The following is a 59765-nucleotide window of genomic DNA, read 5'->3' as shown; positions in this document are numbered from 1 at the left end:
CTGGGGGGTTATATTGCTGTATACAGCACTGGGGGGTTATATTACTGTATACAGCACTGGGGGTTATATTACTGTATACAGCACTGGGGGGTTATATTACTGTATACAGCGCTGGGGGGTTATATTACTGTATACAGGGCTGGGGGTTATATTACTGTATACAGGGCTGGGGGTTATATTACTGTATACAGCGCTGGGGGGGTTATATTACTGTATACAGCGCTGGGGGGTTATATTACTGTATACAGCGCTGGGGGGGTTATATTACTGTATACAGCGCTGGGGGGGTTATATTACTGTATACAGCGCTGGGGGTTATATTACTGTATACAGCGCTGGGGGTTATATTACTGTATACAGCACTGGGGGGGTATATTACTGTATACAGGGCTGGGGGTTATATTACTGTATACAGCGCTGGGGGGTTATATTACTGTATACAGCGCTGGGGGGGTTATATTACTGTATACAGCGCTGGCTCCATGGCCCCACAAATATCTTGATTGCAAAAGAGAAACTTGGACGAAGCAAGAGTTAAGCCATCATCGCAAACATGGACAATGGAGCGCTTGGTGGAAGGTGAGCGTCGGTGAATAAAGTGTTGTGAAGATAACATTCAGGAAAAACCTGCCCCGCGACATTCACTGCGGGGATTCTGGGCTAACATCGAGCAGACGGCACAAAACAAGATGTGAATGAGGATTAGAACGCGTACCAGATGATCCAGGTCAATCAGAATGCAGAACGTCAACAGGGGCAGGAAGTCCCGGAGGTAACATTCGGTTCCTTCCTAGCTGAAGAAAGGCCCTGATACCTTGTAACATTCTGTGATGATGAGACAGACACATGGCGGCCACCACGTTCATCCACAACATGGACTTCAACTACTAGCAGGTACCAGGATTACCACGAGTACGCGGCCTATCGACGACAGTTTGATGATACAGAGGCTACTGGTTACATGGACCACGCAGAAGACAAACACCAAGAATTAAAACTTAAAGATGGCGTCGCTCAAGGACCAAGAAGCGGAAAAGTTCAAAGAGGGATGACTTGATGGGACAATTGGTTCTTTTTGGTTCTTTTCTACTATCTGAGTATCTTGGGGAACGAGGTCCGTTGGGTGTAAAGTGCGGGATAATAATAAATCTCGGGTTTTGGAGACGTAAGAGTATCGTGTGTGTGGAGGGGGCAGGTGTGAGGGTGACAGACGGGAAGAGGTATCTCTTAAAAGGCTCCACGGTGTTAACTTAATGAAACCTTTTACCTTCCCAATCGCTCTTTACAGGGACGACGTTATGATTGACAGCTGGCAAGCATTACGGAGGTTTACTACCTGAAGGTTTTGGGCAGGGAGCGTCAACACCAACAGCAAATTAATCGCAACTTGATGACCTAAACATGACATCATAAATATACTCGATTACAAGACGCGGGTCCCGTTGCCCTCGCATGACCTCACCACTAACTAACAATCTTCCCGAAGCGTATGCTGCCTAACGATCTCCCGCCTGTCACTCTGTTCTCCTCTTCACAAGGTGTTCAAACGGGGGCAAATAAAATCCCATGATCCTCAGGCTGCCTTGTGGTTGACTGAGCATCGTGGGACGCGTTGTTCATATATATGTGTCGCCCAACTCTGAGCTGCTGACTGATAGGAAGGGGAGCGTTCAAATTACCACTCCATTTAACCAAAATGCTGCATTTTAAGCCATTTTAGGGGTCTCTTAAGCTAAAGGGTCATAATGCCTTCTCGACCAAGCTTGGTGGCATCTACAATAGGTTTCTTGACATCGCTCTCCATGCTGTCTCCTTATTTGAGGCAATTTAGGAGTATTTTGGTCACGTGTCTCTCCATCTTTACGTTATTTCTTGTGCTTCTGCTCTCAGCGCCTTCTCAGTTAAAGCGAGAGGATTCCAGGCTGACCTCCATACTCCGCTCCACTCCAGAGACGTCCAGGAAGAAGTTGGCCAGATTCCCGACCAACGTGTTTCGCTCACAACTCAGCTCAAGATTCAGACAAGCGGCTGATTGGTGTCCAGACGCCCGCCGTGCGCCCGATGGCCAATCCGAGGCTGTATAGGGAGGGGGTTACCCGTAGTTACCGTCGGAGGCTACCTCCCCCGTAGCCGCGTTACTGTGGAAATGCGCAGCAAAGAAAATCCTTTGAAAAACGCTTATTTTAGTCAAGGTTACCATGGAAACGTCACACTGTTTGTGTCACCCGTCTCTGCTGCGCCTTCTGGAAGAAATGTTTAGGAAACAAATAACAAAAAAATATATATATATTTTAGAATTTACTGAAACTCTCTGTTCTAAAGAAAAGTCTGTTGACTGCTGTAGCCACATATGCAAATTAGTTTATTTGCATAAGAGGAAGTGATTTTAAAAAATGGGTGGAGCCAAGACATTAACAATGCTTTTTTTTCATTGCTCTATAATTTATGATTGCGGATTTTTTTTTTTACATTAACACAGAAACAGGCGATTTCAAGGCGTCTAAGAGACGTCAAAAGCACAACTCCCAAGTATCCCTGTTTACTCTGGCCAGTCCCTCTCCCAATTTCCTCCCCCGATGCCCCTTTTTTACTCCTTGATGCCCCTTTTTCCTAGGGGCTCAGGATGTTTGTGGGGTATGAGGGTATCGCTGGGTTTGTTAAAAATATATATAGTAACGTCTGTCGGTGACAAAAACCTGGTTTTAGCTCATTTTGCCCCAAAATGTCAGTCATGTGATATTTTAGGTGACTTTCCCAGCTCAAACACCGCACTGAGCTGATGCTTTTTCGCAATGCTAATGAAGTCCGTTCCTCCATGGACTTTCATTAGTCAGAGAGTCCTGCTGGGTGATTAAGACTGAGTCATTCTATTGTTCCCCACAGGCAGTATGATAAGGAGTCGGGGGGTTTAGTAGATCGGAGATCAGATAACAGAGCAAGAATCATACAAACGGCTGATATGCAGCTGCCTGAAAACTTTATATTATTGTGGTTTTGGTTAATTTTCTAAACAGTGGCCACGACTGCTGCCTCACCGCAAATTACGCAACACTAATTACTACCTTTATCAACGAAGACTTCGCTTCCAGCAGCTCATGGAAAGTTTGTCGCCGCGCCCTATTAACAGGGCTGTAGGTAATAATTTCCCTCAAAGATTAAGACGTATGAGTCACAGCGATCTATGATTTTTATTTTTTGTGGCTGCATTCCCAGCAGAGGTGGTAGAGGGTAATACAGTGAGGGGATTAAACATGCATGGGATAGACATACGGCTCCTGAATCTAAGACGAGACCAACGACTGATTAAGGTTTGAGTCATTACAGCAGGAGAAACGGGCGACTAGACGGGGGCCGCCGGGGGCCGATCTGCCGGCGGGTTCTGAGTTTCCATATTAGTGAAATCTCTTTATTAACAGGATTGAGTAAGGAAGGGGTTGTAAATAAGACACAGGACACTTGGCAGGTATGTTACCCATATATCTACCCCGGCCCTCTATTAGGACATCAGATCTACAATACGGATTTGGTGCCTAAAGCGGGACTGGAAAACACTAAATAGAGACAACTGGGAGGTATGGAAATGCTTGCAGATAATTAACCCTTTAAACCCACTCTTAGGCATTTTTAACAACATATTTCAGAATAAATAACACGGAAATAATCGCACTTAATCCGTTAACGGCTCGTTCCGGTCACGGCCCTTCTGGGCCCTATTATCAGGAGTCATAACAAGTGTAGGGAATGATTAAAATATTAGAAGACGGATCAGGAATCACGGAGAACGAGGGGCCGCAGGAGCCACAGGTTTCCTAGAAACCAAATAAGAAGGGTTACATTTCCTGCTCTTTTGGTCACGTGACCCGGCCTTGGCAATAATTTGGGAGTTGGCCCCATGGATCCGGCGGGGCCCCCGGTCTATAGTTTTATGATGGTAACATGACTCCTTCCGCCGAGCCCTTGTGGCGCGCCGTGGCCTGCGTACGGACCAAAGGTCGGTCTCAGGTTTACCTGACCCGGGTCACAGGCAGGGGTGTTTTTTTTTTTACGGGCCCCTAAAAAATCCGGGGAGGATTTGTAACGTGATGGATCTCATTCCACAAATGTACACAACATGTGTTCCAGCTGACTAGAGTGATGGGAGTTGTAGCCGGCCTGGCTCCAGCTGCTCAGGCTGTTGGCTGTCTGATAATCATGGGAGTTGTAACCCACAACATGTCTGCCCTTGGCTGAGACTCTTTGCTGCAGCTGATCGAACCTCTGGCTTGCTGAGAGTGATGAGGGTTGTAGCTGCAGACTTGCAGCTCTGTCCGGAACGCTCTCCTCCAGGTGATAAGGCTGTGGGCGTGGCCTGCCTGGCTGGAATTCAAGCGTGGGCGGGGCCTCTGCGGTCCAGGCAGTGTGGGGGCGTGTCGGTGACGTCAAGGGGCAGTGCCATCTAGCAGTGTGGTCGCGGGCGCCGTGCCTTCCGTCGCAGTGTGCCCAGCGCTGTACCGGCGGCCATGGGGAAAGTGCAGCTCTTCGAGATCAGCCTGAGGGACAGCAGAGTCATCTACAGCCCGGGGGAGGCGCTTGCCGGCACGGTCACCATCCGGACCCAGGCTGCCCTGCCCTACAAAGGTGAGTGGGCCGTTCCCGGGGTGCCAGGGCTTCCTACCCCCGGGGCAGGGAGAATGTACCCCGCTGCCCGTGCTCTGGGCTCTTCTGCCACCATGGGGTCACTTTAACAATCACTTTGGGAGCTGAACCCCAAATCTGCCCCCCCCCCAAATAACCTCATGGGCTGGGTCCGAACCAGCACCTCAGAACCCTCCAGCCCCCGAGCATCCCACCCACACAGGCATAACCCTGCCCACAATATGCCCAGTCCCCCCAATCACATGATCATCCCACCCACACAGGGTTAATCCTTGTTACAATGTATCAGGTGCCCCATTCCTTCCTAGATTTACCCCAGCTGCCCCCCCCCCTCCCCTCCAGACGGCTTTTACCCCTGACCATGTCACATGTAATAACCCCGGTGACTGGGCCAGTTCCGGTGTCGCCGAGGGCCCCGCTCCCTCTTAGAAACCAGAGTGCTGCCGGTTCCGGACTCAACCAGATCGAAGCATAGGAACCTAGAACCTGCCGGCAGATAAGAACCACCTCATCGCCTTTAACCCTTCCCGCATTTAACCCTGACCTCCACATACAAACGACTAATCCAGATTATGGTTAACCCCTTCCCCTCCCCGAGCGACATCCAGACCTGTCACACGCCGGGGCCTCTCGCTCTTCTTCGCTCCTGTACAGGCCACCAGGACCTCTCCCTCCCCGTCTACCATCCCCCTCGTTCCTTAAAATAGCTCCCTCTGGTTCGTGTGTCCAGGCCGGTTCTAGCAGGTGTGCGGAACACCCCCTGGCCCTCGGGGCCGCCCTCGTTCTTTAACCTCCTCGATGCTACGAAAACCCTTTTCTGTTACTGGGAACCCAACGGTTAATCGCAGGCAGCGGAACGCGGCGTTCCCCACGTTATTGCCCAATTGTTTTATTGAAATTATTGTTTATTTATACAGTTGTTGTTGTTTGTTGTTTATTATTTATTTATTTATTTTTTTATAAAAAGTAGCTTCGCTTTCCCTCTCTGTAAAGGAAAAACTGCATAAACGTAACTTTATTTTTGTTTACTAAAAATTACTAGATGATGACTTTTTTTGTGATGATGTCATACAAGGAAGCAACAAAACTAAACTCTGGAGTCTGGGGAGATCCGATACATTTTATTCGCTTTGCTTTTAACAAACAGGAGGCTGTGGCTTTTCTGACTTCTGTATCGCCGCCGTGCTCCGGAGCGGTGTACTAACATTCACTGCTTCCCTCCTGTGACGTATTCGTCTCGTTGTTTTTCCGCCCCGTGTTCGGTTACAGAATGCGTCTGTGAGAACAGATGACGGCCTGCGTCCTATCTAATGTTACTTTTAACCCTTCGACTCGCCCATTAACCACAAATAGAACCCTTTCCGCTTTCTGATTTGTTGGAAATTAACTGCATCCTGTACATTTTTTTTTTTGTCTGTGACATATATAATGTGTTATTTAACAGAAAGGGAGTAGATACCTGGAATGGCCTTCTGGCAGAAGCAGTAGGAGTAATGCAGAGTTTAAGGCGTTAAAGAATGTCACGTGGGGTCGTTGGGTAGATGGACAGAGAAGACTGAGCCGCCGGGTTTTAATCAGCGAGTGCATCCCAAAATGCGGAGGCTGGACATTAATTCCCATCATCCTCCACCTTTTGAACCACGTCGCACGGAGCCGTTTCCCAGCTTCTCTGGTTTCAGATGCTGAATGATTTTTTTTATTTTTTTGGGGGGTAGCTGAAACCTAAACTTGCCGGCAGATCGGCCCCCATCCGGCCCTCATCTGGTCTCCCCATTTCTCCTGCTGTAACGACTCAAACCTTAATCACTCGTTGGTCTCGTCTTAGATTCAGGAGCCGTATGTCTATCCCATGCATGTTTAATACCCTCACTGTATTGCCCTCTACCACTTCTGCTGGGAGGCTGTTCCACTTATCCACCACCCTCTCAGTAAAATAAACCCCCTTCCATTACAAGGAACCCTCTTATTCTGTTCCATCTCATCAATGCGGAATTAACTCTTGCAGTGCTTTGGTGAAGGGGCATTAAAAGCGCGTCAGATCTCTCGAAAGTGCAGCACTTTAGTAGTTAATTATAGGCTCCTTTCCGGAAATGGATTGTGTGGCATGCGAAGGGTTAAATCATTAATGCAGGTGAGGTCTGGGTGTACGGCGTGGGGGGAGGGGCTGCTATATCTGCAGCTCATTGAGTATATGATAATTATATATCAATAACGTTACATTTAATCAATAAGGGTTTTTTGTATCTTTTTATTTAAATGATTTATTTGCTACAATTAAATATTTTTCTGTTGTCTCCCCTCCCCCTCCTGTGATATTAGACATTTTCAGCTAATAAATATTATGCATTATTAATAACTAAACAAATAAAATAAAAATCAGGATTCCTGTTGGGGGCAAATCTGTTCTTTCATACGCCGCAGAGAAGAATTCCTGCCCTTTTCTGACATAAATAAAAGGTAACTTTTCAGACAGATTTTGCTATAAAAAGCAGAAGTTTTTGGTTAAAACTTCAGATGAAAATCTACATGCAGGAAGTCTCCAGAAATGCACGTTATTTGTCATGGTAACGCTTTCGCCAGGGGGCGGGCGCAGCAGGCTGTGGGGCAACAGAGAAGTCCAGAGAGGGTTAAAATAAATAAATGCTGTTTTTGATGCATTAAAGGGTTAATCCTTAAATGTTCTAATCTGGAAACGAGTTTTTGGTAGGATTATAGTCGTTTAACTGTTTGTGTGCTGGGTGTTGTAGAGGGGCGGGTGGGTGAGAGCTCAGGGAGGGCTGGAGATCTAAGAGGAAGGTTTTGTGCGACTCAGGGTTTGGGGCGATGCCAAGGTCTCTCCTTTGTTTGCAGTTAGAGAGGGGGGTAAACGGGGCGATCCGGTGTCAGGGCTGGGGGGAAGGATGTCGGGGGGGGGGGGTCGGCCGCTGGGAATGGGTGTTGTGGGCGAGGGGCTGCGAGGTTGGGTGCAGCAGCCGTTCTATAACTTAATAACGAGAGCTCTGTGTGAGGTCAGAGAGAAAACTAATTGGAGGGATGTTGAGTTGCTGGATGCATCACGAGACCGTTAGTCATAATGAAGGTCTGCGGGGGGGGGGGGGGACGTGTCCGGGGGGGCCAGGAGGGGCCAAACAGAAGACCGCAGCTTAAAATCACAACCCCGGAGCGGCGGCTTAAATGCAAGACGTTACACCTTGTAACTAAAGGTGTTTCACCAGGACAGGTCTAAACATAGAAACCCAGAACCTGCCGGCAGATCGGCCCCATCCGGCCCCCATCTAGTCACCCGTTTCTCCTGCTGTAAAGACTCAAACCTTAATCAGTCGTTGGTCTCGTCTTAGATTCAGGAGCCGTATGTCTATCCCATGCATGTTTAATACCCTTGCTGTATTACCCTCTATCACCTCTGCTGGGAGGCTGCGCCACTTATCTACTCCATATCCCCTCTCTCTTCTCTCCTCACTCTCTCTCTTCTCTCCCCCTGGGCCGGACATGTTGAGATCTTAGTATTTCGGTTGCTGTCGGTCCGGTTCATCGCGTGAGGAAAGTTCTGGCCAAACCACTAAATGCTGACTTCTGCTTTGTTTGCTGAGCGAAGCCGACCCCCGACCCTCGGCGTGACCCCCGACCTCCGCGTATTTTATTACAGTATGAAAAGGACTGTTCTTCGGCAAACAGCGGGATCAGATACCGCGGGTAACCGATTCACTCTTTAAACTGTGCGAGTTTCAGGAAGTTTCAGTGATTTTATTTCTCCTCCCGGGGCGTTCTGTTTAATAATAACCCTGGGAGCCGTTTGCGGTGATGCCAAATTCTTTTATACAAAGTATCCAATAATAATCATTCTTAAAACGTTTGTATCAAGTACATAAATCACCGCAGAACATCCAAAACGTTGGAAGGAAATTATTAGCCGATTATCTGACCCCCAATCTACTAACCCCCCCCCTCTCTGACTCCTTATCATACTGCCTGTGGGGAGCAATAGAATGGCTCAGCCTTAATCACCCAGCCGGACTCTCTGACTAATGAAAGTCTATGGAGGGACGGACTTCATTAGCATTAAACATGGTTTGCGGGGACAATTTCACAAATAAAAATAGAAACATGTTTGCTGTGATGTATTTTTGCGAACATGTTGGAGGTGACTAACACAGCTCGGCAAACAAATTCGTAAAAATAATAGCTTGTTGTCGGTAGACGATAATCCCTTCCCTGTAAGAACTACACGTTTCGAATGTTGGATTAAACCTTGACTCCTTTTAGTGCTTTTTAACCCTTCGCTGGGTCTGTGATGTCAGGAGACCAGGGGTTTTATTTAAAACCCAAGAGAAAGGACCTGCTTTATACGGTTACCAGGGCAACTAATTGCCCCTTCGACTTCAAGAGGAAGGGGTTAAACATTAACCTGTTCCCTGCCATAAGTGTACTTTTTTTCTCTTTCTAATGTTAGATTTATTATAATTAAGGGCTTCCCATAAACTATTATTGACTCAAAGTTCTGACGTGCCTTTATGTCTAAGGATTAGTTTTGTAGAGGAAAGGGTTAAAAATGGCCTTACGTGATCTTGCGGTGCCGGATTACATACACCCTGCGGTATGTGGTCACGTGTTACATACGTGTTATATACCTGCTCTCCGTTGGACACATCGGTAACAAATTCCTGTCTGAACGCCTCGCTGTAATAACGCCGACGGGTCGAAGGTCGCCGAAAATTCTTTAAACGTTATTGTTTAAACACCCCCCCCCCGTCCGTGTACAACGCTACAGAATATGTTGGAATTCCTTATGACCCCAGCCGTCGCCATATGCAAATGAGCTGTTTCCTGCTGGTTCATTTGCATACAGCATCTTAGCTGGACATCTCAACATAACCGAAATGACGTCGCTATATTAACTATACGTTTGCCAGGGCCGGCGTGCCCTTCCTGCAGGAGAAGCCCTGCTTTTCTGTTAAAGGCGCGATGGAAACGGCAAAAGGAAATGTCTTACTAGACTCTCCCTTGTCCCCCTCGCTTGTTGGGTGTGGGGGAAGGAATTCGGGGAGGAATTACATGTTGTCCTAGTTGGCCAACCTTTTTGATTCCAAATATAACCCTCTGTTTATTAGCCCCGCCTGCTCAATCCTACGCCTTCATATGCAAATTAAGTACCCGGCGGTTTATTTGCATATGCGAGTCGACGATAACATAAACTCTATAGAAAGCCCTTGAACTCGGGTGACCGGAATCTTTAACGCCCTGTCTGCTCTGCTCTCCTGTTTCCGTGCGGTACTGTGATCCGCCGTCCAGGAATTGCTCGGTGGAGGAATGTGCAACGGCAAATTGCTTCCCCCGTCCGGCCGAACCGTTGCTTTTGATTATCTTATGCCCGGGTGCTTTGTTTTTCTCTGCAGCCATCAAGGTGAGCTGCGTGGGGACCTGCGGCGTCTCTAACAAAGTAAACGACTCGTCCTGGAACGTGGAGGAACAGTATTTCCACAGCACCTTCTCGCTGGCTGATAAAGGTAATCCAAAACACGAGATGTTGAGCGCTCCGCACGTACAAGCCAATCTGGGGGGGGGGGAGCCAATCTGGGGGGGGGGGAGCCAATTTTTAGCACACATTAACTTTGTGAAATCCAGGGGATACGGCGAAAATAGAAAACCTTTTTTAAAAAGATGTATGTTTGTTTTCTAAGGATGTAAGTCACGGTTGCGTATTGAACGCAGGTCTTGTCCGGAGGGTCCGTGGACCATCTGCTACCCCTAAACCTCATCACAAGTTGTTGTCGCGCATGCACTTAAATCTCCTCCGGAGCAGCAGATGGCTGAAATCATTCTTACTCCGTGATCTCTTATATAGATACATTATTAGTGTTTTTCTGTCTATACATCAATCCAACATCCAATATTTCTTTACGTCGAGTAACTCAAGTATCTTTTATTTATTTTCATGTATCGGAAACATCGCTTCTTTACAATGTTTTCCTTATTTTTGTGTTTCAGGAACCCTCCAGCCTGGAGAACATTCTTTCCCATTCCAGTTCCTTCTACCCAGTAAGTCGAGACTAAATATATATATTTTATTAACAAGCAAGACTGTGAGTGTGATCATGGGGGGACGGGAGGGGGGGGGGTCACAGCTATCTATGGCTTCGGAGTATTCATTGTAGACGCCTTCGGTGGAGTTAATGTATAGGAATATTTCAACATATGGTCTTTTGGAGTCCGGACTCGGCTTGATATTAAGAGTAATTGTTGTTTTCCGCAGCCTCCGCGCCCACTTCTTTTGAGGGTCCGTTTGGGAAGGTCATGCACCAGATCCGAGCTGTGATAGAAACTCGAAGGCTCTCCAAAGATTACAAAAGCAACAAACTCTTCTATATTTTGAGACCTTTGGACCTCAACGAAATCCCAGAAATCGAGGTGGGCTTCTTTTCTTATCCTGGATCAATAAGGGGGTCCAACCAACCAGGTCGTTGAAGGATTAACGAGAATTGATGTTCTTCTGGTTGGCGTTGGGTGGAGATGTACATCACGTTCTTTCCCACGACGGATACTAGAATACGGCACGATGGCCAGACCGCCGCTCATGCAAAGACCTCCTCGGCCTGGAAGCAGAGGCATCTTACAGTTTCCCTTTCGTTATCCTTTCATTATCCATGCTTCTGATTCCTTCCATGAACCATGTCGGGCTTCATTTCAAGACATAGGGTCATGAATATAAGGGGTTCAGGTGTAGGCGCATTGTTAAACGTTTATGGGTCAGATCCCGGTATTGGCCGGAAGGTGTAATTTGCTGCCTTTTTTGCTTCGTTCCAGCAACTGAGCTGCGCGACGGCCACGAAGAAGTTTAACTACAAGCTGGTGAAGTCTGGGCAGCTGATGCTGAAGGTGACGACGGACCTGAGGGGTTACGTGGTAGGACAACCTATCCAAATCCACGCAGAGCTGGAGAACAAGTCGGGGAGGGACACGGGAGCCATCGTGGCGAGTCTTATCCAGGTATGAGGCTTTTTTTTAATGATTCAGGGGTATGGAGAAGCTGAGGGACTCGCAGAAGAAAGGATTTTCTTTGTAGATCGAAGAGTTTGAGTTTCCCTTGGTTTCCCCGATCACCCGCTCGCTACTTTTTCCCTGTCCATCTTCAGAAAGTTGCCTACAAGTCAAAACGTTGTGTTTACGACCTGAGGACCATCGCGGAGGTGGAAGGAGCGCCGGTGAAAGCGTGGAAGCATGCGGTTTGGGACGAGCAGATCCTGGTGCCGGCCCTTCCACAATCCATCCTACAGGGCTGCAATCTCATCCATATAGACTACTACCTCCAGGTGAGAGCTGCCTCGTTAACCGTACAATCCCTAAAATCCATCCCTAGCCTCCGAGTAGAGCTGCAGTGTGCGTGTGTATGAAGATACGGTGGCTTTATGGCAATGCTAATGAAGTCCGTTCCTCCATAGACTTTCATTAGTCAGAGAGTCTGGGTGGACAGTTAAGACTGAGCCATTCTATTGTTCCCCCACAATAGAGTCGGGTGTTTAGTAGATCGGGGGTCAGATAACAGAGCGAGAACTGAAAACATATTATGGGGTCAAAAACTACAACTGGGGTAAAAAAGAAAACTGCAAAATATTTTTGAAAATGTCATTTTATATCGGATACGAGGAATAAATGGCGGAGATTCTCCTTTAAGTCTCATCCCTGCAGAAGTTGGAATATATCTTGTTCAGGAACAGCTAAAGAACCTTTTCTCGCAGGCTCTGGGGTCTCGCGCTGCCCCCTGTGGGTGGGAAGCGTCGATGCATCGAACCTCTTTTGTGGAGCGCAAATAGCATTCGTTTGTCTGCGGTCACCGTCCCTCTAGACGAGCGGCTTTTACAGTATCCATGGTGACCTCATTACAAGCGAGCAGTTTATTGATCCCATAACTGTGACTCACTCAGCGCAAACACTTAAGAATTCTCGGAGGAAGAGAAATCACCGAATATCAAGCAATCCCAGCATCGCTTCGCACTCCGCGCTCTCCCAGGGCCTCCCGTTCTGGGCCGGGCCGCATTTCCAAAGACTTCCACCCCAACGCTCCCAGTGATGTCAGTCATTTTTAATCTCTAATTGACTAGTAATATTATATATATATATTTATACATATTTTTTTTTTATGGCTTTTTGAAAAAAAAAAAAAAGAAAATAATCCCTATATAAATATTTAACATTTTTTAATTGCATTTTTTTGGCTGGTTTGGAGAATTTGCTGAGTAATCTGTGTTTCCATGGAAACACATCCATGGAAAGAGTCATTTACTGTTCACAAGATAACCTGATCTTCATTCACTACGTAATATTGACGAGCAAAATGAGTGGAAAAAGGGTAGGAGGGGAGGGTGCTGAAAAATCATGATTATATTGAAATAAATATCATGGAAAAAAAAAATTCTATAAAGGACATTATTGCGGGACTTGGACATCCGTTCTGTCCCTTTAATCTTGTATTCAGCCGATTGGATCCTCCCTCCGCGCTTTTATTGTCCTATGATGTAAGGAATGTTGATATAATATTTGTTGCAAAAAGTTTCGTAAATAGTAACTTTGTAACTTGTTACTCGGAGATCGGAACCCAGCGCTGATTGTGACTTGCAGGGTGCGATGTAATCCCGTAAATATCAGTGATACAAATAGAAACCTAGGACCTGCTGGCAGATCGGCCCCGTCCGGCCCCCGTCTAGTCACCAGTTTCTCCTGCTGTAAAAACTCCCAGGAGAAGCGGTAGAGGGTAATACAGTGAGGGATAGACGTTACATTACAGTTACAGCAGGAGGGACGGGCGACTAGACAGGGGCCGATTGGGGCCGATCTGCCGGCAGGTTCTGGGTTTGTAGGGGGTATTTTGGTGACCTGAAACACCTGGCCTTTTCTTTCCATCTGAATCAGAGATTCCTTTTTTTGTTCTCTGTAACCATAGACACGGACTGAGAGGCTTTGTTGCCTTGGTTTGCACTTTTTTTCCTGATGAATTCCTTTCCTGCGAGGCGGGACGACGTGCGGAACCTGCCTTCCCAACCCCAGTTATATCGCCTTCCCTGAATTTTTTTTTACCTGAATTACAATTCCGAGAACTTGTGAAGAACAAATATCTGTGCGTGCGTACGTACCGGGGTGTGTGTGTAGGTACAGGTGTGTGTGTGTGTGCGTGCGTGCGTACGTACCGGGGTGTGTGTGTGTGTGTGTAGGAACTTCTTGTCTTCTATGATCTTGACGTTCATTGGATTGAAGGTTTTGCTCTTCCTTCTAGGTCACGGTGAAGAGCCCGGAGGCGTCGGTGACGTTACCGCTCTACATCGGAAACATTCCGGTCAATCTCTCGCGTCTCGGCCCGAGACATTCCATCTCTCACATGCCCTCCCCTGTCGTTCCAAGCGCGCCTCCCGCAGACGACGAGGCAGGCGGTTCCCAACCCATGGACAACGTATCCCTTCCCACCAAGTGCCACTCGCAGCAGCAGTCCCACGTCCCTTTCAGCTATGCCCCCGAACTCAGCTTCCCGAACTCCAACGGAGAACCAGAGACGATGGGCTCTCCTTCCCACCCTACCCTCTGCTTGTCCACTGGAGCCACTGTCCCGTACTTTGCGGACGGAGCCGTCGTGCCGGTCCCCACGGCCAGTGCGCTTATCCTTCCCCCCGAGTACAGCACATGGGGGTATCCCTACGGTACGTCTTATATCATATTACAGGCTTTTTCATCTACGTGGCAGTGAATTCAGCATCCAGCTCAAGAAAAATTTAAATAAAAATGAGTTTTCGTAACCAGTTTACCATGGTGGTTACTGTTGGTCTCGCCGTAGCCAAATCATTCTATGCACCAAGATCTTTGTTGTGTAGTTTAATCATTTGAATTTTTGAATTTTACATTTGAAAATAAATTAAAATTTTTGTTGAAAAGCAATAAATGTCACCATTTACATCCCCAGTAATGTTCTTTATTTAATGGGTTTTTTTTCTTTCCCCCAGACGCTCCGCCATCATATGAACAAAGCTGCAGCAGCACCAACGTCAGCAATGGGGAATAACCGCCATCTTCCGCGGCGAAGAAGACGCAACTCTCCGGAGGATGGATATTGTTTTCTCGTTCTGCTTTGATTTTTGCACATTTTGTCTTCTTTCGAGTCTTTTTATGAATGTTTTAACTGTCCTCCTCTTCACATGAAATAGCCTCTGGTTTTTTTGTATCCCACCCAACGGCGATGAGACGATGCGGCCCGCAAATAACTAGTGACTTATGGCTTTCCTTGTGAGGGGGCTAATTTATAATGTTTTAAACACCTGTGATGCCTTATTAAACTGAAATTATAAATATATATATCTATGAGAGGTCAGTGGACTGAAATTGTAAAAAAAAAAAAAGTATTTTGTTTTTCGTGTGTACTTTTTTTTTTCCATTTAGTTTTTTTTTTTTTTTTTTTCTTTCAGTGTTCTGAGAATCCACTCAGTTTCTGAAATGTGACTCTCAATACTCTGCGCTGCTTATATTCAGTTACAACTGAACTCTCAACAAACGGAGGAAAAAAATAATTGTACAATTCAAAATCAGGGAATTAGTGCAATCATTTGATCATAAAACGTTCCGTTTTTCCTTTTTAAACCGACTTCCTTGTATCCGAATATCGCCAGATTTACGGTATGTCCTTCTTCGGACGGAATCTCTCCTCGCTGGTGGCTTTTAAATGTATCCAGAAGCACTTGAGTCTTAAATAACGTATCCGCGTGAAAGCAGAACCTATCGTATATTTGCACAACTTCCATATCTTAACCCGAGGGGGATTAATGGTGCTTAACAATCTTGCACCAGCAATTTAATAATTGTTTTGTTTTTTATTTTTTTGTTTTTTTTTTGTGGACCACCATAAAATGTAAAACTCTTAAACTTGGATAATTATTTCCACTGATGCAGGTTTAGGATAAAGGATGATGTATGTCCCTTTTAAAAAAAAAAAATGAAATAAATTAAATAATAAATATAATTTTACCCCTATAACCAATAAAAAAGTATGGCTATATTTCAACAACGCACCTCTGTTACCAAAGCAGCTCCTGCTGCCCTCTTAACATTCCCTGTGCCTTCTAACGTGGAAGTCTCTTTGTGGAGCCATAGAAAGTAATTAAGGCAAATATTTAGGTATATTGCAAATATTTCAGATACTGTGAAATATTTGCCAAATACCAAAAAAAAATATTTGTCCCTTAAGCAATTTTATTTAATTTAAAACTTGTTATACTTTTTTTAATTTAAAAAAATTGTTAAGGGAGAAACCCCCCCCCCCCAAAAGTAAATAAAGTTTTCCTGCCCCTCCACCCCACGGTGGTGCATCAAGCACATGTCACGATACATTTTTTTTGTTGTTGTTGTGTTCTACTGTAATACGTTTTTGGGATTTTTATTACACTTGCTATGTATTTTGTATTACTAAGGAAATTATTTTGCTACTGTAACTGTACAGATTTGTTTTGTTTCTCTGACCCTCCCCGACACTGGAATTTTTGTACAAAAGTAACACTTTTGTACATTTTCTTTTATTAAACCAAATGATTGCTGATTATAATGTAAATAAAGATTTGATTTCTTTTTTTAAATGGTTTTATTTAAATTTTTTTTTTATTCTTTAATCTGTTTTTATGGAAAATTACTGCATTTTAATACAGACAATGAGGCTAGTTTTGGTTTCCTGACATTGCGTTTTAGGTTTTTTTAAGCATATTTTTTTTTGTGTGTGTAATTTAGGAATGTTAACCATTTTTTTTATATAAATATTTATATACAACTAGACAAAAATGATAATATATATATTTTATTTAATTTTTCTTAAATACACCAATCGTCAGAATTCCAAAGTGCTCGGAATCACCACTCGATGGCGCTGTTTCTCCAGAAATGCCTGTTTTTCCGATATAAGTGAAAACATGATTTTTTTTTTAATTTTTTTTTTATATTTTTGCCAACCTCCCAGAGTGGGAGATAAGATTGGGGGGACTTTGTCCGACAGCTGATTCAATCCATTATTTTCAATGCTGATTCTGAATGTCTCTATGGATCATTTAAGGGTATGAAACAATTTTTTTTTTGTTTTTTCTGCTTGTGTATTTAATAAATTATTTACAAATTTTTTTCCTTGAAATGTTCAGTAGCAAACATTAGCGTGCAGGGAGCTTAATTGATTTTAATAACACTTCCCGAATCCGCTTGGGATCCACAGTTGGGGTTTATCTCATCTCCTTCAACAAACAAAGTATCCGCCGCGCACGTTACATTATATCCGTCCCGACAGGAAATCAAATAAGTGCAAAATGTTACAATTTTAAAGAGTGATTGAATATGCCTAAAGAAGCCAATTACGTCGCAGAATGCTGCTTTATTGGAAGACGCCAGTCACGGATTTCATTAATGCTGGATTGGGGTATAAAACTAGATCTCTGGGGGAAAGAGGACTACGCTGCGAAATTGGAAGAAATGCTAGAGTTTTAACAGCTAAAGAGTTCTATAAAAGCCTGTAATGCCAAGTGACGAAGGTGTGTTCAATACACTTCATGGAAGTCTTAATGGTCGAGCAATTGGTTTATAATTTTCATTTTATGTGCCGAGGACCTGTCGATGGCCACGGGCATGAGAGGTCATCTACACGATATGCCGAGAATGTCTTTGTGCATGTGAAATGCGTCGGTACTCGAACTTAACCGGTCATCCGTTCCCGGTAGCCATGTTTTCCTGACGTAGGCGCATGCTTGCCAAGTTATAAATATCTTATTCGCTTCATTCGACTCATCTCCATATATTGTTTTATCATTTTGTATCGTTTGGACAAAAACCTACATAAGTATGGCCTAAACCTTTAGAAATTCAACTCAAGTATTGGCACCTCCTTCCCTTTCTGATGGATGGCCCCGCTTTATATGAATGGCAGTAACCGTCCAAAGACCTTGTTCCTTTCCGCCCGGCCGTCATCGTCGGTTTGTGACTCTCTCGATCCGCGCGGAAGCTTTGCCGTGTTCGGGGAGGTCGAACTGTCTCTTAGCCCTTCCGATTCTGTGATTGACTGCTACGGAGAACCTCTGTTCATTCCTGTCCTCGTGTTGAGCCGAGTGACAGGTGAGCCGCAGCTAGAAGCTCGTAGGATAACTCCTTGACCTCTCAGCTGAAGCGAGACGAGGAATTATATATATATCTAAAAATAAAATCACAGAATAAAATGAATAAACCTGTCCGTGGTATAACGCCTGAGAAGACGTAGCTACTAAGGTGCTCATGATAGTTGACCAATTTATGGAAGCTTTTAATGAGACCTCTTCCAAGGATATCTTCCCAAGGTAGGTCGTCGGGCTAGGGGCAAATTGCAACTGTTTTTACCCGTTTTTTATTTATATACAGCATCTGGGCAACGGTCTTCTAATCAGGACGCCAATTAAAAACCTCGACATACGTGTTTCGACGTGTCGGCTGTAAAACCTCCAAAACGTGATGGGAATGCTGGATCATTAACCCTTTGAAAGTCTCCACCGTACAACGTTTGAAGCGGGTCTGGTTTGGATCTATTTAGACTATTAGAAAAAAAAAATTTGAATACCAACTAACTGTAGGATTGTTTAAATGTATTTTTTTTAACGAAGCTTGTCTAAAATGCCAAAATCTGTTTGAACTACAGCATTCTACCTGGAACATTCTATTTTTAGTTTATAGCTATAATTGCCTATGGGAACCCTAAGGGGGACTGGCAGCTTGGAGTCGCTGCCGGCAAATCTACCAAGTTTCTATTGTTTGTTTTTTTACACCAGACTCAAGATGTCCAAAAAACGAAAGAAAAAAAAAATCGAAGTGGGTACCGGCTTATGACATAACCGAACAGTAAATCTATAAGTCTTTTGGGGAATCGGATACATGGAATGCGAAATGTACATCTTGGGTGACGATCTTCTAAACGCAGCGGTTCCTTTGTTTACGGCGAAGCAGTGAGATAAGACTTGCAAGTAGAACGAAAGAGCTTTAAAAACCCATGGGGACGGCTGCTGAAACAGCCAAGATCTTTACGGGTTTCTTTATTGTACTGGATAAGGAAAATATTAATGCTCCTCCGCCATGAAAATATAAGGAGAGTGCGCCCCTAGCGAGACGGTCTGATTCCTTGGACGCTAACAAAGGTCTCTTCCAGGGGTCAGAGGAAACTTGTAGACGCTTGTGAAATAAAATAAAGAAAGGTCCTTTCCCGAGCAGCTTGCAGCAGAACATGGCGCTGCTTCCAATATGTCTTATTACCAGAGCTAATTTCCCCCCAGGGACTTAAATCTATTGTTTCATTCCTACAGCACAAAGCATTGGAAATCTGCCCTCCCATCGAGCGCCGGATTACAACGATTTGCAAACGCAGCACCATTTCTCCTCGATAACCGCCGGGTAATTAAGACTAAGCAATTTAGCCTCTCCGACGGCCGCAAAATGGGAGTGAGTTCCCAATCCGCTGTAATTCTCGGTAACGGAAGGGGTTAAAGGGCATTTCTGTTCTGGCGGTAATTAGGTTGACAGAGAATTGGATACTATGTGCTATTAACCTCACAGCCCATATAATACGTTCCCTGAATCTGTACAACCTGGAAAGTATCCACAGCGCTTAGAAACAGCCATTCTGGGGCAGTCACCATAGCAACCAATGGACTGCTCTTTGGATCAGCTGGCCCCATTACAAGGTTACCTACAGATAATTCTATTACCAGCGAAACTCCATGAAAAGGACATAAATGTGTAGATTATACTGTTTAATGACAGGTCACTTCCTCCCCTCTAGGAGGGCTTTTGACACCCAAAATGGGATCACTAAGGGTCCAAACTGGCCCAAATCCGAAGGCTGTTCTTTTTGATTTTGTCAACCCCAGCCTTGGCCATGCTTTTGTGTTTAGCTACATGATTAAAGGCCATAATATTGGACACTTCCATATAAACTACAAACTCGGCGGGACTGGGTAGATTCTTCGGGTGAACGGACAGATCTTTGGAGGTCTCCCTGAATTTAAAGTATCAATTGATCTATGAGATAAGATACATTTGTATCTTTAAAACAAAGCAGCTTGGCAGGTGCCCTGCCTCATTACCCTGAATCCTTAACATAACCAAACTCTCCTAAAGTATTGGATTTACAAGAAAAAACAGCCATTTGCGTTGCTCTCCTACAACCACCTCTTCCACGAGTCCCCTCGAACAGATCGCTGTTGACGTTAATGTAAAGAGACAGCTCCCTGGCAAACAGGAGACCGCTGTGCTGACAAATTGGCCCCGGGCCTTCAGCTGAAATGTGTTTGGGTTCTCGTACTAATGCCAGCAGGTGACGGACCAGCCATGAAATGACCCCTTTGCCCTCCTTCCTATGCGTATTCCGGACCCCGCACCCAGGCTCTGTGGGTTTAACCAGCCTTGCCTTATCATGGAGGAGGAGGTAGCTCTTGAAGGCAGGACAATCTGGCTTCACAGGAGGAGAAAGATGGTCTGCCTGGCCTTTTGTCTACGCAACCGATCAGGGGGACTTTTATTTTGGAAAGTTGCACACTCTCGCTATGCTTTGTGGCCATAAGGTGGCAGCCGTTTGCCTTTAACGCCTCTATCTCCTTCCCTCCTGGCTCTGAGGCCTACAAGCTGTCATGAGAGGCCCCAACAACCTCCTTCCTACCTCAAACCCTTGCGCTTGTTGCCCTGGCCCAGTCTAACAGCCCCATTTAGTGAGTTCCCCAGCTCTTGTCCACCTCTACGCATCTCAATGACCACGACCGGTTACCTGGGTCGGGGCGGTCTCTGCTTTTATTTCTGCTAAAAGGCTGGTGCTGCATGGTCTACAAGATGAACAAAGGACCCAATGATCGTCCAGCTGCATGGATCATGGGAGTTGTCGTTCATCAGCTGTAGGCAGTTAACCTGTAGTGATCTCTTCGGTTTTACCCCTTCTGTTTACCCACGTTCCTAAACTGGGCATGGGGGTTCCTACGAGACCCTCTGAGGGTCCCCTTTCTCCTAATTCTTCCTACAACCCTCCATTATTAGGCTGGAGTTGGTAGGGTGAGAAATATAGGGTAGAGGAAACGTTTCTGCTCCCACTTAGTGATGACCCTACCGTTCATATAACCCCTGCCTCAAAATGCCCCATAATGCCCTCTTACATATTACTGATATTAACTAATGGGAAGGAAAAAAAACCCAAAAACCCAAAATCCAACACTTTTTACATTGTAAAATGGGATTTATGCCTTAAGCACATCCTCACTAGATGGGTACGTAAAATATTAACGTATGCTGAAGGTGAATCACCTGGACACGCGTGTGCATGTAACTCACATGTTCTTTGTGCCCCTAATATCCTCTTATTTTTCTTCCTATTTCTGGTGATTTATGATAAAAAAGCCAACTGTCTCCCGGAATAGTCATAGTTTATCCGAGCATTTTCTGAAATGGAATATCGGGGCACTCTGTCACGGATACAGTTACTCTTGTGTTCCTTTTGTACAGATGGTCGCCGAGCAGGAACCTACTATATCGACTGAGAAATTTGGCAACTGGAATTGTGCAGACCTCGTATTATCACTCACAGCTAACACGAAAAAAAGCCAAATGTCTTTTTCTTCCCCTTTGGTCGTAAATTTGGACAATGAAGCGTAGATCACTCGGTAATTAGGCTTCTGGGTAATCGCCGGACAAGTACATTTCGTGTCCTCGGATGACCTCCCACTATTGATGTGCTGGGATAAGAGAAGAAATATTGATTATGATACATGAGGTTGCTTCGGCTTCCATCAGCCGACCCCTGTAGTTTATCTCATCGCTCTCCCCTGCTGTCTCTTGACCGTAGAACGGGGAACAGATGGGTTTGTCCTATCATGTGACTTCAGACGACGCTTAGAACACTAAGGATACAGCATTGGGTCTTCTCTGTTCACCTTTAATGCCACCAGGCCACAAAATTGACAATATTACCATCAGGGCCAATAATAAACGTTAATATATATATAATACGTATAGAGTATTTGCTCAGGTATTGATCGTATCGACTGCTTCTACCAGCCTTAAACCCAGACTGCAGCAGGAAACATTCTGTGATGCTAAATAATTGAGAAACATTTTATGTATTATTTGTGGAGGCATAAGGTTACATGACTTACTTTCATCATATAGCCTGATGGTGTACTTAATGTCCCAATAATATTCAGATAAGATTAAAGCGCGGACTCCGGTGGATTTTACTGCATGTAAATTGGTGCAGGCATTCTGTAGTTATTGGAGTTAGAAACCGAGAGTTCTGGCTCCTTTAACTCCGCCCCCAGCTGGCTCTACCAAAACAGGAAGTGTACCTTAGTATGCTTCCTGCACACGATCAGCAGAACTCTAAAATACAATTTTGGGGTCTTAAAAAGAGCTTGAGCTCTTCATATAAAGAAGAACGCAGAAATTCGGGAACTATGTCTTTATAGAATATATAATGATCCTCTGCTCATTATGGGGGGTATTTCTAGATCTCTAGATCTAGAATTCATCTTATTTTGATCTCAGATGAGATATCTTTTATATATATTTTTGCTATAAAGGTTTATAGTACATAAGAGTTTTTTTAAGACCTCAGAGGTCCCTTCCCCAGATGCACCCATCCGTACAGGAGAAATTTGCTTAGATAAATAAAACGGCTCTATTTCAATACAATCAGGAGGGAAGATAATGAAATTCTTAGATTATTAACCACCACTTGGCTTTTATTTAATTGCCAGTTAAGGTTACGGCTCAATGCGAAGTTTGGTGGAAATGTTATTTATTTTTTTAGCGAGAAGCCAGCAGGAAACGGGTCAGTTTTGTGTCTTTTTGGTGGAAATATTACCAAAGAGGAAATATAAGCTTCACGGGGTACGAGTTTAACGCGCTCCTTTGCATCTCGCATTAATTTCGTTATGAAGAAGACGAGCCGCTGACATATTGAGTAATTTGCGTTCTTTCTTAAAGCTTTTGCCCACGGTGGCAAATGAACTTAGGGCCTGCTGTGGTGCCTTGGCAGGGGTGGCTGCGCATGCACAGCGCGGGAGCCTTGGTTTACATGGGCAGGGTGGCAACATCATATACAAGAAAAAAGATGGTACGAATGCCTAGGAAACAGGCCAAGTTAAGATTTCTTGCACATATGTTTAGTTGCTCCCCTCTGGGCCACTGGAGGAAGTTTGGCCCTTGCTAGCAGCCATCTTTTTCTCTCCGTGGAGCAGCTTTAATGAGAGCTTTGACATGTCATACAAGTTAATGTGTCAAGTTACAGCTTGCAGGGGCCGCATTTAACTGCATGGGGGACACAAGCCATCCCAGCACCCATAGGAAAACAGCTCCAGCGGCTGTACGGCAGATCCAGGGTGAGTGGCCGCCGCCATGATAGCGGCCACCTATGCGTGGCTTGAGCGGCCATGTTGCTGTACGGAAGAAAGCAGGCGCGTACCCCAGTGCGCATGCACCAGGTCCTTAGGTTCCCTCGCTCTCTTAGTGGCATAGAATGGGTTTGTTGAAATAAAAAAAGGGGAGGCGTGGTCTGTGGCGTCAGCGGAGGAGGGCGGGGCTACGCTCGGGGCAGGAGCCATGGCCACACTGGATGCTGAGGTGAGGGGGGACGGTACGGGGTGCCGGAGCTGGTCCCCGGGGCCCCCAGGAGCCGGGGAGGGGGAGGAGACAGGGGCGGCCTGTGCGCGGTGTGAGAAAGGCCCCGGGCCGTGAATGGGGTATAAGGAGCCGTGGGGCGGGGGTGCAGACACAACACAGACACACAGCCCATGGTGCGGCCTCATGTGTGCCCCAGAAAGCAACAAATACCCCACCTGCTGCCACGCAGTGCATGCCCCTCTACATCTACCTGTGTACCCCCACTCTAACTTCCTCTTCCGGTGTACCTCAACATTATGCCCCCCCCCCGCTGCATCACCATCTATCTCGACCCAGACCTATGTAGTTATCCCTACACCCTCCTCTCCCTGCAATACCCCTAAATTATACCCTACCTGCTGTACCCCCCATATTATACCCTCCCCTACCTGCTGTACCCCCCTTTATTATACCCTCCCCTACCTGCTGTACCCCCCTTTATTATACCCTCCCCTACCTGCTGTACCCTCCATATTATACCCTCCCCTACCTGCTGTACCCCCCATATTATACCCTCCCCTACCTGCTGTACCCTCCTATATTATACCCTCCCCTACCTGCTGTACCCACCATATTATACCCTCCCCTACCTGCTGTACCCCCCATATTATACCCTCCCCTACCTGCTGTACCCCCCATATTATACCCTCCTCTACCTGCTGTACCCTCCTATATTATACCCCCATATTATACCCTCCCCTACCTGCTGTACCCACTATATTATACCTATCCCTGCTATAACCTCCCCTCCCTGCTGCATTAACCTTCTGTACCCCTCCGATCTATATTATTACCCCTGTTCATGTACCCTCTGTAACTACTACCCTTTCCTGATTCTATCCAGAATCCCCAATAATTACAACATCCATCCATTTAAGGCTCTGATTAACCCCCGCTTTACCTGCCTGTACAAGTCTGCGCTTTCTCCCCGCTCTGTAGATTACGCCTCTATCTGCTTTATTGCCCCTACCCCTGCTTTACTTGCGCCATGTCTGTCCCATACAGTTGCTGTTACTCAAACGCTAACCCCCATCATTGCCTCTACGTATCCTTCACCTTCTCCTTTTCGACGGGCACATATGACTTTTCCTCCTCCAAACCTACCTGACCATTAACCTTTGTCACCCCAGCCTTGATGGACTATGTGTACCCATAAGTCATAGCCGGTCATCTGACTCGCAAGGCATCATGGGGAACGTAGTGCTGTAAGACTTGAGTGCAAGGGGCTTAGTTACACCGTCCCATCTCCTCTGGGCTTCCGTCCATGAAATCACCGCTTAAATGGGGAGTTAATTATGTTGATATTTCCTGTTCTGCAACTTTGTGGAATATCGTTGGAGTTCTTTTCACATTTCAGTAAATTCCATGTTTTGTTCGCTGTGTTTATGGTCGCTTGGTCACATTTGTAACCGTTCCACAAATCCAACTAGGGTTCTACATAACGCGTAGTCCTACTTTTAGGGAGCGGAAAGCTTCTCCTTGCCCTAGACATTGTTGTAAACCCGCAGACCAAAGAACCGCACAATACTCCAAATTCCAGATCTCTACAGGTTCTGAAATGTCATTACATTTGTTACACCGGCCGTGTGGTAATCATATAAACGGGGGTTCTTTTGGAACAAAGAACGATAAAAGAATTCTTTTGGTTGTGGGATATTTCAAACACGTTGTGGAATCACCACACAGCCCGTCGTTACACTATCGCACTTCGATACAAAATGTATTCACCATGATTGATCCTTAACGTTCAAAGGCTGCATCCAATTTGGGTTTGGGTTGAGTAGGACACTTGGTCTTCCGTTGGCATTCTGCCTACCGGTTTGAAGGTGGTACGTCCCACCGGCCATCTGCTGGAGCTTAGGAGCATGGTGTGCACCGCCACGTAAGATGGGAGGCATCATACAGAATGTTCTACCGAAAAGATTCCATTTTTAATTAGTACTTTCAGGGTGCATCGCTTCCAATCTCTATTTCCTTCACATGTTGCGTACAGAACCTCGTGTTACAGTGTACCACAGATAAATCTATACAAAAAAAGAAAAGCCCACCCTAAAAAGTATATAAAATCAGATTCCGGGGTGCTGCTGGAACGGCTGATATTTACACACGACAAAGTGAGGATTCCATGGATAAATCCTGAGAATTCCGTCGCAGCGGATGACCGTATATCGCTTATCCCGCCACTTTGTCAAAGTACCCCGAAGTTCTAACATGGCTGTATTGCTTACAATAGAGCTGAATCAGTATTGCTCATTTTAGAGCTGAATTAACCCACTGAGTCCCATAATTTAAAGGCCTCCCTGGACAGTAATGACGAGGCACAGATAGTTTTAGATAAAAGGTCCATTTACGTTTGGTTGATTCGGATTCAGTCACTTCAAACTTGTTGTATTCTGGTGGATGCATCTCAATTAGCATAAAAGTTATAACTTTCCTAGACCCTTCAAATACTCTGTTTTTACCCCAAATAGTTTGAAAGCTCAATTGGAAGGGCCAGTTATATCAATTCTACAATATGTAGGCTGATTTTACCATCAGGTTGAAGGATCACTAGACCGAAGTATCTGGTCTACAAGCCGCCGGTGGAACATCTCAGACTTAAGAGGTTCTAAGAAATAAAAAAGGGAGCCTTAGAGATTGTATGGCTGCACAGATTTCATTGCTGTTAAGGGCCGAAGATGGCCCACCTGTGGTCTAGTGTTTGGTGACACTTGAAGACTATACTCGGGGACCATTGTGGCCTTTCTAGTCTTCTAAAATAAGGCTTGTCACCACTTTTCCTGAAGAACCTAGCTTTGTAGCTCGGTATGAAGGAGCAGAATGTAGGCCAGGAGTGTTGGTTACATTGTATCCCGGCTCGTTACAGACTTGCTGATGCTATTTGCCTGCTTTTCTGGGGTCTTTTAAGTTCCTTACAGACCCCTCTACCACACAGGGGTTTTGTTTGATGGGCAGATCCGTAGAGCAGGGGATATCCTCTCGCCTTTCGGTTTATTTACAGTGTTTGCTTGTACAATAGGACGTGCCATGAATCTTTATCTGTATTTTAGGAGGTGTTCATATGTATGGATCAGATTTCAACCTTGCTCTCTGGACTGAATTTTAACCCTCCTCCTCCCATGTCCAAGATCTGTATTGTATTTAGATCGTTCCGGGCTACGCCTTCGTGTTTCCACGGTGGTCCTGCATCTCTCTGTACATAGAGGTAGAAGGACGTTTAGATGTTTTATTCACAGGTTAAGCCTCCGTCGCCCGCTGGGAATTTGCAGCAAGTCGTGGCGTTGTGTTGTGGTAATAGCGAGATTAATGTGAGCTCAGGGGACATGCGCCTCTGACAAAGCAGATACCCCCCCCCCCTGCCAGGTGTCTGTCCAGATGGGAAAAGCTGCTAGGGCAGATTATGGGGGTTTGTTAGATTGGCTTCACTCGGGTGGTCTGGTCCTTCTGAGCCCTCCAACATTTATCACCGCGCACACCTTCTTAAGAGCGTAGATAGCAAGTTTATTTGCGACTCCATGAAAGCCGATACTAGGTTTAATCCGGCAGAATTTGACATTTTTACATCTCCTTCCTCGTAGGGTTGTTACGGTGGGCGGCCCATTTATTTGTTTGCCTCCTTTGATGCCAGTTTATGAGATGGTATCTCACTTTTAAGTAATGTTACTTAGGGAGCAGTGCTTTGCGCATGGAAATCATTTTCATATTAAATCTACAGGCAAGCAGGCCCTGCGTATAGCCAAAAAGAAGTTAAGGCAAGATTTTTGTAGAAAGCCGGGGAATAGGACAAATCAGAAGTAACTTTTTAGGGGTTCCCGGCCTTTGCTGGTGAGATGTTAGCGTCGGTGCGTTAAGACTTTCACAGAACTAATATGAAACGTCTCTACGGTTTTCCATAATTTCCAGTCATTTTCTATGTATTGGATTAATGGTAAAAGTAATCAAAGTAATACTGCGGAGGTTGTTTAATGTATCATTCTTTTATCTCGATCTGAAGCTAGCAATCATATTTCCCTTTGTTGGTTGAAATCCATGTATAAATTGCTAACAAGCTTTTGTGAAACCAGGCTGAGGACCGTCCACGCATGGCCTTCTATCTCGCAGCGTCCACTAGAACTCGAACGGACCAAGCTTTCTTGTTTGGCAGAAAAAAATGTGATTTAATGAGATTCTGGAGATCATTATATTTATATTTGGGTTCCTTTATTAGAATGAACCATTGTGATTTGCACTGGTTAGTGGCACTTTGGGCTATATAGCGCTCATCAGGTATCGATGGATCATACTACCTTTGACCGGCTGTGGCCAACGATAATTTGGTATACGGCACGGAAGCTGCAGGGTGCCAGGTATACCCTAGACCGTTTTAACCCTCCGTGGTGGAACGTCACCGAATCGCTGTAGTGTCACGGCATGTTTGAGGTATTTTACTATCCCGGATAGGCCTGACTCCGGTATCCAACCTCCTCCTTGGGGTTAATTTGTCAAATTAAAAAAATAGACTTTTTTTCCTCGTTCTCTCCAGTCAGTGGTTATATCATGCGCTTAGTGATTTATGGGGTAATAAAGCAGCGGTGCAGGCGGCTTCTGATATAATGTGGTCTCAGGCCGGTGAGAGGGGGGTCATTTGGCGTTTTCTCTCTAAACTGGGAGTTTAGCTCACTTTGCGTTATGAAAGGCCAATAGCGGCAAGTTTCTCCGGCGGGGGAGAGCTGAGCCGGCCCTGTATAATGCATTGAGAAGCCTGAAGTCATCTCACTGATTTAACTATACATTATACAGGGCCAGCTCAGACCTTCGTGCAGGTCAGTCCTTCATAATCTATATTGAAATAAGAGTGCTGAATGCTCAACAATCCTATAAACTCCTTTTTTGTTAATAAACACCACTGGGGGCTATCAGTTTTTCCGCGAGTGCTCTCCTCATTTGTTTTCCATGTCATGCAGTTAAAGGGCCACATCAGTCCCTGCCTGTCCCGTCACAGTTCTGCGGGGGCTAAAGCAGCTGAAGATGCTTTTACTGTCAGAAAATTGCGCTTCCATTACTGTTCTGATAGCACACATGTGATTAGCTGCTACTATATTCATATTGATTTTAAAGGGAGCTCAGCTTCCATTAATTAAAGGCTACTGAGCATGTGCAGGAAGCTTACTCGAGTACACTTCCTGCCTTTAGTAGGGGCATCCGGGGGCGGAGTTAAATGAGGCAGAAGTCTTGTGTTCTAATTCCAGTAACTGAAGAACGCCTGCACCGATTTGCATGCAGTAAAATGCATTGGGGTCCTTAGGCTCCAGAATACATTTAACATGAAAACAGTCCCTTTAATATCCTTCACTGATGGGTTTTCTTTATGCTCTAGGGGACAACTGAGAGCCTTTGACTCGTTGGAGTTGAAGCTCCATCACGCTCAGCCGTAGGAAGGTGGTCCAGCTTGCTTTTCATGCTCTGTGTAGTAGAAAATGTTTGACTATAGCCTGGGACATCCCGGGCCTGTCCGCTGATGCCCTCGCCTTTAATGATTGTTGGGAGATAAGTGGCCGCTCCTGCCCCATGGAGATCTCAGACAGCAGCTGCCAGGCCTGATATTAAGTGTCTCAACGTGGCCGCTCCCTACTTTGTATTCAAGGGTTTATTTTGTTAACTACTCATTTAGGATTTGGTTGATTCTGCCCCAAATGAAACACAGAAATTGCATTCAGGTGTACCCCAGGCTGCTGTCTCTTTAAACTCCCTTTTATTTAAAGTGTCCCTTGAGGTTTTCTTCAATCATATACCTTCAGAAAGGCCATTTTTTTTTTTTTTAAACAAAATACCGTTTGTAGATATTTAAAGGATACAATGTTACCTTTCCCTAACTCCGCCTTTTACCTAATTTGCATAATTATTCACTCCTCTCCACCTACTTCCAACTGCTCCATCTGAAGCTTTCAGGACATACCATCTTCCATCACAGGGTGGAATAAATTAATGGGGAACAGTAACCGAGTAAATCAGGTGAGAACGAATGCCCTCCCCCGTGAGTAGTTGGAAAGGTAACGTGCATTTTGTCATAGGGGCCAGGAGAACGTAGAATGCGTAGTAATCATGAGAATGTATACGAATTACAAGCTGCCGGACAGCGTTCATCAAGGAGTCCCTGCCGCATGTGGGCATCTACTTTTTAGACGGCCGGCTGGGGTGTGTTCACGTACGAGCTTCACCGTACAACCCCCAGCGTTAACAGATTCCATTAAAGTTTAGGAATATAGAATTTCAAAAAAAAAAACATAACAATTTGGCCCAATGTTGGACCCACCTGCCGGAGGTCTGTTGGTGTATTAACCTCTGCTGGAACACCGTAGCATTGATCTCGCAGCCTTCCCTAGGACACCTAGAACATATATGATGAAAGGTTCTATTCCAAAACACAATCGATTGTTGAAACCAAAAGAATATATTAGAAGAATAAATTAGAGAGAGAGAGAAGCCGTGTAAAGGGTTTTTTTTTTTTTATTTCTAAAAACACGACGGTCCCCGTGATCCAGTTCACGCATTAGTACAGCATCCGTGAGCTGGTTTGGTGCCGTCCGGAGGAGCTTCTGAGCACGCTCCCAGCACCTGCCGCTAGATGAAGCGTTGGAGCCACCATTGTAGGCCATGGCTGAGGTAGGACTTGTGATCTGAAGCATTAACGAGGTGGCCATTTAATGCCGTATCAGGTTAATACATAAACACACTTTCCATCCGTCCACTTCTTGTCCACTTACCTTCTCTCTTGTGTTTCAAGGTCTACAAATAATGGCATTAAACATGACTTGGGCCCCACTGATTTCCTTTCATCCCAACTTAGGTTTTTAGGGTTCTAGCAACGGTTTCATGCTGTTCTAATGGGGGGTAAAACCAGGGGGCTGTTGTATCTGAGGCTGAAAAGGGTAAATCATTGGGTTGGGGTGGATCAGCCACAGACCGGTCTCAGTTTGTACCTCCTCTGATTTAACTCTATTTTGGGTGAAATCCCAGGCTTTACACCCCATGTGGCTGCTTGTAAGGCTGACTTATGTTTCAGTAGGTGGTAAGAACGTGGGTTCCTTGTGTGTCCGTCCGTTACTGAAGAAAGCGGTAGACTTGTTATTGCCCCAAGGGCACCCTGATTCATAGTATTGACCCCCCCCCAAGTCTACAATACGGTCACCATTGTAACAATCATCACATCTCTTTTGGCTGAACTCAATGGACTTAATCCAGATACAGACAATGGCTTTTACAGGAGACGCCAATGTCACCAATGAGCCGGCTAGCTCTTGGTATGGCTTATTCTTCCAGAACGTGTTCATTCGTACATTCACACCCCTGTAGCAACCAAAGGGTTAAACACTTTTGGTTCAATTAAAGCCCTTCACCTGTGCTGATGATGTGGGATCTCTCTTAGCCTTGGTTGAAGAAAAGGGTTTCGGATCAAACAATACTTTGACCTAAAATCATCTACTCAGCTGTCCCCTCCTTTTGCCCTATAAGTGCTTACCTTCCCGGGGAGGAAAAAGCTTGCGTGAATGGCCTTTAAAGAAAACTGGTTTTAAATATATACTTAGTAGCAACTTGCACAGCACATCGCATGGATCAAACTATTGTGTACGATGTGTGCCTTTTATTGCCATTTCTGCCGTAACGTATAGGCGACGTTGTATTTTAAAGACCTTTGTTGGATTTGTCTTATTGGATAAACGGGGGAGAAATAGTAAATGCTATGGCACCCGTGACAGAGAGGTGAGGAATGTCACAATTTCGCTGACAGATTATCCTGTTGCCAAGGAAACTCAGATGTGGCCTTATTGCCTGAACCGGCAAAAACATTTTTTTTTTCATTTTTTTTGTTCATACGTTCCCATTAAGCATAAACGGATAAACTGGAGTTAGTATAAATATGGAATTGCGTACGCCTCCCCGCCGCCGTGTGTAACGCTTTGCCGCGCGGTCCGTGTTTCAAACACAAACCTCACAAATAAAATAGGTTGAGTCAAACATAGACCTTTAAACGCAGCCGCTGCAGACGTGTTCATCGGCACTATAGGGGGCCCAGAGGCGCTATTATAATGTAAAGAATGGGTTTCTCAGGCATCGCGGTGTTAAAGATACAGTATCACTGCACTCGCTTCCATTGGTAGGAGACATCTTTGTGTTAAACCAGGACAGAGACCGTTGTGTTGCATTGTTTATTGTGTTGACGTAGAATAAGAGGGCGAGTGTCTTTACAGAGAAGTCCATTATTTGATTAAGGTGCTTCCTCTCACTGTAATTGGAAGATGGACCTCAATGTTTGGGGAAGGAATCCTCCGCTGCGTGCATTAGGGGCACGATCTGATAAGTAAGTCGGTGATGTTCGCTGCTGTCATAGCTATGACGCTTCCTCCTCCTGAAAGCTTTTGGCTATGGCTGCGTGAACTGAGCATGCCTCGAGTCCGGCTGCACCCACCGTCTGCTAGGAACGTGAGTCTGGAACGAGGCTCAGACTTGAAGTCTGGATCAGGCAAGGAAATACGGCTGGACTGGAGGGTTCTGGAGTCGCCGCCAACGTGGACATGTTGCTTTTCTAGTGGAGGAGACCCCGGCGTGGTTTCTGTAAGGGCTCTGTGCCGCCTCTCTCCCCGTTTGCATGCGTGTTTGCCAACTGGGACGCGTCTCGCGTGTTTTGCATGTTGATCTTGAACTCATTACGAAATGCTTAAACCTGGCTGTGGATTGTGTGTGACCTGTTAATCCAGCTGCTGCCGTCGGGCCGGTGCTGGGAACCGGTCTGTGACACTTACTGGTAACCATTACCCAGGTTGAGGTCTCTTTGGGGGGGTTTTCATAATTGATGTCCCCTGTAAGGCATCGTCACCTGGTTTGGATGGCCTCAATGCTTGGACTAGTACGATTCTTCATAAATTGGAAACGCAATCCATAAAGTTCTATTTTCTTCTCCGGAATCTCCCTTGAGTTCTGCAGGTTGACCAGCTTTCTCGGATAGGCAACGTGTGTCCCATCTACAATGTCCCGGGTGGGCTTCCAGATGCCAATGATTTGGGGTCCTCCTTGAATCTTTGATTTCATTTGTGAAGATCAAGAATTCGTTTCCCTAATAGCCACGGTTAACGGGTTGATAAAAAATATATTGAGTATTTCTTGTTAAAGAATGTTTTTTGCTATTCTTGGATTCTAGTTACTATGTTGCGTGTATTTTATCTTTGGAATATCTGGGTTCATTTGTAACCAGTTGGGTAAGAATTGGCCTCGACTGGGTTTATAATTCTATTTCTGACGCTGTGTCGCAGCTCTTCCGGGATCCTTTGTCCATTTCTTTGACTCCAACAACATTAATTAAATAGATACAAACCCCTTAAAAAAAATGAGGCCGTAGATCTTGTCTTTTGTGCTTTTAGAGGGAAATTACCAGAATTCAGTGTTTCTTAGACTAGAAAGTATTAAGTCTTGAGACACGAAAGTTCTAGAAAGTTTAGGAGCAACTTGTACCGCTTTATTTCGGATCGCTCCCCGCATGTTGAATTTGGTCGGCTTCATATAGATAATGAGGTGGGAAACCATTTAAGATATTCTCGTTCTCCGTCTCCCAACTGCCTCCTTATTCACGCAGAAAATGTACAGACACATTATCCTCCCTTAATGGCGCATGGGATTATTAGAAACGTCATATTCGCATTGTTATATCTCCTTTGTTAACCCTTTGTTACTGCGTAGGGACTGCTTCAGGTACAGTTGGGAAGAGTTTTGTTATTTGGCTTCTGTGTATCCCCCAAAGCTAGTTACTAATCGCCGTCAAGAATACGGATAAGGAGTACAAAATCCTTATTTACGGTAACACTTTTTTTAATTACATTTCTGACTAGTTACGTTAAATTTATATATCGCCAACAGACTCTGTAGCGCTGTTACAATGGGATACAGTGGCTGTAAATAAGACAATTTAGATATTAACATGAGTATCTCTATTCAGAGGTCACCCGCAAGGTCACTATGGATGGTTTATGGGTTTTTATTATGGGGCTATTATTTTGTTGCCCCCCCCCCCCCTATTTTCAGGCGAGGGCTTTAGATGTGTTATTGAAGTGACGGCTTTGTTTGCGATAGATAAATGATGCTTTTAAGTCGTAAGAGTGTAGGCCGGCTGGCATTCAGGAAAAGCCCACCTTTTTGAAGTTGAATGTCGCCCCCACGTGTCGGGTGGAAACCGTGCTGCAATATGCTTGTATTTCACAGCGACTGCTAAAAATAATAAGAATAATTTTTTTTAAAAAAAGACAGTTTGCCCAGTTTTGGTTGCATTAACCCATGCCTTGCATCAGCTTTCTGGAAATGGACTGAGAAGCGACCCCAAGATAACGATCTGTAGATGGTTTTAACAAAAAAACACAAACTTGAGCTGTCCTTGGTCTACGCAGTTTTTTTGGTTGGTTTTTTTTTGGGCCCCAGTGGCTGTCTCTTTTGTGGTTCCCGGCCGGTTTCCGGAGCATGCCTGCTTTAAGTTACCTATAGAGGGAGCCGGGTCATGTGACTCTGCAGAAGCTTTTGTGGACCAAGGAAGAGGAATTGCGAGCAGAGCACGTTCGCTGACTCCCACAGGCCTGTATATACTGCTCACGCTTTCCGGGAAGGCTATTTATCTGGGGCTGGCAAAGAAATCACAATCATTTCGGGTCACCCAACCGAGGGCCACATCACAGAGCCGAGTGAAGGCCGCTTTTGGCCAGCATTGTTCCTCTCAGCTTGGGTTGTAGGCTACTTTGCAATCTTTCCTTTGTCACCAAACTGTTCTAGAATGTAGACTGCTTCTCGTTCGCCGCGGCTCCTCGCTCCCGCGCTCCGCGAGCTCGGAATGTTGTGGTTCCGGGGTCTCTGCTTTTGTTACGTTGTATCCGCAGATCAGGCTGTTAGTTGCACCCGGGCTTCCCGGAGGTGGGACGCGTTCTCAGCTCGTAGATGTTGAGTTTTTGAAATCTTTCTGAGATAATCTACGTCTCAAAGGATTTCTTTTAAATTTTATAGACTTCAACCGCCAAAGCAAAACCACAATCAATCTGGATTTTGCCCGAGCGTGGTTACGCTTTTGTCTTTGAATTATTTTCCCTTCCCTGGCAAATGGGTTCTTCTATAATGTTTATTGTTCTCTACATCATAACCATCTCCAGTCTCTGTATTGATCATCGCGTCCAGTATTATCTGTTATTAATATCGTACCAACAATTCCCGCCGCACGTCTTACGATACGTTATATTCAAGGGGAATATAAGTGTAAAACAATCCAAAACAGAGGGGAAAGAGAGCCCCGCTCGCAAGAGCTTACAATCTAGCAGGAACGGGGCGAGGAGAAGCATAGCGTATCTTGTGGTGGATCTGTTGTGTAAGCGGAGTTGCACGCTGGGGTGTGGATATCTCTCCCTTCGTTTTGGGGGAAATACACGAGATACGCATTACAGGTTTGGGGCTTGTACCATTCCATGCGCTCTGTCCCTTTAAATTGCATTTTTTACCAGCCAGATTGCATTTTCTCACTCTTTTCTTGGGCTGCGGTAGCGCTCGGTCCTTAATTATGTATATGTTTGAAAAAGTAGGGCATAAGACCATCTTCTGCCAGCAATCTCCATGGCATTTCATGGATACCACCTCCTACTCCTACTACCAGCCGAGGGACGGTGCCCCAAATATATGCATATTTTTGCACTTTATGGATATTTTTTAAGCAATTTTCTGTCCTATGTGTCTGCAACGTATTTTTCTTTTTCCGATCCTTATCAGCTCACCCGGACTGGCCTTCACTTTGTCGGAATGGGTTAATGCCTCAAGTTGCCAGTTTCTTTGTAATTCTCCACCGTGTTTTTATTGTTGCTGTTTTTGGCCAACAAAGTGAACTTTTTTTTTATTGGATAATATTGAAATTCAACTGCCGTAGACTACAATTCCTATGATGCTCTTCCAGCCTTAAGGACGCATCATGAGTATTGTAGTTAACCACTCCTGCTGTCATTGGAGCTGTCGGTTCTAAATATTCCATGTTTCATGCTAGATTAATTAGCCAGGAGTCCGGTCTATGGCTGCTCGGTGCTTCTGGCTTTCCTTAAGCTGCGTTTAGTAGTTATCCCCCTATTATCTGCTGTGTCCTGCCTGCTCTGTTACTGAAGGCATGTGCTCTGTGCTTTTGGGTCTCTATCCCCCTTGATCAGAGATACCTCTAGGAATCCTACATACTGCCATTTGTTTATACTGTATCCAGGGCCAGGCCAGATCTTACCCCCCCCCCCTCGGCCCATCGCATAAAACTCTAATCAAAAGCAAGAGTGTTAATATCATTAGGTCCCCCTGTTGGCTTCTAAGGCCTTTCAAGGTCCATGTGGGTTTCTGTGATAAACCCCAAAGCCCCTGTCTGTTTCCCCCCCATCGGCCGTTGCCCCTGCAGTCTGCACATTGCATGAAATGGCTGCGGAGTAGTGAAATGGTGTCCTCGTTGCTTGGTCTATCAGCAGGGGGAGCTCCATCTCACGCCGGCTCACCCAGCATCTGGATCACTCGCTCCTCTTGCTTTGAGTTCTCCTCCAAGACTGTTTGCAATAATCCAGGTGACACCGTTTGCCCCCAAATCTAGAGATTACCGGGGTCTGCCCCCCCACCCCGGTTCACCGGCTTTTATATTCCACCGTTCTGTTCTCTCGTAACTTTTCCAGCCAAAAGTTCTGTTTTAAAGCCTGTTTTGTGTAAGTGGCTCTCGTGGAAACGCGTTCTTTTGCTTCTTTTCTCACGGTAACAATGAGCAGCCCCTACAGATCTGGGTTTAAGAAGCAGCTGCCAACGTTGGTGAGCGTTGGCCGTCTCCTGACCAGGACTCGATGAGTCCTTACGCGTAGCTCCAACTAGTTTATTTCTTTTTGAAGCCCCTAGCATTTCCTGCCCTAATCTTGCATTTCTGCATAAATTAGTCCAAACCTGGACTTAAAAGATCCCAGGTTCCCAGCATGCATTGTTTTTACTATTGTCTTGATAATACGGCTTCCTACACTTTGGTCAACAGCGGCCGTGAAGTCCGGCATTTAGGAAAATGTCCCTGAACCGGTGGGTTATTTGGAAGGGCGCTGCACGAGTAAGTACATGAGGAATTATCGGAAATGTATCTATTAGTAACGGCTCGCGTTGGGTCTTAATGCGGACGTCAGAATTGTAACGGGTGATCGTTTAGTGCTTAAGTTGTACTTTCTATACCGTGATTCCATAATGGAAGCCTGCGTAGCGTGTAAGAGCAGCCGTGATTTATAGGATATGTATATAGTGTATGTGAATGTTTCGTTCTCCTGTTATTAGTAAAGAGATCCAGCCAAAAGAGGGTTAAAAAGCGGTCTAACTGGAAACGAAGACAAGCTGTTTCTCCGTCTCTGGATCCGTCCAGCTGTCCTTGTTTGAATTTGTCACCAACCGTCTCCTGAACGTTCAGGCTTTGTGGCCAGCTCGGCTATCACCCGCCGGCACGCAGGACTCGGTCTGATACGGGAGCGTCCGTCGGCTTCACCGTCCCCTCTGTACAAACTAAAAATAATGGAACCCAGGCGGAAGTATTAAGTAAAACCCAGCCGTATCCAAGCAGCGTGGGGGGGGACTTTCTTGTGCCTTTTCAGGCCTGTGTGGGTTTTGTGGACCAGCGGTTTCTTTTACTCTCAGAACCGACTGCACACAAGTCTTTATTTCGTTTCCACGAGGGGAATAACCCCCTTGGGCTCCTCTGCTGACATTACTTTGGGGCAGTGTAACCGAGAACGATGTCTAGTTTGCGCATGTTGGATGCGTGTAAATCGAATAGATCCCCTTTTGTTTCCACGATGGGGCATTTGCATTATTCAAATACAATTCTTGAAACAATTAGAATTGCGACACAAAACCAAAAAGCGACGGCCTGTTTCTTTACGTAAACTGAAGAGTTTTTACGCAATACAGTGAAGACAGGGGCCTTGGAGTTGCTGAAAGGGAAGAAGACCTTTGGACGTACGTCGTGATGGGTCTGTAGCCAAGATACATAACCGGGGCTGGCCAGTAGGTCTCTGGCAGGCAGCTGAAGTACTGTAATTCTCATTACCCATAGGCAGCCTCTGCACGGCTTCCACAATGGCAGTTATCTAGGCCTGGTATTCCCTGGCAAAGCTTTCCACGAGGCTATTGTATATGATGGCCCTATATAAGTAATAAATATGTAGAATGTCCCGTGTTTGATGCCCGTTCTCTGGGTGTGATCACCCAGTGTGTGACAGTTTAGAGACTGTCCGCAATCTCCTTGTGTAGGTGTTAAAGGTTCGCCCTTATCCTACTTCTGTGTGTAAATCTACCTCTGCCTTTTGTGTCGATTAACCCAGTAGGCCTTTGCCAGAAGATGAGCGTTTCATAAAAAAAACCCAAAAAACAGAAGATTGTGTTTGTTGGATCCTTTATGTTTCCATGGGAGAAGCCCAACGTTCTAAAAGGTTCTAGGTGAAGGCCAAGGCTACTGAGTCCTCCTCCTAACGCTTGCAACAGACGGTTACATTGTTGCTGTCAGATACAACTTGAAAGGGTCACCAAGCTCATAAACAATGCAGTGAGGAAGTAGCTGTGTGTTCGCAGAGCATGCTCACGAGAAGCCTGTAGGGGGAGGTGGATGGGAAAGGATGATCTAATTCATTGCAATCCTTGGGATTGAAGGGAAAAAAAAAGACCAGGCTTCATTTTAATGACAGAGCAGAAAGGGTTCTTGAGGGATTGGCCCTGTAGGCCACGGCCTGCGATTCCGCACCTGGAGTGTGCTGTCTCTGTATCCTTTTTTTCAGCGCATGATCCGAGACCCATGGGAGGGGAGCCGTCTGTAATGTCTTCGCTGCAATGATTCATTCTTATCAGGTTGGTCTGAAGCCAACCTGTTGTCTGGCTCTCTGAAGCCTTCTCCTTCCTTAGACCTTTTATTTCACCCACTATAATTTTTGTTTCCTTTGTGGGGAGATTATTTTTTTTTTTTAGGGGATGGCTTTGGGGTTGCGGGGTTTTGAGGGCAACAGAAGTGGATTTCGGAGCACAAGGTAGATGCGGCATTGAACCTGCGTCGTGTGGATTTCTCGGTCTTAATTCTACCACAAGTGGTCTCCATGCGACGGCTTCATTATCTTCTTACCCGCCTGTGGACAGTATCCTTAGAACAGGGATGGCTGGACTTTGGCTCTCCAGCGATGGTGGACTACATCTCCCACAATGCCTTGGCAGACGGGGATAATGACCAGCTTGGTACAATTCCTCTGCTAGACACCTTTCCTGGAAGATTCTTTTAAAATAATTTTTGCTAAAACACCATATGGTGTTTGACTCTCCTTTGCTATCACTTCATAATACAGAGAAATAGAAAATAAGTCTAGGCTCTTGGAGAACAATCTGGCTTATTCAGTATTCTGAGATAATGGGAAGTCGGAGTTCCGGTACGGGGACCTCATTGTATCTTCTGATATGTTCCTAGGGGCCACAACATTCTTTGTAACCCGACCTCGTGTTTGCTGTTGGTTTGATTTCACTTCAAGACCCTGTTATTTGCAGAAGTCAAAACAAATAGTGCGTAGCTGGGGTGGAATTAACATAATACTTGTTCCTTGAAGAAGCTTGTATATTACGAGTCTTTACAAGTCTCGCAGGTACAAATGTGGAGGGCAATGGAAGTGGAATCTCTAATCTGGCCTTACCTTTCCTATGACCCCGGGCAACCTTTTGACCCTGTAACATGGATTCCTATGTTATCAGGACTAGAATTTCCACTCAATCGTAATGGGAAAATCTGGCAGATGGGTCAAAAAAACACCTAGTAACCCTTCGCACCCTGCTAGTAACTTTCCTGGTGAGCCTTGGATTATACTCTAAGGATGTCCCTTAACCAAGTTGAAGGGAGTGCCGATAAATGTATAGATAAATATATATTTTTTTAAATCCGGTAAAACTGTTTTGTAGGCCAGAAATCCATGGGTTAAACCATTAGATTATTAACTAGCAGTAACACCCTTACATTCCATCCCAGGGATCTTCTCCTCTCTATCCAGTCCTGATGACCCATGGCTCGAGTCGCAGGATTCATTTTGTTGGGAATGATTAAAATACTTCAGAATTTGTGCTGCTATGAATTCGAGCCCCAAATTAAGAAATCATTTTGGGGAAAAACATCTGTTTGTTATATCTTGAGGTATTCATAAAACACCCGATGTCTGGTCTCGGCTGACCCTTTGTTGGTGGTCCCAGTTTCTCCCCTTGGGTTTGCTATTGATCCTGCGCCGTCTACGTGTTTCCGAGGGGTCTCCGTCCCAATTAAAATCCCCCCTAATCCCTACATACTGCTGGATACTCTTGGTTTTTGGTTTTAATGTTTTGTTTTTTATTTGTAAGGGAAAATCATCATGTTGGTGGCTTTTGTTCTTTTATTTCTGATCATCAGACTAATTTTGATGAAGTTCCTGGAGATCAGATCTCCAGCGAGCTTCTGTTTTTTAGCCGGTTCCATGTGCTTGAGCCTCGAGAAGCCCTGCTAATCACCGTGCATTGAATGTAGGACGGCCGTCAGAAGAAGGCAGCAGGGACTCTTATTGTGAAAGCAGACGCTGCCGTGCTGTTGGCTTTTGTTGGGCCTGCTGTCGGCCGACATTTTCTTTTGGAGGGTGCTGTGCTTCACCCCCCCCCCCCCGCACACACACTGCCAATCACAAGCCTGCTAATGGGTGCCTGGTGGAAAGAGGGCAGGAGGGAACTTTTGCCTCTTGGGGGGAGATAAGAAGGTATGGCTTCATACAGGAAAGTTGCAGCAGCAAGTTGTGGGGGGAGGGGGGGATTAAATGTACAGTCAGCTGACCAAAATGGTGGGTGGCAGGGATCATGTGGGGTTGGTGTTTAGCAGTGTGCAGGTTTGGGGCAATTGTGCGTGCGATTGCCCCCTCTTATTTATAGCATGGTCATCATTTTGCAAAGACAAGGAGAGGAAGCGTATCCCACGTAGAAGCTGTTTGGGCTTTAAACGGAGCCTCGTAGGCCGGTCGAGCCGGACCTGGCCGCGTCGGTCTAAGAAATTCAGGTGTTTGTGTCTGAGATCACCGATAAGGTGAAAGGATCTTTGGACCTGCCGTGGTCACAGCTTGGGGGGGAGAGCTGTCTCTTTAGGTGAAGGTCCGTCTTCCCTTGCAGAGATGTGGACAGTTGGCACGTCTCTTGGGTAAGATTGCCTCGACTCTTCGTCTTATTTAAAGAAGAGGCTGTTTTTTTCTTTTATTTTTAAATGCACCGTCAAACGTTCTTGACTTCGCTAGGCGTCAATGGAAAATATATTTCGTCTCTGGGATTTGGGTCAGACGGGTCACATGACTGCTTCTAGACTTGAACATAAATCAGCAGGTACGGTGCCGTTTTTTATTTGATTTACTTTTAGCCATTAATTGCGTTTCTAAAGGCGGCAAGGAAAAGAAGAGTAAAATAAGTACGTTGGAACGTCATGTTGCCACGCGGACTAAAAGGAAGACGTAAGCCACTTTGTATCGGAATTATCTTCAGCTCCCTGGCGCCAGACTTTTTCTTTTTTGGATCTCAGACAGACTCATATCTGCCCATGACGGACAGACCCCGATGCGGGATACCCTGCGTGTTTGCAGCTCCTTTCTCTCCGGAGAGCTTCCCGTTCATGTTGAGCGGGGTCCATCGCTTATATCGACGTGGCTGGATCTGTTGCAGTCTGATCAACTTCATCAATCTAATTCTTTGACTCCTTGAAGAAGCCGGGAACGGGGTTTATGCCGGCAAAGGCTGCCCTCGGGCAACCATCGGAGAAAACTGCGTGCAAATATAAGCCTTTAAGCTTCTGGGCTCCGTCGAGGACCATCCGTCGGCCGAACTCGGTCGGTGTCTACGATCTTTGGCGGCCTGGCTAGCGCCGCATGGTCTGATGTTCACGGCATCCGGCATGTAACGAGTTCAATGAATGCTTTAAAAAATTTATTAAAATGTCTTTGCCGGTGGCCTCTTTTAAGTAAATGCGGCTCAAACACTGTTTCTGAGGCTCTGCTGCTAACAGGGCGACAAATTCCATGAATGATCTAAAAGCGGCTATTTTCTGGGGTCCATCGTGAGGTTAAAATGTAGAATTAAGATCCCAACCTACCTGCCAAGGGTGAGGTGCATTCTTAGGGTCCTACGTTGGACGCCGGCTGTATATTTTTAGCTCGTGGCATTTCAAACTGGCGACGAGGGGTGGAATTTGGCCCTCGTGTCTCTCTCGTTGGCTCCTTGGGGTTCTGCCATGTGTATGTGAGATAAGGATTTAATTGTTTCATTGTATCCTAAAACGTTATTGTTCTTTCTGGTTTACAGAGAGTAGGAGCCGGTAAGGTGGATGTGTTTCTCAAGACGGATTTGTTGAAAGATATTTCCAGCAGCAAAGAGGAAGGTGAGAAAATAATCTCATAAGCGCGCCGTTTAGTTACATTGTTATTATAGGCTTCAGTATCTGATATCTTCTTCTCGTGTTGTATTGGGTTGGGCTGATTTTCCTTTTCTTGTTCTTCAGTAACCGATGCCATGGCTGGGGATGAAAATCTTCCAGACAAGGCGAGTGATACCAACGGTTCGTGCGAACATGGCGAAACTCAGGACCGCCACGCTTTAAACCCGCTCGGGGGGCAAGACAGCCCGAAACTGCCTCACCAGGACTCTACTTTTAAAAGCTGCTGGGTGGCAGAGAATGGCGTCTGCGAACGAGACCCCCTGAAATCCAACAATCCCATACAAGCCTCTGTAGTCGGGAGCAACGGCTACATTTTAAGCAAAACCGCTGCCGTCGAGCAGCCTTTAAGGACTTCCAGTTCCTCTCCCCTTAGCGGCCACGCCGCCAAAACCCTCCCTGGATCCGCCAATAGAGTGAAGACGGCACCCAGCGTGTACGTGACCCCCGTACCATCCCCCGCACCACCTCAAACCGGAGACCCTGCCAAGGACGAGACGGTCAAGCAGCTCGATGCCTCTCAATCCGACTCGAAAGTTCACAGAGCGCGGAAAACCATGCCGAAGACCGGCAGCAATTCGGTAATATGGGTGGCGGGATTTACAAAGCTTTCCAAGTTGTATCCCCCCTAAAGATAATTTCCCCGATGCTTTCTTTATCGAGGTATTCCCACGTTAAAGCATAAAACAAATCAGAAACCAGCAAAACGAACCTAAAAAATAATCCTGGTTGCAACATCAAAGAATCCGCTTTGTTCTCGATTCCGATTTATTCCTGAAAGCGTTCTAGTAGACCTTCTCGTGTTCTTTGAAGGGTTACTCTAATTGCCGATTTATTATTTTTTTCTCGCGTTCTGTTAAAGCCCATGCACAAGGACCCCAAAGAACCCGCAGATCAGAAAGAATCCGAGGAGAGTTCGCCCAAAAACGGTTTGGAGGGTGTGAAGCCGCAGCCGCTGGCCCACTCGACCACACTACAACAGGTGCTACCTCAGAGCTCAGCGACCGCTGCAAAATCTCAGTCGGGTAAGAAAACGGATTAAAAAAAACCTTGCTCTGTTAACGATAAAGAACGGGTTTTTAGACACGATTAGCGACGGCTATCCCCCCCCCCCAATCACGTCATTGATGAGTATTTCAGGTTCGTCTCATTAAACATTTTGCGATTCTCCTGGCTCCCCGTTTCAGCTGCCGTGGCGTCTCGAAAGAAGAAACGACGGATGGGAATGTACAGCCTCGTACCCAAAAAAAAGACCAAAGTGTTGAAGCAGAGAACCGTACTGGAAATGTTCAAGAACATCTCTCCTGGTCCAAAGGTGACCGGTCATGTTTTGGTTTGGGAGAGTCAAAGTAGTGTTTTTTTAAAGTAGTGCTTAAATATACAAAAAAAAACACCCAATAATGTCCTCCATGCCCCCCCTACAGAGCGAGAAGGAGTCCGATGTCCCTCACGTCAATGGGGAAAACGCGGATATGGATTCCGAAGAGGAATACTCTGAGGATCCAGAAGAGGAAGATTATCACAGCGGGGAGGCACCTGCATCCGAAAACCAAGAGGAGCAGAGCGCTTCTCAGCAAACCGCGTCGGAAGCAGACAGCGTGAAGAAGGTATAGCCGTCTTACAGCGCTTTAGGGAAACCTAGGGGGGCCGCACTATTTGTGTGGCCCCCCGATTGTATACTTGGCTAGTATGGCATACATGCTGCGGCTTCTTAACTCTCAGGGGGATGACCTGGAATCCGAAGGCGATGAAGAAGCCGAATCGATGGAGTCCTTGGAGGAGGAAGATGATGGAGATGAGTCTGACCTGGTGGGTGCATTATCTGTTTTTTATTTAAGGTCTGCTACAGGTCCTGCTGAGCGAGGCATGTAACATGATTGTTGGGTTCACACAGAGAAGTGGAACGATGTTGACGTGTTATAAGTATGATTTAAGTCATATATAGCACCTCGACGTTCGTGTCTTCAAGTCCTTTGCCGGTGTTCTTGGGTGTTGAACCTTCTTGGCCTATCTCACCCTTTTTATAAAGAAAAATTAACATTTCTCCTTTTTTTAGAGCTCCGAATCCAGCTTAAGGAAGAAGCAGCAGAAAAAGAGGGGCCAGGCGGGGAGCCCGTGTATGAAACCCTCCAGAAAATATAAAAAGAAGACCAAGACAAAGCCAGACGACCTTCACGGTAACAACTACTTTTTATACGTTTAACAGAGCCCTTGTTTGTCTCTCCGACGTTTGCGCTGATTGGCCCTCGGAGAACCAGAAGTTAGTATCCGAGAGCGAACTGCGCAGGTTCGTTCCGTTACAACACACAGAGATGGAGAGCAATTTAAGTTTCCTGCAGTTTTGGGAATGCCCCTCCAGGGTGACGGCAGATACAGAATGATCTGCCGGCGGCAGCGCAGAATGAATACGCGCCACGGAGTCCAATAGACACCCAGAGCAGGGCTCCGACCTTAGCTGGGCAATAAAAACCTCCATAATCGGTGGGAAAAATATATCCAGAAATTAAAAAAAATATACAAGAATAGACATTGCGGGGTCTCCGAGTTACCGAAACTTCCCCGTTCAACTTATTTGTATTAAGCCCGTTCTACCCCAAGGGCCACCAGAAGAAGCCAGAAGTATGGAACCCGCGGGAAGGGCAGAATGCGTCGGGATTGGCGTCTTGTATAAAGCTTATCCGGGTTTTTTCTCCTGTGTAGTTGCGGGGAGCGAGAGCCAGGAAAACAGCATGGAGTACACGGAGGTGTCCCTGGACAGCCTGGACCTCAGAGTCAAAGAGATGCTGTCTCCTCAGTCCAAAGGTGAGCGTCCACTAAACGGCGATTCCTCCGTCTGTCCGCCCGATAAGTAAAATCAAGTGCGGCGTATCGAGCGTATACATTCGGGGAGAAAAAGGGCATTATCGTGTGAATACAGCGGCCAAAACTTTTATGGAAACGTTTTAATTGGGAAATGAATGCGTTCCGTGTATTTTTACAAAAGAGTCCGATGGTTTGAGTACCTGCACGTGGGGGGAGGTTGGTTAAGCAGTAGGAACTTCTGTTCACTATGCTGGGCACTCCAGCTCCTCTCATCACTCTAAGCCAGCAAGCCGCCGACCTCCAAGCTCTTAATGGGGTTCACCTGCCTGTAGGTAAGACTGGGCGGACGCGGACAGAAAATCCTTAAGTTATCCGGCCCCCGTCTCCGAGGCTGTCTTCGTATCTCATTACTCCGGGTATTGCTTCTCCCAGAACCTCGCAGCAATCACTTATACTGCCCCCTGGTGGCCGCTCCCCGCATTAACGATCAATCTCATTAATTGCCATCCAATCCACTCTTCCTCTGTCACGAAGCGGCCGCTCTTCGTGTCGGGGGGCGCGTTGAATGCGCCGCTCTCTCCGGAATTGTCTTTGTCACGCTCCACGTCCTCGCCCGCGGGGACTGAATTCACTTAAAGTGTATATGTCATCCCAAAAAAATACACGGATGGCAGGACCCTCCTCGGTGACGTAAAAAATTGTGTCTATGCTCGTGCAAGACGGGTTCGTAGCCCAGGTATGGATAAAGATATCTAGCTATAGTTTCATTACCATTAGGTCGATCGGGGCTTAGGGGCGAATGGAGGAACCTCTCGCCAGCATAACATTCAACACAGGACTGTTTGTCTTGACGGGTGTCTTGGGTGGCGTTATGGTGAATAATCCCGGTTACGTTTTCCTTTTAAAGACTTGTTTAATGGAGCCGAAGCCATGGAAACGGACGGTCTTCAAGGGATTCCCCTCTGCAGCTGCCGGATGGAAACCCCCAAGGAAGACGAGGTGACGGTGAAGTCCGGGGATCAGTGCATGGCCATCGAGAGCACGGGCAAAGAGGTACGGGGTCCGCGGGGACCATCCAAAGGCCAGAGGCGCCTTGTTTTTTTTGGTACTTAGATGGTTAAACCAAACGTAATTGTTTGGCAAACCCGAGTGAAATGCGTCGGCTTCTTCTCCCTTATAACCTCACGTCCCTGGTTTCACAGCTGAGCCGGTGTGCGAGCGGAGTGACAAAGTACGAGCTGATGAGGCCGTCCAACAAGGTGCGGCACCTGGTGCTGTGCGAGGACCACCGGGGCCGGATGGTGAAACACCAGTGCTGTCCAGGCTGCGGCTACTTCTGCACGGCGGTGAGTCCTGACCCCCGGGGGCACGAAGCCCTTCTGCCCGTCCGGAACTTGTGTCTTTAGCCAGTTTGCAGTTGTTTCGGTATTTGATTTAATAGCGGATGCCGGTTGTTCTCCTCGTGTAGGGGACTTTCGTGGAGTGCCAACCAGAAACCAGCATTTCCCACCGATTCCACAAAGAGTGCGCCACGCGAGTGAACAACACCAGCTACTGCCCCCACTGCGGGGAAGAGTCCTCCAAGGCCAAAGAAGTGACCATCGCTAAGGCCGATACCACATCCACGGTGGGCGCAACCATGTACGGACAGAAAGACAGCCCGGCGGAGGGCCAGGCAGACACTACGACAGAAAGGTAAAGAAGTGACCCAAAAAGAAGAGCCGAGGGTCTGTTCAGAAAATGCCAACAGACTAGACGGTGGGGTATTGTTGCTCCCCACCAAATATGCTAGTACTTTGCGTGCGTGCGATAGAACCCGTTGGTAATTGCTGAATTCTGCAGAATTTCCCCCCAAAGTTTCTAGAGCGGGCAGAATTGTCTTTCACACAGTGGAAGGGATGAGCGCGGTTGTCCCTGATGTTTTGTTAAACTCCTGTTTCCATAGTGATTTCACGATCCGGAAATCCACGCACGAACATAAAGCCGATGTTCCAGCTCCGCCGACTTGCGAAACCTCCGAGCCCTCCGAGGCCGCCGGCTCCGGGAGGTTCTTCTACCAGGGACAAGTCAAAGAGACCTTGGAAAGCGCCCTGCTTGCCCTGGACTCCGAAAAGTGAGAGCCGTCCTATGAGCGCTGAGCTGAAGAGGGCAACGTAATCCCTAAGCGTTGGGTGGAGAAGGCGTTTATCCACTAAACCTTTCGCTCCTTTTCTCTCCGCAGGCCCAAGAAGCTGCGTTTCCACCCAAAGCAGCTGTATTTTTCTGCTCGCCAAGGAGAACTTCAGAAGGTCCTCATGATGTTGGGTAAGCGCTCATTGACTCTCTAGAGAGATGGAATGTATCGATGCAACCTGAACTGATTTGTCCCTTACAGGCATCCTGATTTTTTTTTTTTGTAATTAAACTAATTGAGTAAAGCAGCCCCAAATGTGCCCAATAATGTCATAAATTAAAGATAAAGTGTAAAGTGACAAGCGGGTTCTCACGCCGTGTGGCTGTTACATTGTTTCACCGGGAAGGCGTAACAGAGAGCCGTCGGCTAGCATTTCTTTTTTTTCTTGGTATTTAAGTCAATAAAATAACTACCATCCGCAGAAAAAAAAAAAAAAATCCCCAAAACATCAAAAGTTTCTGAGATTTTGCTGCGTTAGAGGAAAAGCCGCGGCGGGCGGGTTTCAGCCCCGAGGGGACTTCCCTGCAGACTAAACGGTGCGAGGTGGAGAGCCGCTTCTCCCCGTGTCCTCGGAGTCATCGCCCCCCCCCGTCCGCTTCGTGGCGTATCCGGGGTGAAAATGCAGCCAAATCTCTCTCTTTTCCGTTACGACGTATAAAGAGACGGTTAATTTCATTTTTTTCCCCGGCGTATTTTTTGGGCTGCGGGAGTTAAATTCCCAGAAGTCCTGACATTTTATGTAAATGCGGCGATGTTACTACTCGCAAAATGCTGATGCAGACAAACCGCGTATCCGCTAATAAGGTCACAGCAGCTGCGGAGCTAATGAAACGGAATGTGAAACGCGCCGTCGATGAGCGTCTAACGTATATCTCTGCCTGCAGACAAATATAATATAAACCGGGGGGGGGGGTCAGAGAATTAAAGTAGATTCAATTAATTAAACAAAAGGGCTGGGGCCTGAATAGCACACATTTTGGGGTTTTTACCCTCACTTGTTTAATTTTTTGCACCATAATTTTATTTTATTATTAAAAATATTTTATTTAAGTCAATTTTTTTATTTTTTTTGGGGGGGTGCCGTACCACTCAGAGTTCCCCTTCCCTAGAAGACATCAGACCCTCATGTAAGCCTTCAGGGAGGATAGAAAGGGGTCTTATATCCCTCCAGGGAGCGTGGCCTTCAAAAATGAGGATGAGGGGGCCTTGTTCCCATTGTGGCCCTTACTTGGGCACCTATCAGGCTTCCAAAAAAACACTAGAATACTAACAAATCCACCTCCATCCTCCCGAGGCTACCGAAAACTCCGTAAGGAAGATCTTGAGAAGAAGTTGAGACGGCTGATCTCGCCGAGCCTGATTTCTGATACAGATTCCTCGGTTGTTGTTTTTGCGGCGCCGTTACAAAGAAACGCGAGATTCCGTAGAGTTGTTTGCTGTGAATACAACGTTTCAGGCTTGTCGTCTTGTGATTGTTCGACGTGATGGACGTCATCCTAAAACCTCATCGAATTGACTGAACAGGCAAAGGCGTGGTGAGAAAAGCTGATGGTTTTAATGGTGTCTTTTTTTTCTTTCCAGTGGACGGCATCGACCCCAACTTCAAAATGGAGCAGCACAGTAAGCGAACGCCCCTTCACGCGGCCGCGGAGATGGGACACACCAGTATCTGCCACATGCTGGTTCAGGTGTGTAGCCGGACAGTTACACGTGGCCCGGGTTTACTTAATTGTGTAACGCAGGGCATGACAGATTTGTTGTGAATCTCGGCGCCAGCTAAAAAAGTTAGGAGCCAGGATTTTTTTTTAAACTAACAGTTGGTTAGGAGGGATCGGATCATCATCAGCCCACTTACTAAACTCACAGCGTTTGACCTGGAAGCACCCTGGACTTTCAGAACAGTGCTGTTGTTTTTTGGGTTTTTTTTATTATTTTTTAACAAAGTTTAAATGTTAACCCCTGCAATGCCACGAATGTGTTATACACAATTGTGGCATTGAAGGGGTTAACGCTGCATGGAGCGATCAGGCAGCAGGGGGGTGTTGGGTCAGGTCCGCACACTTGTGTGGGGACCCAATCAACACACAACCCCCTTCCCTGAAGCTGCCTGTGGCAGCTGAAAACGCTATTGCAGGTTTTCCTGCAATCGCATTTTCAGCCTACAGGATCACTCCGTGGGAGGGGTCTCAGGCTCGGGGGTGGGCTCTGAGTGGCTGTGCTGTCTGCCCAGACTCCTGGGCAGACAGCAGCAGCAGTGCCCCCACGTGGTGACGGGGGGGGGGGGGGGCATTTTTTTGTGGATGTAAGAGGCTGAGAAACTCCTAGGCCCTGGTGTAACGGGGCCCGGGGAGCCAGTCTCTGCTTTACGTATAGCACGGGGAACACAGACAAAGCTCTGGATATGAAGACATCCCTGCTTTGGCCCTCTGGCCAGCTACCGGGACCCCAGTTCCCCAGAGCTCTGAATCTTACCTGCCCCGATAACCCAAGGGTGTCCCTTCTTGCCCTTTCAGGCTGGTGCCAACTTGGACAACTCCTCAGAGGATCAAAGGACTCCGTTAATGGACGCGGCCGAAAACAACCACCTGGAGACTGTGAAGTATCTGGTCAGGGCAGGAGCATTGCTGGACCCCAAGGTGAAGACCCCCCGTGGTGTTATTGGCTCGTTTTATATATATTCTGAGTTAATTCAGTCTTTTTGCTGAAGCTTCCCAGGTTTTCCTCCGTCCTGCTGCTTCTCGCTGACCGACCTGTTTCTGTTTTTAGGATTCGGAGGGATCTACTTGCCTGCATTTGGCTGCCAAGAAGGGTCACTACGAGCTGGTCAAGTACCTCCTCTCCAGTGACAAAATAGACGTCAACTGTCAGGTAAAGAGTCGTGACCAGGTACATTTTACCGCTAGTGAGTGACCGAGGCTATTGGAAGAACGTAGAAAGTGATTCATCTCTTGTTGACAAAGGGAATGTCCGTCTTGGATAAATGTCACCGGAAGCCGTTTTCCTTCAGGGTTTAATGAGTTCCTTCTTTTACCCCCTTCTAATTTCCCTTTAGGATGATGGAGGATGGACGCCAATGATCTGGGCCACGGAGTACAAGCACGTGGATCTGGTCAAACTGTTACATTCCAGCGAGGCCGACCTCAACATCCGAGATAACGTGAGTGTTGTGGGACGTGTGCTTGGGGGGCTTCGGGTCGTAATGGCATCAGGTTTCCCTCTGCTGTACTGCGCCCCGGGGTAGTTAAGGGGTCATCTTTACGTTCTTTGTGCTCAATCGCTAAAAACGCTCTGCCGTCCTTCACTTACCGTCTCTTAGGAGGAGAACATTTGCCTGCACTGGGCAGCTTTCGCTGGTTCTGTTGAAATCGCGGAGGTCCTTCTGGCTTCCAAATGTGACCTGCGAGCCGTAAACATTCATGGCGACTCTCCCCTCCATATCGCCGCGCGGGAAAACCGCTACGAGTGTGTGATGTGAGTAAAGTAATCCCGCGGCGTTCCTGATATTGTGATAGGCGCAGAGGCCAGTAACCTATGGGTGCGCATAATGGGGAGTAGTACTGTTATTTACTAAATTACTTTTATTTTTTTACCTTATAACATCCCTGGAGTCGTAGATACACTAAATCGGGGTTCCCCTGTTTTTTTCTTGGTATGGTCCATACTGTGTTTAGCGTTGTATCTGTTCGCTTGTTACGTTGTTGCGTGCCGGCGTTAGACTGTGATTACCAATACAGTAACCATGGGCCGCCGTGTCTCGTTCCAGGCTCTTCCTATCGCATGGCTCCGACGTAAGCTTGAAAAACAAGGAAGGAGAGACCCCGCTGGAGTGCGCGAGCCCCAACTCTCCTGTGTGGGCGGCTCTGAAAAAGAGCCACGGGCTGACCGAGAAACCAGCGCCCAAGGAGAAGGTGGTGAACAGGTCGGTGGAGTCGGCGAAATGCCGCGGGCGCAGTCTCGGTGAGGGGCAGTCCTGCGCAGAACAACGTTATTCACCTTTTTTTCTTGGACAGGGATATATCTCGAGGTTACGAGAACATGTCCATTCCGTGCGTAAACGGCGAAGATTCAGAGCCGTGCCCCACCAACTACAAGTACGTGTCGCAGAACTGCGTGACCTCGCCTCTGAATGTAGACCGGAACATCACTCATCTTCAGGTACGGCAGGGCGCCGCGTGCCGCGAGATCGCGCCGGTCTCCTCCGTCTCTCAGACGGTCTATACGGGTCACTGAGCTCCCGTCACGCGTGTTTTTTCTCTTCCAGTACTGCGTGTGCGTCGATGACTGTTCATCCAGTAACTGCATGTGCAGCCAGCTGAGCATGAGATGCTGGTACGATAAGGTAAGCATGCAAGGTGCCCCCTCCCGGGGGGGGTTATTTTGGCTTTGAGGTTTTATTACGTGTGTCGGAGGTATTGTAATGTCTTCTACGGTAAGAAAACCAGCCGTGTCGCTCTCCTCCGCAGGACGGACGCTTGTTACCGGAATTCAACATGGTGGACCCCCCTCTTATCTTTGAATGTAACCACGCGTGCTCCTGTTGGCGGACCTGTCGCAACCGCGTGGTGCAGAACGGATTGAAGTGAGTCGCCTCGGTCCGCGGGTCCTCTCTGTCAAAGTGTCCTAGCTTCGGGCTCTATGGATTGTCTGACAACCTAAATGCTTTGGGTTACGTTTTTCATTCCTATCACTGTGACATCCCACCTTATGCCGGCCCCGGGCGTGATTGAGGACATAAGGTTTTAGCTTTTGGGCCAGTTTTCTACACCCCCGGGTTCCTGGTTCAGTGTAAAATGTGTGGATTTAATCCCAAATTTGATGACATTTTAATAAACAGAGTGTTTTTATCCTCCAGGGTTCGATTACAACTTTACCGCACCAAGACGATGGGCTGGGGCGTGCGTGCGCTGCAAGACATTCCCGCGGGGACCTTTGTATGCGAGTAAGTGATACGAGCCCCGGCGCTTCTCCTTTCTCTCTCTTTACCGTTCTCCAAGCTCTCCTTTCTGACACCGGGTGGAGGACGGGTGTACATTAATTACTGTCTGTCTAGATTTTCTGCCCTGTTTAAGCATTGAGCAGTAGATACCCCTTTGTACTTGGTGGTAAACTTTCTGGCGTCGCGGGAAATGTCTTCCCCTCTTGATTTCTGCGCAGGCGGCAGGCGCTTGCTTTTGTTACGTTGCGCGTAAGCCGGGCTTTTCAAACGAGAGGTCGGATCAGAGGCTAATTTTATCAAACCACGATTTTGGATCAATAAAGCAAATTAAGTGGAAACTTGGCACGTTGCGTTAACTACGAAACCGGGAATTGGGATACGCAGTGGTTTCCGGCAAAGCAGATGCCGCCTCGCTTAGCGGATGTGCTTTTGATTAACTTACTGGAGTTCTGGTGCGGCACATCGGTCTCTGACTCACCGGGGTTAACGTTTCTGTCCTCGTCCCCTGAATTTGGCGGCTCAGCTGTTTTAACCATCGCAGACCAGACTGAGGACTATGGAGTGAGTAAAGGGTTAAGGGTTATCACCGGGTTTCGTGACCTCTCCTCTCGCCTCGGACAGGTACGTCGGAGAGCTGATTTCGGATTCAGAGGCCGACGTTCGCGAAGACGACTCGTACCTTTTCGATCTGGACAACAAGGTAACTTACGATTGTCACCGAGACCTCCGTCGTGACCCGCGGGCCGATTTAAGACGACCTCATTGAACTTGCAATGTCTAAAATAAAATATTTAGAAAATGTGGCCCGTTATGGATGTTAATCTTCATAATTTCAATCATTGAATAAATCGGTGCCCTCCCTTGGTCAATAACTAAAAACCCAGAAGAGACGGCAGGTGGCCACAAGGTGATTATGGGAGTTGTAGTCCAATGACGTCAGACCCCACATGTCTCTAGCGGTTATAGAGGCTGTCACGTACATTAATGTATATGTAATTAGCGAGAGGGCTGATACGCTCTCATTGCGCTGCGCCGACTGCCAGCAGAGACTCTCTCCTCGACCCCACTCCCCGCCGACTGCTTACCGCGCCGAACAATCCGGCCATCCATTAAACATCATTACGAGCGTGTCCGGGAGGCACGGCCGGCTCCTTTTCTAATGCATCTTTCAGCTTGGGGCCGGACGCCGTGGTAATTAAAGCCGGCTCGTCCATCTCTTCGCCACCAACGAGAAAGGCTTTCCCTGCCCTTCTCTCCCCCCGAAGGTTTGCTCTTAATCCCCAGCGTACAGCGAGGGTCTCGCGCGGTGTCGCTGCCTTGTTTGTACGAATTCCACAGCAAATGCCGAAATCCGGGCAATTTCCCTTTCCTACGTGTCAGACTTCACATGGAAAAGGGCAAGTGCTTGGGGCACAAGCCATGCAAAGTGTCACATGCCCACAATATTTATTATATCAATATATATTTTACTTATTTTATTTAATAATAATAATAAATAAAATATTATATAAGCCCTTAGCTTAAAGGAAAATAGGAAAAAAATATAAGACTTTGGTGTAAAGGACAAGGAATAATTTATTATGATGATAATAATTAATAATTTTTGATTTAACGCCGTTAAATAATTTGCCTTGCGGACCTCATTGTATTAAACTGCTCTTTAGGGATCCCGTTCAGAATATTATGATAAATGTTCATTAAAAAAATAAATCTTGAAAAGTATTTTCCAGGATAAAATAGTTTCCGCGGCGTGCAATTAGAGCGGCCCTCGTAGCGGAAGTAATAAGGCGTTAGCGGGTAATTGGGCGCTGAGATATTATTAATCCATTTGGCTCCGCGGACTGTCTTGCCAGGATCAGGAAAGTGATTTAAAGCCACGTGACTTCCAGCTGTCTCTGCGTCCGCGATAATGTGATTAATCTCGTATACGGAAAGAAAATACTTCTCGGGGCTCCTGTGAATTACTCGAATGCTACGAGATACGCCGTTTTTCCGGAACGTTCCGTGATTTATGTCGGTGGTGATATTTCGATGTAGGATTCCATGGATTTCAGTTGAAATTGTGTGTTTTTATATGTATTTTTTTTTTTTTTTTTGCTATAGGACGGAGAAGCTTACTGCATAGACGCCCGTTTCTATGGCAACATCAGTAGATTCGTCAATCATCTGTGCGAGCCCAACTTGCTCCCGGTCCGAGTCTTCATGTCCCACCAGGACCTCCGCTTCCCCCGGATAGCCTTTTTCAGCAGCAGGCACATTCCCGCCGGAGAGCAGATCGGGTGAGAGCGTCTTTCATCAAGGAAAGGGGGCGACGGGAGCCAGAATCCGGCCCCACGCCCTTCCCCGGCATTATTCCGGAATGTTTTAAACTCTAGAATCTTTCCTAATTGGCTTTGAACGATTTGTGCTGTCTGCCGATCTATGGGGCGCGAAAGTAAATGTCGTTTGGGGTTACATTGTTACGATTTGCTGTGTAAGCAATTATTTCTCTGTTCTTGACCGTGAATCAATATATCCATTAAGAGCCCGCACTCTCCCTCCCTTTCTAAGTTTTAACTTTTTTTTTTTTTCCCCCCTCCTATAGATTTGATTACGGGGATCGATTCTGGGACATTAAGCGTAAGCTCTTCAGCTGCCAGTGTGGCTCTTCAAAGTGCAAACACTCCGTCAAAGATGTCTCTCCGTGCCAATCAACTCCCCCGCAGGAGACCACCCTGCAAGAAAACGGATTACCTGACACTAGCTCCGCCGCGTCCCCTAGTGTCTGCTGAAAAGCACCGGCTGCAGGACGACGCGTTTCACAGAGAGCAGAGGGGGCCGAGACCCCCAGGCATAGACTTTTTTTTTTTCTTCTAAAGACATTTGATCCCTTCTAGTCACAGGAAGGGAACAAAACTAAAACTGTATTTTGAGAAAGGGCAGCCCAGTGGAGGCTACAGCAGACACTTTCCTGGGCGCCATCATTTTTAACCCTGCCCTCCGACCCCTAAAGAGACGCGAATCCTTCTCCAGTCCAAAAAAAAATATCCGACTGGCCGGTGGTTCAGCAGCAAAGGAGTTAATGAGCGAAAGTATTTTTCACCCCCTGAGGGGAACAATTGTATTAATCCCCTTTCTTTCTCTGTCACTCGCACACACACACACTCTCACTCAAGCAAATTAAACCTAATGTGCTTATTTGTCCTCTCGTTCTGCGAGGGCCCTGGGCGAGGGAGATATTAGACCGGTTATTGAACTTTCAAACCGGGCGCGTCTGTAAAGGAATCTTAAATAACAAAAGACCGAACTCTCTTATGTTGCAGGGAAGGGGTTACGGGTATTCCGCAGGAACTCGCGTCTGTCCGTTGGCCGGAAGCGGTGGAAGGAGTCTTGTAAGACTTTGCTGTCCGTTTCGGTTCATAGGGAAACGTGTCTTTTGGGGTTTTGTTGAGAAAACGAGTTAAATATTTCCGTCTGCTTCCTGTTGCTTTGTCCCCGGACCCTAACTGAGAAGGTGACCGTGTATCTCTGCAGAGTCAGACGTCCGGGGGTTTAGGACAGGATTAGTCTCTGACCTGGGAGTTGCGTTGGGTTCGAAGCCTGGACGGTGGTCTTCGCTAACCGTGCTGTGTTTCAGGGCATCGTCGTGTGGTTTCATGTGGCCGTTCTGTCACAGTGGACCACAAACCTGTACTGTTGGAGAGGCCAGGCGGCTTAGTAAAGGGAACCAGAAATTGTGGATTCAAGAGGCTACACACCGTTATTGATGCCCACAGATTAATGGCCACCACCAATGCCAAAACTCCCAACCACAAACGCAAAGCTGCACCACGGCTCAAAGGAGAATAGTTTTCTGTAGGTGCATCTAGAACATGAAGTTCTAGATACATTGTAGTCCTATGATGGCCTCCTAATATCCCCACGGTTTGGTGTTTTGTTTTTCTACTCAAGCATTTTCCGAGGTTACTTCAGGCCGTGGTGAGGTCTTTCATGGTCCCTTTATCCCCAGAGACACGTTTTCAGTCTTCCTATTTTTGCAAGGGGGTCCCATTTAACGTTGGAAGACCATTCTGGGTGGATGCCACCTTGTGTAAAAGTCCCGAGCGAGTCTGATTTAACCAGCGCATCTTCTCAACCTCTGTAAGTCAGCCGCGAGCCTAGCGCAGCCAGTTACAACCAAGCATGAACTCCTTGGCTGCTGTCCTCTTGGGGAAGGAAAATAAAGGACTGAAAGCGGACACGAAACACGTATTCCGGATTTTACAAATGGAATCTCGGTCCTTTACAATATTTTTACTGAAAAAATAAAAACGTTTTGGAAATAACACAGTTAAAAGGTGCTGAAAACGCTCATGATTTCTATGCTGAACAGAAATGTTATCAATTGTACCATAAAAAAAAAAAACTGATTTTAGGATAAACTACCGGAAGTGAGAACCTTTTTTTAAATTGTTAGTATTATCGTAGTGTGAATAAAATTCTTTTTGTATTTTTTTTTTTTTTTTCTTTTCCACATTACCTTTAATTAAAAATCTGGCAGTAATTTTTATTTTATTTTATTTTTTCTGTAAGTAGCTCAAACACCAATTTTTTGTTTTTCTGTTTTGTGAAACCATCCACGTTTGTGATTTGTATTTAGTTTTTTTTTTTTTTTTTATAGCCTGATTTTTTTAAAAGCTTTTTTGTTTTTTTTCTTTTTGTTTTTTCCCTGTTCATTTACCGCCCTCGACCGTTGCCACTTTTCTTTCATCTTTTTTTTTTGTTTCCTGTTTTTGTTTTCAGTGAAACAATAAAAAAAAAAAAATTCTTTAACTCGCTTTGGTCCGCGCCATCTCTTTCTGGGCAGCTAGAAAACGTCCCTCTTTCGAGCGGCTCGTAAGGATTTCCACGTCAGACGCGCGTTCGGATTGTTTTTCTTTTCTTTGCACACAATGGGGTTGACCTAAATATCAGCTTTGGTGAAAAGAAACTTTCATTGACTGCGACGTCTTCCGTGGGTAATATAAAAGCATAATGTTGCATCTCCCGAGGCATACGAGGTCACTTTTTTTATTTCTTCTTCTGGTCAAAGTATTTCAATGGCGCAAAATGCGTTGGGTCTACCAATGCATTTTCACAGGCAAACAAATATAGACAACACCTACTTTTATATTACGATTACAGATTGTATCCAGATCTGAATTTATACATAAAATAAAAGATTTTTAATAGGAATAAGGAAGTCGGTAAGAAGGTCTTGACCATCGGTCAACCGGTACATGCGCGAATGTGTGACTACAATGAGATATAAAATACCCATTGTACAGCGCTACGGAATTTAATGGCGCTATATAAAACAATAAATAATAATAAAATAAAAATAGTCTATGAGAATATCTGTGATGTGAACGGGGGGAGAATGGTCATTTTTGGAAGAGCCCAAAGCTAGAAATCGCCATCTACGTTTGGTTCCGTTCTTCCATATTCTACAGCAAAATTCTGGTTAAATATTATTTTTATAATTCTTTACTATTTTTAGTTCCTATAAGCCCGGTCTGAACGACGCTCCTCTGAAGTTCTGAGAAACGGGACATTTACAGTTTTGTTTAATCTGTATATATTTTTTTAAATAAATGGTTTTTTTTATCAAGTTTGAAATTTAGAGAAAAACTCTTGTGCGTGAGCCAGAACTCCGTGACCAACCACAAAGCAAGAGTCTTCTTTAAAGGCTTGGAGACGCAACGGACCCCGGCCGGTGGACGGCCGACACGCTCTCCTGCTTTAGTCCTAAATCGGTTACAATCCGTTCTAGCGCGGATTTCCATGACGATCCTCAGACACAGAGGACCCCTGTACGTTTTTATTGTTAAACACCCTGAATGGATCTACCAGGAGACAGAAGAGATCTGCTTTAATAAGTGGCCGGCAGAACTCTCTGACGCAGGGAAAGAATGATGCTTCTATTAAAAGGTTTCGGAATCCACGCCGCTAAAAGCTTTTTTGAAGTATTTGCTAAAACGGGTCCCGAGGGGGTGGTGGCGGAGACTGCGAGGAACGAGCCATTGTCATCGCTACACATGGCTGAATTAAGCTGCCGGGGACGGCCCAAGCTGCACCCCCCCTGTATTCTACCCATCTAGCCATTTGCGCTACAATGTAACACTCCGACAATTAACGTTCAAGAAATGTGCTGGCCTCGTTAGCTTCTAGAACAAGGTTCCCGATTTAAAGAGCTGCGGGTTTTGGGTGTATGTGGGGGTGTTTTACAAATTGACACAAAGCCGTCTGTTTGGCCGTTTTTTTGAGGGGCTCGCTGGTTACGTTGTTGCAGCTGTAGGTATTTTGTACGTTTCCGCAGGTTTTGGATCTGATTTTAGGCAACACAAGAGATACTTTATATGATGCGTTGAGTGAAATCATTATTCCTCCCCCTCCATCCTCTGACGGTTCAAAGTCCCAGGTCGCTGGCTAGTTGAGGGTCTTGTTCCTTGGTCTATAGCTTTGGGGCCAAAGGGGAACTAGGGAAATGTAGCCGGTCCTGGTTGTTGCCAAACCCTCACGAAGAAGAGGGAAATGGAAATGAGGGTCTTCAATAAACGATGGCGGCGTCATTAAAGCCCGGTCGCCAACCACAACTACCCTGTTACACCCCCCCCCCACGCCTCCTCGTACCGGTGTCCGGCAGATCAAAAGAGAAGGAGCTCGATCTTAAAATCAGAACGTGTATTAAAGCTACACAATACCGCCCTAACACGCCGCTCATCCACCCTCTCCTTCTGTTAACCATTTGCCCTACTTTCTCCATAAGGGTTGACTGGCGTTGGTACGAGGGGGCAGTGAATTAGTTCATGTTCCTGGTTTGGCCACAGGGGGAGCCAGTGACAGCAAACCGCTGGTTCCCAGACGTCTCGTAAGACTTTATCCCATGCATGTTGATTCCCTCACTTTATTAACCTCTACCACGTCTGCTGAGAGACTGTTCCATTTATCTACCACCCTCTCTGTAATGTACATTATAGAATCCTGATCCTTTTGTGCAAATGTCCAGCTGAGTTTCTGCAGAGTTCCATGAAGAACAGAATTGTAACATTTTCCCAATATCTGTATAATTTAGATCAAGGACATACAGGAACCCCCCCCCCCAGCACTGTATACAGTAATAACCCCCAAAGCTGTATACAGTAACAACCCCCAGCACTGTATACAGTAATATAACCCCCCAGCGCTGTATACAGTAATAACCCCCAGCGCTGTATACAGTAATATAACCCCCCAGTGCTGTATACAGTAATATAACCCCCCAGCGCTGTATACAGTAATATAACCCCCAGCGCTGTATACAGTAATATAACCCCCCAGTGCTGTATACAGTAATATAACCCCCCAGCGCTGTATACAGTAATATAACCCCCCAGCGCTGTATACAGTAATATAACCCCCAGCGCTGTATACAGTAATATAACCCCCAGCGCTGTATACAGTAATATAACCCCCCAGCGCTGTATACAGTAATATAACCCCCAGCGCTGTATACAGTAATATAACCCCCCAGCGCTGTATACAGTAATATAACCCCCAGCACTGTATACAGTAATATAACCCCCCAGCGCTGTATACAGTAATATAACCCCCAGCGCTGTATACAGTAATATAACCCCCAGCGCTGTATACAGTAATATAACCCCCAGCGCTGTATACAGTAATGTCAGTTGGTGACAAAAACCTGGTTTTATCTCATTTTGTTCCAATAAACTCCCTTTATCTGCAGACCCGGAGCCGCCGTTGCTGTCAGTATATTTTGGGTGACTTTCCCACCACACTGAGCTGATGCTTTATGGCAATGCTAATGAAGTCCGTTCCTCCATAGACTTTCATTAGTCAGAGAGTCAGACTGGGTGATTAAGACTGAGCCACAGGCAGTATGATAAGGAGTCGGGGGGTTTAGTAGATCGGGGATCAGATAACAGAGCGAGAATCATACAAACGGCTGATATGCGGCTGCCTGAAAACATCATATTATGGGGCAAAAACTACAACTAAGCGATATTTATGAACATTTATTTTTTCTGATACCAGAAATAAAAAAAAATGTGGTGAGAGATCGGCTTTTT

At 46.2% G+C, this 59765-nt stretch overlaps 2 protein-coding genes across 2 annotated transcripts; both read left to right on the top strand.

Annotated features, from left to right (window-relative positions):
- The first annotated feature begins 4499 nt into the window (after positions 1–4499).
- On the top strand, positions 4500–14677 carry LOC149277440 (arrestin domain-containing protein 1-like). The gene is made up of 8 exons (XM_089502891.1): positions 4500–4617; positions 10029–10139; positions 10621–10671; positions 10886–11040; positions 11437–11619; positions 11766–11942; positions 13901–14318; positions 14619–14677. Exons 1-8 carry the CDS (start codon positions 4500–4502, stop codon positions 14675–14677), a joined length of 1272 nt encoding a protein of 423 aa, XP_089359017.1.
- Positions 14678–41862: 27185 nt separating this feature from the next.
- LOC149277439 (histone-lysine N-methyltransferase EHMT1-like) lies at positions 41863–54467 on the top strand. Its single transcript, XM_089502889.1, has 25 exons — positions 41863–42366; positions 42648–42810; positions 42973–43100; positions 43210–43392; positions 43508–43594; positions 43842–43962; positions 44486–44587; positions 45495–45640; positions 45790–45933; positions 46056–46282; positions 46533–46700; positions 46809–46891; positions 48342–48448; positions 49274–49396; positions 49527–49628; positions 49813–49917; positions 50077–50231; positions 50524–50679; positions 50771–50915; positions 51022–51099; positions 51224–51339; positions 51613–51699; positions 52318–52396; positions 53800–53975; positions 54281–54467. Exons 1-25 carry the CDS (start codon positions 41863–41865, stop codon positions 54465–54467), a joined length of 3672 nt encoding a protein of 1223 aa, XP_089359015.1.
- Positions 54468–59765: the final 5298 nt, after the last annotated feature.

Source organism: Sceloporus occidentalis, unplaced genomic scaffold (assembly GCF_023333645.1).
Source record: "Sceloporus occidentalis isolate IW3139 unplaced genomic scaffold, rSceOcc1.0.p SCAF_214, whole genome shotgun sequence".
NCBI classification, from domain to species: Eukaryota; Metazoa; Chordata; class Lepidosauria; order Squamata; family Phrynosomatidae; genus Sceloporus; species Sceloporus occidentalis.
The sequence above is the reverse complement of the archived record's forward strand: the minus strand, read 5'-3'. Positions and strand labels throughout refer to the sequence as shown.

What these genes read in the sequence shown, in the direction of transcription:
- LOC149277439 (XM_089502889.1), top strand. Translation starts at nt 41,863, where the DNA reads ATGGCTGGGGATGAAAATCTTCCAGACAAGGCGAGTGATACCAACGGT. An exon ending in GCGGCTACTTCTGCACGGCG is followed by an intron (nt 45,934 to 46,055) that starts GTGAGTCCTGAC and finishes CTCCTCGTGTAG; the next exon opens with GGGACTTTCGTGGAGTGCCA. An exon ending in ACCTCAACATCCGAGATAAC is followed by an intron (nt 49,918 to 50,076) that starts GTGAGTGTTGTG and finishes ACCGTCTCTTAG; the next exon opens with GAGGAGAACATTTGCCTGCA.
- LOC149277440 (XM_089502891.1), top strand. Translation starts at nt 4,500, where the DNA reads ATGGGGAAAGTGCAGCTCTTCGAGATCAGCCTGAGGGACAGCAGAGTC. An exon ending in TCGTGGCGAGTCTTATCCAG is followed by an intron (nt 11,620 to 11,765) that starts GTATGAGGCTTT and finishes GTCCATCTTCAG; the next exon opens with AAAGTTGCCTACAAGTCAAA. An exon ending in ATATAGACTACTACCTCCAG is followed by an intron (nt 11,943 to 13,900) that starts GTGAGAGCTGCC and finishes TCTTCCTTCTAG; the next exon opens with GTCACGGTGAAGAGCCCGGA.